The sequence below is a fragment of the Garra rufa genome, chromosome 15 (assembly GCF_049309525.1).
Source record: "Garra rufa chromosome 15, GarRuf1.0, whole genome shotgun sequence".
Taxonomy (NCBI): Eukaryota; Metazoa; Chordata; class Actinopteri; order Cypriniformes; family Cyprinidae; genus Garra; species Garra rufa.
The window spans coordinates 6,199,171-6,256,123 of NC_133375.1; the positions used below are offsets into that span (position 1 = coordinate 6,199,171).

The 56,953-nt window shown below is 40.2% G+C and overlaps 1 protein-coding gene across 1 annotated transcript; it reads left to right on the top strand.

The window, feature by feature from the left end:
- The first annotated feature begins 13,694 nt into the window (after positions 1-13,694).
- Positions 13,695-40,772, top strand: opn7d (opsin 7, group member d). Its single transcript, XM_073819183.1, has 6 exons — positions 13,695-13,776; positions 22,655-22,817; positions 25,927-26,054; positions 30,093-30,231; positions 38,289-38,484; positions 39,096-40,772. Exons 1-6 carry the CDS (start codon positions 13,695-13,697, stop codon positions 39,591-39,593), a joined length of 1,206 nt encoding a protein of 401 aa, XP_073675284.1. The 3' UTR covers positions 39,594-40,772.
- Positions 40,773-56,953: the final 16,181 nt, after the last annotated feature.

The window sequence follows — 56,953 nt, forward strand, 5'->3', positions numbered from 1 at the left end:
TACAAATAGCATGAGAGAGATTTATCATTATTGTTAGACACATATTTTCATATAGGACAAAAAAAGTAAGACTTTTGTAGTGGTTCCAAAAAGTTAAATATTTGAACAATTCTGAGACAAAAATTTGCCAAGTGCACATGTCATGGGCTTCACAGGGGCCTCAGTAACATGATCAAACTGTAACAAAAAACACAATTTGTTATGTCAACTTAAAAAAAATTGTTACCCTGGTGTCAGTCAACTCAAATAAGTTTAATCAACTTGAAATGTTAAGTTGTTCTAAGTGACAACTTAGATATTTGAGCTGACAAAAAAAAAAAAAATTGGTTTGTTAAACTTAAAAGCTGGGTAAGTTACCTGGCTGCCTCAAAATTTTTAAGTTGAAAACTTTTCTGAGTTGACTGAACTTAAAATTTTAAGGCAGCCAGGTAACAAAGCTGGGTTTTCAGAGACAAAATGTATCTAGTTCCTACGCTTTCAGAAATATATATAAAAAATAAATGATTACCATTTACTAAAATAGACACTTGTACAATTATGCCAGAAGTATTTATTAAATTTTTGTGCTTTTCTTTTTATTTTATAAAAGTTGCAATTTATTGAACCATGCTTGAGACAGTCATAGGACACTTTTGACAAAACAAAAAAAAAAAACACTGCAACTGCAACTGCAACACTGTTTAACAATTTACTGCATTTTAGATAACGACAATATTAATTATATTCATTTTTATCTTGTGGGACAGTGAAAAGTTGTATGGACTGCTTTTATGATATTTAATTTCTTGATAGCTCCAATTCACTTTTACTGTATAGATTTCAGGATTGTACATTTGGTTGCTTGATGATATTAGTTTTCTTTTTTGACACAAGACATTTGCGGTCTTTTTGTCATGTACAGTCCAAGGATGAAGATAATGATAAATATAGAACAAAGTTTATTCAAATATACTCAAAATAGAAAGCCACATGCGAGACAGCGTATAAACGTGAACGATACCAGACCAATAAAACATGGAAACAGAGCAACTCTGGGCAAATGAGGGAAATAATGAACAACACCTGTGCAGATCAAATGAATAAACACAGAACAAAGGGAACAAATTAAAACAAACCAAGTCCATGATAATGAAAAAACAACAGAATAACTAAAAGCCTCTCCAACTTTTGGACCACTTGAGATAGACTGACTCATCTATCTCAAGCATTTAACAAATTCAAATGACATAAGCGAGACTAAATAATACTGTTCATTTTTGGGAGATTTTTCATTTTAACAAATTCATGCTGATGGAAGTACATGACTGGGCTACAGATGTTGGTCAATGGTGTGTAATAGTTAATGATGTGCCATGTTAATTACATAATCATTCAAATGCTAAACACTGACAGATGTTTGTTTCATATGCTTGGAATTTTGTTTGTTATGCCCATGTAAACTAATAAGCAAAACAAAATATAGAAGTAGAAAAGTTTTCTAATTTCTGAAACAAAATAATCAAACGTTTAACTCATTTCTGAATAGTATGGATGCTTAGTTCTTTCTAACCCATCTGTGCAGTCTCAAGCCAGGGCTCATCTGTTTCTTCAGCTTATTAGAGTAGTACTCATTACATTCTATTCAGGTCTTGGGCAGGAAACTGGTTTTGGCATTATGACAGCTTTTTGATGGAATTACTCATTCAGGATTTGAATACAGGTGAAGAGACATGCTCGGCGTGAGCTAATGAGTCTTCTCGCTGCCACAGAGCGGGGATCATATGAGATGAGCATGCAGGACCTCTACTTATTTTGCTGTTTCATTGCATAAAGCAAACAACAGTGTGATGGTTAGTGTTCCTTGAAAGACCATATATGGATACAGCCGCACTGTACAAAAATAACTTTGCTATCCAGCATACATGGCTTTTTAATAAACGTAAGCAAATTGGAAATATGTGACTCTGCCTACAACTAACTAAGTACAACTACGTAGAACAATGCAATGACCAATTTATCATTTGCACCACATAATCTGAAGTGCTGGGTATATTGTTTACTTGTAGTCCATTACTGATTAAGATTACATGATGAAAATTGTACACTGTAAAACCCAATAGTTTACCTTACTTAGGTATAATTACTTATTCATTGTTATACTTACTAGGGTTTATTAAGCTATAGCTAATTTTAAGGCAATTAAAACATTCTACTTGCTGCTTTGAGTGACACTTACTTAAAGTATTCAAGTAGCCACAAAGGAACCAATGACATTAAAGGGGTCCTATTATGCTCTTTTACAAAGTCTTTATTTTGTTTTGGGGGTGCACTAGAACATGCTCTCATGCTTGGTGGTTTGAAAAACACATTATTTTTCACATACAATTCACATTTCACATCAGTTTACATTATTACAATAGCTTTCTCCCCAGCCTGGCACAAATGGCTCGATTAATTCCAAGTTAGATGAAGGTCCGCCTTCCGAAAAACAAAATGTGTTGTGATTGGTTAGCAGTCCCACTGCATTGTGATTGGCAAACAGCTTAGACGGCATAAGCCTAAAGTAAATAATCAAGTATCCTCTACAATTTATTTTTACATCTAGAACTCTTGTGTAAGTGAGCTATACTAACTAAGTGCTTGTCAGTACAACATACTATTCATACTATTAAGGCAAACGGTTTCCTCGGTTTTTCTAAGTAAAGTAACCTTACATTTTACAGTAGTAGTTAGTAAAGTATTCTAGGTTACTCATTTTAGGTGATGTATTTTGACTACTTTTTAGATTACTTTTAGACTTTCAGAACTTTTTTTATCAAACTTGTTTTAAACTTACCATTAAACGTACTGAACAAAAATAAATATATAAATAAAACAAAGAGCAAGAGCAGGATTTTGTTCCATATAGTGGACTTCAATGGTGCTCAGCGGATTGAAGGTTAAAAACGCAGATTCAATGCAGCTTCAAAGGGCTCTACACGATCCCAGCCGAGGAAGAAGAGTATTATCTAGCAAAACAATCTGTTATTTTCTTTAAAAAAAAATCTAAAATTACAATTTATATACTTTTTAACCTCAAATGCTCATCTTGTCTAGCTCTGTGATGCGCATGCAAACTCTGTGCATACAGTTACAGTTGCAATACAGTTAGGGTATGTTGAAAAACTCCCATCTCATTTTCTTCTCCAATTTCCCACATATACTAACTGTATTGAACTGGAGTGCACAGAGTACGCATGTGCATCACAGAGCTAGACAAGATGAGCATTTGTAGTTAAAAAGTGTATAAATATTATTTTTTTAATAAAATAATCATTTTGCTAGATAAGTCCCTTATTGCTTTCGCTGGGATCGTTTATTAGAGCCCTTTGAAGCTGCATTAAAACTGCATTTTTAATCTTCAATTCGTTGAGCACCAGTGAAGTCCACTATATGAAGAGAAATCCTGGAATGTTTTCCTCAAAAAACTTTGCGACTGAAGAAAGACAGACATGAACATCTTGGATGACATCGGGGTGAGTAAATTGATTAAAAGGTTCATTTCTACCATCACTAGTATCCAGTACTATCCCTATGAATGGCTTTTTAGACATAGTAAACTTGCTCGGAGGCTCACCCGGTAGAGCATTGCACTTTCACAGTTTTCATGAGCCCTGTAAAACAAGAGTCACAACAATCCACAAATAAGCTAAAAGTCTTGTACAAGCAAGCTAAGATTTATGTATGCTTCAGCAAAAATATTTTAGCTTACATTTGCTTTTGTAACCACTATCGGTCAGGTTTAGTGTAGATGCAACGTTACTTTCAAATGTGACAGAGAAATTAACCTTACAGTGGCACTCACTGGAAATTTAATTCCCAAACCGCCATGATACGAACAAATAGCAACAAAATATATGTTGCTAGAGTTACATTTAATAGTTTTGAAGAAAACTGAACACCCCGTTTAGAGACACTCGCCCAATAATTCACTTTAAAAGTGCATCCAATTGTGCTACAAGCAATGCAGTACCATTTTGCAAAAATGTACCCAGGCTCGGGGGCATTTCTAATCAAACAGAGTACACTTGAACAACTAGCTTCATAAGGAACAATGTGTTGATTTGTTAGGAGTTTTCTAGCTCCCAGCATGCACTGCAGCATGAATAAATGATCTAATTACTATTTTGGGATTATTGACTTCATTTATGACCTTTTTTATTGTCACTTGTTGTGGGGTATTAAAAGCTCATCTTTTTTTAGTGTTTCATATAAACTATTACACAAATCCAATATATTTGCTTTGCCAGTGGCAAAGATTACAGAATTCACTTCATATTGACAATATGTACAAATGAAACTTGTTTGCTAGTTTGCTTAAAAGGAAATCTTGATTAATTATTGCACTGTAAAAGATAATATACTGTTAATCTTTTTTAAATAAATCTTGTATTCCTTTGTTCTGCTCTGTTAACATTACCCATACCCATTTGTAATTGTTCCTTAACACATTTCAAACAAGTTTACCGAGTTCATGGGAAGAGGTTCAATGTCACATCCAGTATGTGCCAGAGCACTGATGTAGATTTAACATTATGGTGATTAGAGTAGAATTTATCATAACTCATCCTAAATTTAATAACAGACTGCAAGACAAATTCTGTTGATGAGGACATATGAATCAAAGTAACATTATAATGCAATCATTTCATTATGGATTAGAAGATGCAACTCTGAACAAAACTAGATACTAAAAGTGAAAATAAAAAATAAATAAATAAATAAAACCATACATAAATCAGAAAAAAAAAATGTAAATGAAGAACAATTAAGAAGCATATGATATATAATGCTGCAATGCTGAGTATCTGCATAGACTATGGGTTTTATTTAATCCAGTATTCATTTAATAAAAGTAGAGAGAAATAGAAAGATACACTGCTGAATGTGATTAATTAAATTTAATACATTTCATTATTTTATTTGAAATAAAAAAAACATTAAATACAAAATGACTTGTTAGTTATTTATTTAGATATTTCAGATATGCATAAATAACTTAAATTTAGAGTGAATTAATTATCCTAAGCCAATGGGTTTCCTCCCATTGTTATTAGTAAAGTCAACTAATCACATTTTTACATTAAAATGGACTAAAAAGTAGTGTTGCAAAGAGTAATTATTAAAACAATTGTTCTCAAATTACACTATAAAAAATGCTGTGTTAAATATTGGACAGAACACAAGCTTTGGTGGGTTATTTTGACCCAGCTTGTTGGGTTTTATACATTAACCCATTTGCTGGGTTGTTTTTTGACACAGGGCATATAACACAACCACAGCTACAACAAGATCAATAGCGCTTCTGTTGTAGTCAGTTGACTTTGTGTACAGTATGTCACAAAAGTGAGTACACCCCTCACATTTCAGCAACCATTTTAGTATATCTTCTCAAGGGACAATACTATAAAAAATGAAACTTAGATATATTTTAGAGTAGTCAATGTGCAGCTTGTATAGCAGTATATATTTACTGTCCCCTGAAAATTACTCAACATACAGCCATTATTGTCAAAATAGCTGGCAACAAAAGTGAGTACACCCTAAGAGAAAGTGTCAATATATTGTGTTAGCACCATTGTTATCTGGCACTGCCTTAATCATCCTGGGCATGGTATTGATCAGAGCTGCACAGGTTGTTGCTGGGATCCTCTTCCACTCTTCACGGAGCTGCTGGACGTTAGACACATGATGCTTCTCCACCTTATGCTTGAGGATGCCCCACAGGTGCTTAATAGGGTTCAAGTCTGGAGACATACTTGGCCACTCCATCACCTTCAGCTTCAGCTTCCTCAGCAAGGCAGTTGTCATCTTGGTGGTGTTTGGGGTCATTGTGTTTGGGGTCATTATCATGTTGGAAGACTGCCGTCAGCCTAGTTTGTGGAGGGAAGGCATCATGATCTTCTTCAGAATGTACAGTACATAATGGAATACATGTTTCCCTCAATGAACTGCAGCTCTCCAGTACCAGCAGCACTCATGCAGCCCCAGACCATGATGCTACCACCACCATGCTTGACTGTAGGCAAGACACAATTTTGTTGGTACTCCTCATAAGGGCATCACCACACATGCTGAACAACATCTGAGCCAAACAACTTTATTTTATAGACTCATCAGACCACAGGACATGGTTCCAGTAATTCATGCTCTTGGACAGGTTGTCTTCAGCAAACTGTTTTTGGTCTTTCCTGTGAGCCAGCTTCAGATGAGGCTTCCTTCTGGGAGGATGCCTATGCAAACCGACTTGTTGCAGTGTGCAGCGTATGGTCTGAGCACTGACAAGCTGATCTTCTACTTCTGCAACATTTAAAGCAATGCTGGCAGCACTCATGCATCTGTTTTTTGTAGCCAGGTTCTGCACCTGACGCACAGAACGAGTGTTCAACTTCGTTGATCGACCTTTGCAAGGCCTGTTCTGAATAGAACCCATCTTGGAAAACCTCTGTATGACCCTGATCACTGTAGTGTAACTCGGTTTGTGGTCAGTATGAGAGAATTGTACTTAAAGCACCTAATTTTAACTGCGCTAATACAAGATACACAGCTTTGTATGGTCCTGTCAAGCAGACAAACACATTAACATGATGAATAGGACATTTGGCTTTGCATGGTTAAACAACATACTGCTGTTATCACTTAGGGTGTACTCACTTTTGTTCCCAGCTATTTTGACATTAATGGCTGTATGTTGAGTTATTTTCAGAGGACAGTAAATCTATACTGCTATACAAGCTGCACATTGACTACTAAAATATAACCAAGTTTTATTTCTATAGTATTGTCGCTTGAGAAGATATAGGCCTACTAAAATAGTTGCTGAAATGTGAGGGGTGTACCCACTTATGTGAGATACTGTAAAACAGTGAAGGCATGTAGTGTTCGATTCGGTTCAGTATCTTTTAATAGGAACACTACCAGTTAATTCTAAAAGGAGCATTTGTCCTCAATTCACATGAAAATGCACTTTTAAGTCAGATTACGTGTACCCTTGTACAGCCAAGCACTGAAATTTAGTATCTCTTTATTCTTAATTCAAAACAGAGTTATCAACAACACAGTAACCCTGTATTTCCAAAACACAAAAACAGATAAAATGCAAAAACATGATTTAACTCAACACAGTCTCAAAATATAAAACATTCTCTACAGCAGAACATAAAGCATTTTTAAAACACCATATGCTTGTGAACTCTTCAACATTGTCTGTAGTCCTATAGAAGTCAAAATCAGCTTCAAAATCTAAACACTCTTCTATTCTACTTCTGCCATTTTAGCTTGACCTAATATAAAATTGAATAACTGATAGATAGAATAACTGATGGAATAGAACCCAGTCTCTCAAAAAGCAGTGATAAACTGTCCCCCGCCGCGAACAAAAAGGGCACTTATCACTTACATTGAGATTAATTAACAGAAAACAAAACCATTAACAGCCACAATACCATATAGGTTTCTCCACTGTAAATCTCATCAACGGTGGTTTGTATATCACTCTCCACTGTCACGGGTGCGTGCAGGAGTAGACGAGACGATAGACAAAATACAATATATTTAATATAAATCTCCAAGTGGAACAAGGCAGGAACAAGGCAGGAACACTCACACACATCTATTTCACAGAAGGACCGACAGGGAACTGAACTCAAAGACAGACTTTTAAAGACAGACTAATCAACAAACACAGGTGACACAGATGACTAATAATTACAAGGACAGGTGCAGGGAATCACAATGACGACGGGCTAAACCAAATGACAGATCAACGGGGGGAAGACAAATGGGCAAAACCAATGACAAGACAGACAGAACTGTGACATCCACACAGGTCTGACCTCATTGTCAAGGCCCAAATGAACTCTGCAAGGAATGTCAGTCCTACCACTTACTTTACTTTTGTTTAAAACCTTGACATCAATCTATACATAATAATTTCCTCCCATATCATCCAAATTATTTGTAAGAGATCATTAACAGTTGATGTCTGAAAGTGTCAATTATTGTAGTAACTTCCAAGTGTTGAGAAGTTGATTCATGACCCTGGTAGATTTAACTCCAACATGAGAGGCTGCACACAGATGAACCACAGGTCTCACTGTAGCAATCCCAGTCGAGCAGAACAACTGCATCACAAAGGGTCCTACAATTGAAGCGGGTCCCACACACAACTGGTTCTTTCAACAGCCATCAAAGTGACTCACAGTTTGTGATTCTCTGTTTATAGAACATCCCCCACACAGTAAACAGTCCTTGATAAAAATTTTGGGAGACTGTTCAGCTTATGAGGACTTAATTCCTGCAAAAACAAAGGCTCAGATACTGGCCTTGAGTCAATATGGTTCAGGCTAAGGGACTCCAAACAAGGCCCATGGGCCAGACAAGGAGCTTCTGAATAAACTGGAGTCGGAAAGCAATGCCTCTGCTAGCAAAATGAATGAGTCCCTTCCCTCCTTCCACTTTTGGTAGAAAGATATACACTTTGTACACTTTACAGGACCCAATGCAGACTGTCCCAGAAAAAGTCCACCAAAACTGCTTGTATCTTGGCCTCACTGATAATCAATGCCACAACATAGACGACACCAAATTGTTTATCATTAGAAGACCCAAGATGTGTGGCATGATCCATTTTAATTCTTAAGATGTCTTTTGGCTTTCTTTAAAACACCAAGATATTTAAAACCATCCTTATTCCAAATTAACCCAGCAAGCAAAACAATTGTATTACTTAAAAGAGAAGTTCACTTCCATAATGAAAATTTCCTGATAATTGAATCACTTCCATGTCATCCATGATGTTCATCACTTTCTTTCTTTTTTTTTCTTTCTTTCAATCGCAAAAATGTTTTGTTTTTTTTGTGAAAAAAAAAAAAAAAAAAAAAAAAACATTCCAGGATTTTTCTACATATAGTAGACTTCAATGGGAGCCAATGGATTGAAGGTCCAAATTTCAATGCAGCTTCAAAGGGCTTAACATGATCCCAGCCAAGGAATAAGGGCCTTATCTAGCAAAACAATCTGTCATTTTCTTAAAAGAGTTTCTAAAGTGAAATAATTGGTCAAAGCTTTTCACAATAATTTGGTATGCCCATTATAATACATACAAATAATTGTATTGCTTTTTTATATTTTGTAGCATAAAATAATCTATCTTAAACCAAGCATTCTGTTATGTCCCTGAGGCACTTCATTGAGCTTGTACTTAGAAAATTATTAACGAAATGTGCGTAGTGTGTGTGATTGTTGGCAATAATGTAAGCATTTATTTGTGTTCCTTTCTTGTGAAGAATATTTTTCTAAAAAAGGGGAAGATATTTCATTTTTATGAAAAACAGACTTTAAAGTTATGTCCCTTAGTCTGAACTCAACTCCATCACACTAACCATTCTATACCCATAATAATTTTGACTCTGCTCATACGTGACATTATTTACCAGAAACAACATCATTCAGGTCTCTTTAATAGTGGTGCAGAAAATAGCTAGTAGTATCATACTTTTTATTCAAATTTTTGAGACATAATATAGTCAGGGAGGGTACTGTCAAGCTTAACAAACTCAACCCTGTCACATAAAATAAAGATTGAAATTATTATTTTTGAACATTTTACTTTAATTCGTAAGTATATATGCACTTGTTTTATAGCTGTCATTTTGAGTGAAGAACCTCAACCCCGTCACAAATACATGTATTTCTCATTTCTCATTCATTGTTACGGGGTTGTAAACTTGTGACAGGGTTGAGTTATTTGCTTAATATATTAACCATTTTAATGGAAAAATTATAAAATAGTCATGGTTTCAGCAAATATATACTTACCAAAATCATATGTTAGTTATAAATAGAATTTTTGATGTAATACTGTATGTCCTCTTAAAATATGACAAGCATCCTACATCAGAAATTGCACTCACATTTGCAGCAGAAAGGCATGCAGATATGTTGGCCCCGAAATAAGGGAACAATATGAAAGAGAAACAAACCCAAAAATTTAAATTGAAGGCAATGTATTCTTTCAAATGTGTTACAGACTTCACCCCCATCATACCTTGTCACATTAATATTTTTTTGGAAAAAATATAGGAAAGACAATTAAGAATAAAAGCATTTCTTGCTGATTACTATCTAACATGTTAAGGACTAAAATGGCTAAAACAATAAAATTGTGGTATTAGTAAAAAAAAATTTGGAGGTTTGACATGTTCGGAATTATGTGGGGTATTTAGAAAATGAATCATATATAGTTGAAAAAAATGTATATTTCAAGTTGAAATGTTATACCAAATCCCAGGAATTACCCATATACAGGGCCTAAAATTATCTATCGTAAAAACGTCTCGGGTTACGTATGTAACCTTGGTTCCCTGAAGGGAACGAGATGCTGTGTCGCAACGCTGGGAACGCCTCCTGCGTGAGCACGTCCTGAATCATGTGTGCAACTAGTCCAATAGGAGTGTGAGACGTCACGGATGTCATGGCGTCACCGACCAGGAAGTATAAGAGCACATATGATGAAACACAGCGCTAGCTTCTGGAGTCAGCAAGCGCTGCAGGGAACGAGAATACCCACGCTGCCATACTGAGGATAGTCCCTGCCCAAGGGGCAAGGAGACGAAGGAACCATAAGAGGCTCGAGAAAAGGCCTGAAAGTAAGGCTTAGAAGAAGAAGAAGTCTCTGCTGATGTCCCAGCTGGTCACGGCGAGAGGACGAAGGAGCCAGGAGAGGCTCTAAGATCCAGGCCATAGTACCTGGTAAAGGTTAGGGGCGTAGACCAGCCCGCTGCATAACAGATGTCAGCAACAGAAAGGCCCGAAAGTAGGGCTTTAGAAGAAGAGACACTTCTAGTAGAATGAGCCTTGACTCTCAATGGTGAGGGGAGACCAGAGAATCTACCGACTTATGGAAGGCTTAGCAGCTGGACGGCCTCTCCTCGGAGGGCCGTAACAGACCAAAAGTTGGTCAGCCTTCCTCCACAGGGCAGTTCTGTGGATGTATATACAATTAAGCTTCACCTGGTCGGGTTCCCGAAAGGGAGGAGGATGAAAGGCCTGCAGCATGACAGGCCGTGGTGCTACTGTGGGGACCTTCGGAAGATACCCCACTCGGGGGTATAGAAAAGCTTTGGCCATGCCGGGTGCAAAGTCTAAAAGGGAAGGGGCCACTGAGAGGGCCTGAAGATCTCCAACCCTTTTGAGGGAGGTAATAGCCAGCAGGAAGGCAGTCTTAAAAGTGAGAAGACGGTCGGAGACCTCTTATAAAGGCTCAAATGGAGGCTTACACAGAGCCTCAAGCACCACAGCCAAGTCCCAAGGAGGGACGCGAAAGCGTACTGGAGGAAACGTGTAACCCACTGAAATGCCACCAAGAGGGGTGTGGTAAACATCTGGGTGAAGCATCTATTCCCCAGGCCTCAGCCCCTGCCTCGACAGGATGTCTGCTCCCAAATTGAGGTGCCCAGGGATGTGTACTGCTCTCACCGAGAGCAGTTTCCCTTGGGGCCACACAAGGATCTGGTGCGCCAGCTTGTACAAGGGGCACGAACGCAGACCTCCCTGGTGGTTGATATAAGAGACCACCGCTGTGTTGTCGGTGCGCACCAACACATGGTGACCTCTTAGGTCTGGGAGAAAGTGCTTCAGAGCCTGAAGCACGGCCATCATCTCCAGGCAGTTGATGTGCCACGTGAGATGATGGTCCCTCCACCGACTGTGGGCTGAGCGGCCACTCATGACCGCTCCCCATCCAGTGAGAGATGCATCTGTCGCAAGCGTGACGTGGCGACAAGGAGCTCCCAGCACTGGGCCCTGAGTTAAGAACCAAGGCTTTCTCCACATGTCTAAAGCACGAAAGCATTGCCACGTGACTTTGATCATGCGAAGTTGATTTCCCCTCGGGGAAAACCCCTTGGCTTTGAGCCACCACTGTAGGGGTCTCATGTACAGCAGGTCAAAAGGAATCACGTTGGACACAGCTGCCATCAGACCTAGTAGTTTTTGAAACTGCCATACAGTGAGTGACCGGCCCTCTTTCACTCTCGCGACCTGGGTGCGAATTGACTTGATACGAGCGGGGGACAGGATTGCCCGCATCGTGGTAGAATCCCACACCACACCGAGATAAGTGGTTCTCTGGTTTAGTCTTAACCCCAGCGCTTTTATGTGTGACAGAACAACATCTCGATGTTGAACTGCCATCTGATGTGATTGGGCCATAATCAGCCAATCGTCTATGTAGTTGAGTATGCGGATGCCCTGGAGTCACAGAGGAGCCAGAGCTGCATCCACACACTTCGTAAAAGTCCGGGGTGAGAGTGCTAGGCCGCTGGGGGCCGCTGCACCCTGAAACACCAGAGGTGGCAGGGCTGGCGAGGTGTGAACCGCTCTTCCCCAGAGGACTGTCTTCATTAGCCCTGGGCCACAACCGTCAGGCCGAGCTGATCTTGGCCCTCAGAACCTCCCTCAGGTCAGTTTGGGGCTTTGAGGAGCTCGGCTTAGAGCGCCGCTGGAACTCCCGCTCCCTGCTCTGAGGGGGGAGACGGGAGGCGACGCTCTGCTTTTGTGCCTCCCTGTGTGAGGAGCCAGCTGGAGGACGGCAAAGAAGAAACCGTTGGAACGCCGCCGCTTGACGTTGCGCCTCCTGGTGCCTGTCTACGACAGCGCTTACAGTGTCGCCGAACAGACCAGAGGGCACAAGCGGGGCGTCCAGAAGGAAGACCCTGTCTTTCTCTTTAATATTAGACAGATCAACCATAAGTGTCTCTCCGTGGCCACCGGGGCTGCCATAGACCGCCCAATGGAGCGAGCGGTCTCCTTGGTGGCACGGAGAGACAGGTCAGCGGTCTTCCGGAGTTCGGCTAGATCTTCAGGCCGAACTCCATCGCCCTCATCCAGCTGTTTCAGCAGGTCGGCTTGGTACGCCTGTAACACCGCCATGGTGTGCAGACACACACCAGCCTGACCTGCTGCCGCATAACCCTTCCCAACCAGAGCGGAAGTTGTTCTAAGTGGTTTGGAGGGAAGGGTTGGAGCCTTCAAAGAAGATGCAGCGTCGGGGGACAGATAGCTTGCAAGCGTCTGTTCCACCCGAGGCATCTCCGTGCTCTGACAGCCCCGCCACGTGAGAGTAATGAGCGGCCGACGGGCTGTAGAGACGCGCCGAGAAGGGTTTTCCCATGACCTCGACACCTCAGTGTGGAGGTCGGGGAAAAATGGAAGGTTCCTGCGGGGAGGTGATTGCCGAGATCGCAGAAAACGCTCATCCAGTTTGCTTTTCCGCGATTCAGCCTGTTTCTCAGCCGGCCAGTCTAAACTGAGAGCAGACACGGCACGAGAAACCACCTCTAACAGCTCCTCAAACTGGGGGGACTGGGGGTGTGCTTCGTCATCGACACCCTCCACATCAACCTCCTCGGAGGAAGAGAGGAGAAGTGCCGAGCCTTCTCCTTGGGGGGAAGAAACCGCAGAGAGGGCTTCCGAACCCAAAGAGAAAGCGACAGATCCAGCAGGTGAGGAAAGAGATAGGGACTCGCCCATCTCCATTCCCTCTGCTAGATCTATTTGCGAGCCCCACGAGTGTAATCGCCGCTCCGCCTCAGCGGAAGCGGGACTAGACCCGCGAGGAGCACTAGTGAAGACTCCCTTCTCAAAGAGAGCCTTCCTAGAGTGAAGCACCCGCAATGGCATGCACAAGCAGTGCAGGCAGTCAGCCCCCTCGAGGGCTGAAGCCGCATGCTGTGCACCCATGCAAGCAACGTCTAAGTCTGTCCATAAAGATAAGCAGCAGCACTACAAAGTGTGTGTGTCCTGACTCGTAATGAAGCGAGTGCAAGGAGGCACACACACTTTGTAGTGCTGCTGCTTATCTTTATGGACAGACTTAGACATCACTCTCAAAACAAAAGCTGTGCTAACTTGCACAAAACGGAGAGTGATTGACAACACACAGACACAGAGCGCTTGCTGAAACGACAGAAGCTAGCGCTGGGTTTCACCGTACGTGCTCTTATACTTCCTGGTCGGTGACGTCATGATGCCCGTGACGTCTCACACTCCTGTTGGACTAGTTGCACACATGATTCAGGACGTGCTCACGCATGAGGCGTTCCCAACGTTGCGACGCAGCTCGAGTTACCTGGGAGGGAACCATAAGTAAAAATCGGCGTTGGCGAGTATATGTAACAGAGTCAGTTGCCAGTTGGTGGGTAAAACTTACAATGCAAAATGCAAAAAATAACAATGCAATGTAGCGAAAACAACAGCCAGTTTTTAAAGAGATTCACTGTTTCTGACGTAAGTGAATAAAATAATCTTTTTCTATCATAAGATCATTGTGATTAGCTGTTCTCTCATAAGCGACAAGAGCGAATCAAATAATAGAATACAAACGGCTGATAAGGTCAGAGCAGTGTGATGGCCAGCTTGTTCCTAAGGTTCTAATAACTTTTACCTGAGAAGATATTTATGCTTTATTTCGAAAGATTTACTTTTCCCTTCTTTATAACCCGAGAATGTGGTGACACATACCTGGGGTTACGCTGTCTAAACGGTGCAGTAAAGTATGGTTCGAAAGGTTGCGCGTTCGGCTGTAACGTTACGCATACGCTGAACCACTTTAGACAGCGCACTAATAACGCTTCAATAGACGAAAACACACACGATTATGTCAAAATGCGTGGTTTTGGCGAGTTACCTTATAAACTTAGTCTTAAAAGAGTTATAAAGTTTTAAATGACCATAAAGAGTTAGGAGAAAATCAGATGCTTTTAAAGTGAAATCTGCTGAAGTCTGTCATTGATGGAAATCAAAGAACAAAACTACTGGACTGCTCTAGTCACTTATTAACTTTTTTAGCTTGATTAAAGATTAATCTGCATAGTTTATGCATATACAATTTATAGTCTAGGTGAACATTGTTTTTAAATCACTTAAATTCAATCTTTTTTTATATATTTCAAAGCCTAAAAATTAGAAATAATAGCTTTCAATTATACTGTAATGTTGAATGGCTAAAATTAATAGGTAAAATTGAGGGAAATGCATTTAACAGAGACACCAGTAGCAGGACAAATTAAAAACATTGTAAGTATGTTTAGTCATTGTAGTAGTAATAACTGCCTGTTTTTGCAAAAAAAAAAAAAAGAAAAGAAAAAAAAATTCATGGCCTGTAAAAAAAAAAAATGGCTGGTAAATTTGATTATGCTACTGGCCATTGGCAGGTGTGGCAAAAAGTTAGTTTTAGGCCCTGCCTATATACGTTTTATTAGTTTAGTTATTCATCTGTGTACTTTGGTTAAAAAAATTAGGGTAGGGCGAAAAACTCATTTTCTCCTCCAACTTCAAAATTGTCCAACATTATTGTTTTACCTTTTTCTGTAAAGGGTGTTTGACTTTCTTTGCACTTTCGTTTCATAAACATGTGAACATCCCTTTTCCCCTAATAACCCTTAGCAGAGGACAATGCACCAAAATCATTGTTTTCTACTAGGGTGTTAATATCTTCTTGTTTCTTCACAATGACAAAAACATCATCAGCATATGCAGATAATTTAAAAACTTTCACATCCAGGAAGGCTTATAAGAAAGGCTCTATGACCAGGGAGTATAATGAACAAACTTGTCTGACTCCGCTCTGGGATCTTAAAGGGAGCACTCAAACCTCTGTTGATCGTTAAAATACTCTCAGTGTCACTGTACAAGACTCGAATCATGTTTATAAGACCAAAGCTGAATCCAAAAGGATCTAGCATTTGCCACAAATACTGGTGTTCAACTCAGTCAAAAGCTTTTTCTTGAACTACTGAAATGGAGAGAGAGAGAGAGAGAGAGAGAGAGAGAGAGAGAGAGAGAGAGAGAAAAAAAACACTGATGTCTGGCTGTACAGTATGTAGTGAGAACAGACTGTGCCAACATGAACTGAAACATGGTGCTGGACAGAGTGCATTTTTGTTAGACTTGGCTGTCAGCACGTAAGTGATGTCCTTCTTTGTTTAGCACTATATTCATTCACATAAACCACCGATATGTGCATGTTTTTAATTCATTGAAATATGGTGAATAGAATAACAGAATGTTTTAACAAAAATTCTAAAGTAAAGAAAAGTACATTAGCAATCTGTACTATTTCTAGGTCACTAATCAAATCAAGAATCCAGTTTTTAAGTTTTTAAGCTGCATAATAAAATTATATGCATTAAATTAATTGTCAATGCTGATTACTCTGTGCTTGTTATTTGTATCTGTTTGCATCTATATAAAGGTGACTCATTATCCTGACAGAGATGCAAGCTGTGTCCCCACACCTCAGGCACAGGCTGAAGCATCACTCTTCTATTTAATAACAGCTGAGTTGACATTTATCAGCCTCCAGAAAGTAGGCCGTTTGCACAATTTGGTCATTGACTCCTCCAGTTCTGTATAGATAGTAAGAGGCTTTGCCTTTGTAGTGATATCAGTGTATGGACATCTTTATGTCTTTATTCTGAATAAACTATTCACACACACACATGGCCTGTATAAGTATGTATATGTGTCTGTGTTTCAGGAGGATTTAAGGACAGCAAACAAAGAAAGTGTTTGTGAGCGTATGGTGGGAAAAAAGTGGTTTATCTTTATGAGAGGGAAAAGACGGCTTTCTGGGACACTTGATACTGATTGGACATTCTGTGTTCAAATATTTGGTTTAATAACCATTAAACTGTATTAGCTATTTCCCCAGGCAAACAATTTCCTACATGCTTAAAGTTTTATTCTTTTTCCATTTTGAGTGTTTGAGTAAGCATGTCTCAAGAAGGGGATTTTATAAGAACCTACAAATAAATACTAATAAAACTATATTTTCTTTTTGTTACATGACAGTGACAAATACTGTCCAAAGTTCTTCACAGCAATGCCATAGAAGAACCATTTTTGGTTTCACAAAGAACCATTCAGTCAAAGGTTTTACTCTTTCTTTCTTCTCTTTCTACCATGTCTTTCTTACCTTTTTATAATCTGAAGAACCTTCTTTCACCACAAAGAACCTTTTGTGAAACAGAAAGGTTCTTCAGGTGTTAAAGGTTCTTTATTGAACCATTTAAACAAAAAAAGGTTTTTCTATGGCATCATGAAGCACTTTTATTTTTAAGAGTGTGCTTTTGCAAGACAGTGCTTCTCATATTATTATTTTTTATAATTAGTTGTATCTGGCCCAAAATAAAAATCTACTGACCCTCATGGTTCCCAAAACCTATATGACCATTTCATTTGTGAAGAACAAGGATGAGAGGATGGTGATTCTAGCTGTCAAGCTCCAAAAAGCACATAAAAGAATCATACGCATGATTTGTGTTTGTTATTTTAAATCTTCTGAATGCTTTATGAGAAAATAGACTGTAATTTAACACATTTTCACTCAAAATCTTGACTTTCCTTGTTAAATCTATCATGCATTGCTACATGTAATCTGGAATACATAATCTGTTTCCAAAAATTAAATATGTGTGACCCTGGAAGTAGCACAGGTATATTTGTAGCAATATCCAAAAATACACTGTATGCATCAAAATTATACATTTTTCTTTTATGCCAGTAAAGATCATGTTCCATGAAGATATTTTGTAAATTTCCTACCATAAATATATAAAAATGTAATTTTTAATAAGTAATATGCAATGCTAAGAACTTCATTTAGACAACTTTAAAGACGATTTTCTCAATATTTAGATTTTTTTGCACCCTCAGATTACAGATTTTTAAACAGTTGAATATATTTCGTAGCTGTATATTTTATAGTTGTATATATTTCAAATATTGTCCTGTCCTAACAAATCGTACATCAATTTATTTGTCTTTCATATAATGTATAAATCTCAATTTCCAAAAATTGACCCTTTTGACTGGTTTTGTGGTCCAGGACCACATTGGATCATTAGATTACACTTGAATACTTGATATAAGACTATAGTTACTTTTAATGGATTACATATTATTCACACAATAACAATAAATTATTCATAATTTATTGATTCCCCTTAATTCTTCTTTTACATTAAACTCACAAACTCCATGAACCACAGTTGAAGAAATCTTGACATAAAAGATAATTCTATTTCTTTGTATTTTTATATCACTATGGTACAATGTTATCATATTTAAATCAGTGTGATGAACGTGTTAAATCAAAATGAATCTAAAAGTAATCTGATTATATTACCTGAAATGTGTAATGTAATGGATTATGTTACTAACTGAGCTCCAACTCTTTCAGGTTGGAGGGTCTCCTTGCCATCACCCTGATCTTTAGCTCCCTCCACAGATTCTCAATTGGATTTAAGTCAGTTCTCTGGCTGGGCCACTGCAAAACGTTAATGTTTTTGTCTGATAACCATTTCTTCACCACTTTTGCTGTGTGTTTTGGGTCGTTGTCGTGCTGAAATGTCCACTGGTGCCCAAGGCCATGTTTCTCTGCAGACTGCCTGATGTTGTTTGAATATCTGAGTATCTGAATTTTGATGTATTGCTCCTTTTTCATGGTGCTGTTTACTGTGATTAGGTTCCTTGGTCCACCGGCTGAAAAACACCCCCAAAACATTAGGTTCCCACCACCATGTTTGACAGTGGGGATGGTGTTCTTAGGGTTGAAGGCTTCTCCTTTTTTTACGCCAAATGAAGGCTACATCATTGTGGCCAAACAATTCAATTTTTGTTTCATCTGACCATAAAACAGAAGTCTTCTTCTCCTTGGTCTGTGTCCGTGGAACCCAGCGGTATGCAGTGTCTGTTGGACTGTCTGCCTTGAGATGTTGCCACCAGCAGAGCCCAGATTCATCAGGATGGCCTTGATGGTGATCCTTGGATTCTTTTTTACCTCTCTCACTATCCTCCTGGACAGCACAGGTGTCACTTTTGGCTCCCGACCACGTCCTCTGAGATTTTTTCACAGTGCGGAATGTCTTGTATTTTTTAATAATACTTTGCACTGTAGCCACTGGAACTTCAAAACATTTAGATATGGTCTTATAGCCCTTTCCTGACTTGTGAGCAGCCACAATGCGCAGCCGCAGGTCCTCAGTGAGCTTCTTTGTCTTAGCCATGACTGTCCACAAACAAACAGCAGAGAGCTTCTGTTTTTCACCTGTTGAGTTGATTAAAACAGCTGTTCCCAATGAATCAGGGTAATTAGGATGCTTTAGAACAGCTTGGACTATTTGGAATGGTATAGAACTTTGACAGACAGAACTTTGATAGACTGTGACAGTTTGCAAAATGTATGAATAATTTTGGCCACTTTTTGTTCAAATGTAAATAAAAGCTGAGAAATATATATATATATTTTTTTTCCACATTGATGCTTCTTGTACATTGTCTTATTATCTTTTGGGAGAAGCCTGTGTCATTTCCAGTCTAAAAAAAAAAAAAAAAAAAAAAAAACCTTGCTGGTTGAATAAAAGTAACTTTAAGTCAGAATTTGCCAGGGCTTGACTGTATATGTATTGTAATTTAATTTAAAATCAGCAACAGACTACAACTGGCATTCTGTTACACAAAACACTGTGTGGCACTGGTTAGTTAAAATAAAATGACTTTTCAGAAACAAATGATAAAAATGATTCTCCATTTCAATAGATAAATTAAACTTGGAGAGTTCATTTTTTGTCCATAGATTTCTGCCCATATCCATAAAAATTAATTTTCATTCCTTTTCCCTCCTTTTTGTGTTCCATAAAACAATTGGACTGGACATTTTTCTGTTGACATTAGCTGTGAGCGGGAATCTGGCTCTTTTCGCCGAGAGATGAGCTGCTAATCTCAATTGTAATGGACTCACCAGAAAGCTCACTGAACCACAAAGTCCCCTGATTCAGCCCTGAAAACCCTCGGCTCACTCATGAATACTCAGTTATTGTTCATGTTTTACCACGGCTTTGGCCTAATCCTTTTCCCACTGTTCATCTAAACGTCTTGTCTTGTCTTTTATCTTTTCTGCAGATGGGAAATACCACAGAAACTTCCCATTTTATTTCCAAAATCCCAAAGGAGCACGATGTCTTCATGGGTTCTATATACACAACTTTCTGTGAGTCCACTCACTTACAACTGACACTGCTTTTAAATTATTCATGGACTTTATAGCCTTTATTCAATCAAGAGAGACAGTAAAGTTGAGGGAGAAAGAGGAGATATTGGATGAATATACAGTTGAAGTCAAACGTTTACATACACCTTGCAGAATCTGCAAAATGTGAATTATTTTAGCAAAATAAGAGGGATCATACAAAATGCATGTTATTTTTTTTTAGTACCTCAATAAGATATTTCACATAAAAGATGTTTACATATAGCCAGAGTTGTGGACTCGTGACTTGACTCAGACTCGAGTCCCAAATTTGATGACTTGTGACTTGACTTGACATATTCAAAGAAGACTTGCGACTTGACTTAGACTTTGACGGCAATGACTCGAGACTTGACTTTGACTTGAACCCTGTGACTCTGCAAGTCTTTATGGCCTACCCTCTAAAAAAAGATTTCTGATCAAAATAGATCAAAATATAAATAGATTTTTTTTCACGTCAAACACTCGTATGTAGCCTACATATAAAGTTCATTTTATTCTTCCTGTTTACCAGCCACTCACTTTCATGTCTTTCAAGAAATGGATGAATTCATGATAAATTAATGTCTGTATTACGCATTAGCAAGTTATTAAATATTTGACTCAACTGATTCATTAAAATCACTGAATTCTAAACAAATGAAATAGTGGACGTAAAATAAATTATTAATTCAATTAGGCCGATATTTGTTCACAAACAATGATTAATTACTCAATGAAACACCACTAATTATTATAGCCTATCTTTTATAATTATACCTACTATAGACTATTGACTTTAAATTTACTTTAGTAATTAATACAGAGACACTCATTTGGGCAAACAGCACTAACTTGTTTAGGACTTTAGAAGCTTAAAGTTGAGGACCTGCAACTCGATTAGGACCCCATCTTGACTCAGGACTTGACTAGAGACTTGAATGCAGAGACTCGAGACTTACTTGTGACTTGCAAAACAATGACTTGGTCCCACCTCTGCATATAGCCCACAAGAGAAAATAATAGTTGAAGTTATAAAAATAAAACTGTTAAAAAGTATACACTTTTTGTTTTTGTCAATTTCTTTTTTGAGTTGTCCATGAGTCCCTTGTTTGTCCTGAACAGTTAAACTGCCCGGTGTTCTTCAGAAAAGTCATTCAGGTCCCACAAATCCTTAAGTTTTTCATCATTTTTGTTTATTTGAACCCTTTCCAACAATGACTGCATTATTTTGAGATCCATCTTTTCACACTGAGGACAACTAAGGCGCATATGCAACTATTACAGAAGGTTCAAACACTCACTGATGCTTCAGAAGGAAAAATTATGCATTAAACTTTTTGAATTTGAAGATCAGGGTAAATTTAACTTATTTTGTCTTCTGGGGAACATGTAAGTATCTTTTGTAGCTTCTGAAGGGCAGTACTAAATAATAAAAAAAAGTTTACACCCTCTGGCTCTTAATGTCACAAGGACGGTCTGAGACGAGCGGATCCATTCGCAGCATTTTATTGGAACAGACAAACACACAGGGGCAGGCAGAAATCGTAGTCAAAACACGGGAGGGAGTCCAGGAATCAAACACGGGAAAACAAACACGGGAAGAAACGCTCAGAAATGCAGCCGGGGCAATACAAGACTTCGCAAAGAAGCTGAGTGTGAGAGTGGCTTAAATGCAGTCCTAGAAATGAGGTGCAGGTGTGAGCGGTAATCAGTGCAGTGAGAAACAAGGAGCAGGTGAATGCAGTGATTAGTGCAGTGGCTTGTGGGGAATGAAGTCCATGATGTGTAGTGCAAGAGTTTATGATGACAGGACGACTCAATTCGTGGCACTTAATGGATAATTTCTCCTTTTAGAGAACCTGTGGGACTTGAAGGATTTTTTCAACAGCTGGCAGTTTAACTGTTCAGGACAAACACGAGACTCAATAACAACTATCATTAAACAAAAAAACAAAAAAACAGCTGTGGACTATTCAGGTAACAACACAGTATTAGGAATCAAATGTATGTAAACTTTTGAACAGGGTCATTTTTATAAATTCAACCATTTCTCATATGGACTATACTGTATGTAAACATCTTTTATGTGAAATATCTTATTTAGGTCAGTACTAAATAAAAAAATAACATGCATTCTGTATGATTACTCCTATTTTGGTAGAAAATAATTGCAGATTCTGCAAGATGTATGTAAACTTTTGGGCACACAATCATGTAACATTTTTATTTATGAATTTGGTAGGAGTTTATATTCAGCATTTGATGTTTCAGGATTCAAACTCACAGCCTTGGTGTTACTAAAACAATGCACTGTAAACATTAATGTATCTAGGGATGTTAGATCAAAACTTCAGAGGTCACTGGCAAACAAAGCAAGAGGACATACAGCAGTTTAAAGAGTGACTTCAAATCGTAAAGTGCCAGAATAAATCATAGATGTTTCAGGGCTTGCCAACCTGTCAGAGCAATAACAAAACAGTAAAATAGGGGTCGCATAGTGGAAAAAACAAAGCATGTGTGGTATTGACTATTCACTAAATGCATTTCTTTCTCTTTTTTTAGGTATTCTGTCACTCTTAGGAAATGGCATCCTGCTCCTTGTTGCGTATCGTAAGAGATCATCCCTCAAGCCGGCAGAATTCTTCATCATAAATTTATCTATTAGTGACCTTGGGATGACAGTTACTCTCTTTCCCTTGGCGATTCCATCAGCCTTTGCTCACAAGTAGGCAGATGCTTGGCAGACAAGAAATCTGTGCTAAAATATGCCCACTCCCAGTATCACAGACAGAGTCTAAGGCAGCTTTCATTGACACAGGACCAAAGCTGAGGCAGAACTGCCTAACACTGTGCCACAACATGCAGATATCATTCAGTTGGATATTGCAGTTGAGTACGATCATCTACTAGTAACCAACAGTGCAGCGGTTTGCTTGTCATTATATCATTCTGCAGATGGTTGAGACACAGTGTTAGACTTTGCTGTTTTCATGACGATCAGAATATATTTCTTGTTTTATTTGCTAGTAGTGAATCAACAATGTATGGAAGCCTTTAGAGTAACGCATTACAAATACCACAAGTAATGTAATCAGATTACTTTTTCAAGTAACTAGTAAAGTAATGCATTACTTTTAAACCTCCAGAGATACTTTTTCAATAAAGTAACGCAAGTTACTTTATTTTATCATTTATTCACTGACAGTTCTCCTGTCCTGTGTTGAGATAAGTTGGGAGTGAGGTAACAAGACACTTCACTTTTGGTGTAAAAGGCCTTTTACAGTTGCCAAAAATGTAACTTTTGTTTTGTTTTTTGCTATTAAAAAAAAACAAATAAGCAAGCCCAGCCTATGACAAAAATTAATGCAAAAGTGACGTAATGCATTACTTTCCATAAAAGTAGCTAAGTATTGCAATTAGTTACTTTTTTATGGAGTAACGCAATATTGTAATGCATTACTTTTAAAAGTAACTTTCCCCAACACTGCATAATTGTAAGATAAAGTTTCAAAGTAGTTATATAATAGTTGCATTGTTACAACAAAAATTGTAATTACAAGATATGAGGTTGTAATTGTTAGAAAAAAAAAGTTGAGATATAAAATCACACAAATTGTAAGATAAAAAGTCATAATTACAAGAAATAAAAGTGCAATTAAAGTGGCAATTGTGAGATAATAGTAACAAAAGTAAGGCAAAAAATATATATACTGAGACATAAAATTGCAATTACTCGATAAAAAGTTGCAAATATGAGAAAAAAGCAATTATGAGATACACAGTCACAGCTGTAAGACAAAGTCATATTGTGACACCCTTTGTCAAGCAGATTGTGCCAAAATCTGGCTAAAATCATGTAATCGTGAACCGGGCTTTATGTAATCAGATTACTTTTTTCAAGTAACTAGTAAAGTAACACATTGCTTTTAAATTTACAAGAAAATATCTGAATTGCTTTTTCAAATAAGTAACGCAATTTAGTTTGTTTTCCCTTTTATTCACTGACACCTTTCCTCTTCATTTCACTTAAGGTGGCATAAGATAAGGTTAGGGACAGGTTTGGTGGAATGGGTAGGTTTAAGGGTAGGTTAAGGTGTACAGTGCCTTGCAAAAGTATTCATACCTCTTCATGTCATTCTTTTTTCATGTTTTGTTATGCTGCTGCCTTATGTTAAACTACTTTAAAATTACTTTTCTCCCACATCTACACTTCATACACCATAATGGCAAAGCAATTTTTTATCTGGGACACTTGAAATTTAGCTCAGATGTTACTACACTCTGAGTGAAGTTAATCTGTGGTCAATTAAATTTGACTGGTATGATTTGGAAAGGCACACGTCTCAATAAAAGATCTAACAGTGCATATCAAAAGCAAAAACCAAGCAATGAGGTCAAAAATACTGCCTATAGAGCTAAGAAACAGAACTGCATCAAGCCACAGATCTGAGGAAGAATTCTGTAAAAATTCTGCCGCATTGAAGGTTCACAGAAGCATGTAGTCTCCAGTATCCATAATGGAAGAAGTTTGAAACAACCAGAACTCTACCTAGAGCTGGCCTGCTGGGCAAACTGAGCAATTGATGGAGAAGGGCCTTGTCTAGACTTGTGACCAAGAACCTGATAGTCACTCTAGTTGAGTTCCTTTATCATATGGGAAGATAGGAGAAATCTACAGAAGGACATTTTTACATTTTTCATTTACATTTAGACATTTAGCAGATGCTTTTCACCAAAGACACATGAAAACATACTTGCAATTTACAAAAAAAAAAAGCACCTAAAGAACCCTCAGACTGTGAGAAACAAGATACTCAGGTCTGATGAACCTCAAATTCAAGCATCATGTTTAAAAGAAAACCAGGCGCTGCTCATCACCTGAGAGTATACCATCCCAAAAGTAAAGTGTGGTGGTAGCAGCCTCATTCTGTGAGGCTGTTTTTCAGTGGCAGGGACTGAAGGACTCATCAGAGTAGAAGAAAAGCTCAATGCACCAAAATATTGAGATAGCCTTCATGAAAACCCGGTCCAGAGCATTCAGAACCTCAGACTGGGTAGAACGTTCACCTTCCAACAGGACAATGACCCTAAACACACAGCAAGATTAGCTTATAGACAACTCTGTAAATGTACTTAGGTGGCCCAGCCAGAGCTAAGCTTAAACCCAATTAAATATTTCTGGAGAAACCTGAAAATGTGCATCTGCCCCAATCCAAGCTGACAGAGCTTGAGGGGTATAGAGGTGGGGAGAAAAATGGGAGATAACTGTCAAATGCTGATCTGCAAGGCTTGTCGCATCATACCAAAAAAGACTTGAGGCTGTAAAGATGCTTCAGCTAAGTACGGAGTTAAGGGTATGAATACTTATGAAATGTACTTATTCCAGGTTTTTTATTTTTAATACATTCATGAAGTTGTGACAATCCTGTTTTTGCTTTTACATTATGGTGTATGGAGTGTCGATTGATGTGGGAAAAAGTTATTTAAAACAGTTTGACATGAGGCAGCAACATAAAACATGAATAAAAAGTATAACTATAAATGCAATTACATAATTAATTACAGATTTCTTTATATATAAGTAAGATGTAAAAACATGTACACAAAAAGTGCTTTGTATCAAATGATTAATTTAAATGTAAGTACATAGTAGTTAAGGCCACCTAAAATGTGCTTCTGATGCATTGTTTTCCATGTTATTCCCTTTTAAATGCATATATGCTGTTTCTGTCTCACAGTCTGTAACTCTGTATAATATAAAAATGGCTATAGTGAAAAGACAAAAATCATTGTCCTTTGCTTTCCTTACTTGTCTCTCTCTCTCATTCTCTCAGGTGGTTGTTTGGACAGCTGACATGTTTATGCTATGCTGTATGCGGCGTCCTCTTTGGCTTGACCAGCCTGACAAATCTCACCGCTCTGTCGTCCGTCTGCTGCCTCAAAGTCTGCTTCCCAAACTATGGTATTCTTCCTCACCTTTCACACCACAATACATTTATCTACCTCCCTGGCCCTCCTGCATATCTTAATTAGGAATCGGATGCAGCTGCATGAAATCCTTCTGTCCTGTCGTGATGCACTCTGAAGGGAAATTCATTACCTTATAGCTTTCAGTGTGATTATTGGATAGTCAAGCTTTTAGCTTTCTCTGGATGCCTAATGTTCGTTTGGTTTTGGTCAATACTCCCACGTATGGACAGGAAAGTTGGCCTCATTAGAATTCATTAGTTTAGTCAGTTTCAACTTTTGACTGACTGTTAAAAGGACGAAGGTGTGTGTGGGAGACAGGAGACAAATTAAACAGGGCTGTTTAACAGCATGTGGGTGAGCTTGAGAAAGATATTAAGATGGTACGGAGGACAGCAGGTGAACAGATGGATTCTGTAGGTGGAAGATATGCGAACACATTTGGGATGCAGTTAAAACATTATTTTGGAGGGTTTGTTGCTAGATTGGTGAATCTTTAGCTCTGCACCTGATATATGCCATAATTCTAGAGTAATATAGCAGATTACAGTTTGTTGTGTAAAATGTGTTGGGGGACATGTGCTACTTTTTCATTTTACATGTAAACTTGCACTAGGCAGACATGTTTGACTGTTGCGCTCGCATCTTGCATCTTTTGCAGCATCTAGTACATGACATGTAATTCTAAAAATGCACTTCAAGTAAAAAAAAAAAAAAAAGTTTTAAAAAACCTTGAATTTTCCCCATTTTCAAAGCACAAACACATTCTGTTTGAACCGGCCCTTGAGAGTAACCAAAGAGTGCATATGAATCCCCAATTATCTCAATGGTAGTTGCTCAGCTGACATAATTACGTAGCCTGTGCACAACCATCTATGCTTAAACTCATAAATAACGGTCTATTCAATCAAATGTAAACAGTGTAAGTTTGTAATTTCTAATCAAATTTATGAAGATTTGCGTATATACAGTATCTCACAAAAGTGATTTTAGTATATCTTCTCAAGGCACAAAACTATATGAAACTTGGATATATTTTAGAGTAGTCAATGTGCAGCTTGTATATCAGTATTTACTGTCCTCTGAAAATAACTCACCATACAGCTATTATTGTCAAAATAGCTAGTCTCGCATAGCCAGACCTTCAGACTGACGGCTGAAGGTCTGGTATTCATGGCAGCTTTCATTGGCCAAGGCCCGCCCATAAGGCCGTTCAGCAGACAAGTCAAACAACCAATCACAGTTTGTTTCGTTCAGCGTCACGTTTCGGGGCGTAGAAATGCCCCCACAACAACAGACTGGCATACAACAAGTCAGTCATTGAAATAACCAGCATTGAAAGTTAACGAAGAAGAGGGAGAACAAGCAGTAAGTCAGTAATTTGTTCGCGAACGTCGCAAATGTGTATAACAGCAACGGTGTCTGCATAAGCACCTTTTAGCAAAACGCGAGTAAATCAGTCTGCGCTTTGTTTCCCGGCGGACCGAAAATAAACGCGACACTCGCGTGTTCCGGAAATCCGATCAAATTCAACAAATCAGATTACGACTTCGACATTCCTGAAGTGTTTCCAGTTAATTGAACCATATGCATCAGACGTTTAGCCAACGTTCTGTGGGCGTGACGTCTGAGGCTGAGACTACAAAATAGCTGACAACAAAAGTGAGTACACTCTAAGTGATTACGGCAGTATGTTTTTTAACCATGCAAAGCCACTTCCTATTCATCATGTTTATGTTTTTGTCTGCTTGACAGGACCATAAAAAGTTGTGTATCGTGTATTAGAGCAGTTAAAATTAAGTGATTTAAGTTCAATTCTCTTATGCTGACCACTGGATGTTCAACATGGCATCTCATGGCAAAGAACTCTCGGAGGATTTGAGAATTAGAATTGTTGCTCTCCACAAAGATGGCCAAGGCTATTAGAGGTTTATTAACACCCTGAAACTGAGTTACACTACAGTGGTCAGGGGCATACAGAGGTTTTCCAAGATGGGTTCCATTCGGAACAGGCCTTGCAAGAGTCGATCAACAAAGTTGAGCACTCATTCTGTGCGTCAGGTGCAGAACCTGGCTGCCAGCATTGCTTTAAGGGTTGCAGAAGTAGAAGGTCAGCTTGTCAGTGCTCAGACCATACACTGCACACTGCAAGTCGGTTTGCATAGGCGTCGTCTCAGAAGGAAGCCTCTTCTGAAGTTGGCTTGCAAGAAAGCCCGCAAACAGTTTGCTGAAGACAATCTGTCCAAAAGCATGAATTACTGGAAACACGTCCTGTGGTCTGATGAGACTATAAGATAAACTTCTTTGGCTCAGATGGTGTCCAGCATGTGTGGCGATGCCCTGGTGAGTACCAAGAAAATTGTCTAAAACTACAGTCAATCATGGTGGTGGTAGCATCATGGTCTGGGGCTGCATAAGTGCTGCTGGTACTGGGAAGCTGCAGTTCATTGAGGGAAACATGGATTCCATTATGTACTGTACATTGTGAAGCAGAACATGATGCCTTCCCTTCAGAAAGTTTCAGTTCAGTTTTCCAACATGATAATGATTCCAAACACACCACCAAGATGAAAACCGCCTGGCTAAGGAAGCTGAAGCTGATGGGGTGGCCAAGTATGTTTCCAGACCTGAACCCTATCAAGCACCTGTGGGGCATCCTCAAGCATAAGGTGGAGAAGCACCATGTGTCTAACACCAGCAGCTCTGTGAGGAGTGGAAGAGGATCCCAGCAACAACCTTTGCAGCTCTGGTCAATTCCCTGTCCAGGATTAAGGAAGTGCCAGCTAACAATGCTGTAACACATTATATTTCCAACAATGACTGTATGAGATCCATCTTTTCACACTGAGGACAACTGAGGTACTCATATGCAACTATAACAGAAGGTTCAAATTCTCACTGATGCTTGAAAAGAAAAAACAATGCATTAAGAGCCAGTGATGTAAACTTTTGAACAGAATGAACGTGTACATTTTTTTAATTTGGCCTAAATACTGTATCTCTTTTTTTTTCATTTGGTACTACCCTTTAGAAGCTACAGAAGATACTTACATGTTTCCCAGAAGACATAATTTAAATTTATCCTTATCTTCAAATTCAAAAAGTTTTTACCCCCTGGATTTAAACTCAGCTGTGCATCATTCTGGTAACAACACAGTATTAAGAATCAAGTGTATGTAAACTTTTGAACAGAGTCATTTTAATAAATTCAACTCTTATTTTCTCATGTGGACTATATGACACCTATAATATCATAAATCATATCTTATTTAGGTCGGTAGTAAATAAAAAATAACATGCATTTTGCATGATCCCTCAGGCTCAGACTTAGCAGATCCTGCAAGGTACATGTAAACTTTTGACCTCACCTGTATATCTTTATTTAAGATTTATATTTAAAAGACGTCAAAAGGATAGTTCACCCCCCCCCCCAAAAAAAAAATATTAATGATAGTCATTAATTATTCACCCTCATGTCATTCCAAATGCTTAAGACCTTCAGAGTAGAGTAGTAAGAGTTCATCTTTAGAACACAAATGAAGATATTTTGAATAAAACAGTTGGACCCATTTGGCAAGCACAACCCTTATATAGTGCAGCAGTGATGATCAGGATGATGGAACCAGAAGCGCTAAAATGCTAACTCACTTATGGGTTCTTGAACTAAAAAATATGTCACCCTTACAGCACCATATGGTCTCCTTTCAAAAAAAGAGAAAGGATGAAGAATTCATTTATGTACTTCTGAGAAATTTCAAGAAAAAGAATGACGTTTCATCAATAACTCATCTTAACCACAGCATAGCTTTCTTGGTACAGTAACTATCCTTCAAAAGTGCATGTGGGAATTGAATGGATTAACTAAGTGGTGTGCTTCTAAAAGGAAAAAAGTTTTGGTTTTCAAATGTATTTTCAGTTTTCATTTTATGTTTCTAATCAATAGCTTATATGTAATATTCTCTAACACAGCATAAAACATCTAAGAGTTATCAATACTTTGTGCTAAATAAATTATTTTTCTTTCCTTTAATAGGTAACAAATTCTCCTACTCTCATGCCTGTCTAATGATAGTGGGGGTGTGGTGCTATGCCATGGTGTTTGCTGTGGGTCCCTTGGCAAATTGGGGTCACTATGGCCCTGAACCCTACGGGACAGCATGCTGCATAGACTGGTAAGTGTCTGGGAGAATGTTAATGGAAGCACTGAAAGGTTCTCGGAAAAACAGACACAGCAAGCCAAAAAGTCAGCCTAAAGGTGATGTGTGTAATTTATATACTATTAACAGCACCGCCGCTTGCTGCCACAATGCTAGGGGTTTCTGCGTGATTGTCTGGGCATTGCAGTTGTTGAGGTGCTCTATGTGTTTTGTGTGTGTGTGAGTTCTGGGTAGTTGTTTACTGACCCAAGTCAAAAGAGCCTGTCTAGAGACTGATATTCTGGTCTCTATATGGCTTGGGTCCCCCCATAAGTACATTTGATTTTTTTTTTTTTTTTATAATCTAACAAGGACAAATTGTAAATGTGATCACTTTGATAGCTTTATAGTGTCACAGAGCTACATTGTCCTTTTTACTCTTTGGAAAGTCAACCTACAAATGGCTTATTTATAGTTGCACAATGAACTGGGATAGGAGACAGTATTTTATCATCAAAAATGACACACTTTTTAAAGTAATCTAATGCACTGAACGTTCTATTGAGATCACATGGAGCAGTCTCTAACAAAATTACTCCATTCTTTTTATGGTTTTATTTTTTGATATTGTTGCCTTTGTTTATAGGATAGTAGATTGTAGACATGAAAATTAGGCTGTGGCTCATTTGTCCCCAGTAATTCTCTGTCTCGGTCAGTTGGCCCAGTGACACCAACAAGCTTGACATTTAAACAAGGCCAATGGACATGGCAATCTACTTCAACAACTTCTCAAAACATTCACGCAGTGTGGTATAGTGCCAGAGGTTTTGTGTTTTACACTTGGGCCATGGAATATGCTCCTTATTTAGGGTTTGAACCTTTTTATAAGGAAAGGATCTGCTAACCCAGGGGTGTCCAAACTCAGTCCTGGAGGGCCGGTGTCCTGCAGAGTTCAGCTTCAACCCCAATTAAACACACCTGAACCAGCTAATCACGCTCTTACTAGATATTTTCTTTCTACTGAGCGATGAGAGGGTCTGTATTTCTTACTATTGGAGAAAGTTTAATTGTTAGCTTGGATTATGTGTGCTTTGAGAACCATCACATTACAGCCTTAATTTCATTGAATTTTAGTTCAGAGTTGTGTGACACCCAATCACAGTTTACGGATAATATAGGAATGAATGGGAAGTGCCGTAATCTGAATCCCACCTGTCGCAAAATCAGTGACTTCTCGTATGAAACAGCATATTTTCAGTGTAAACTCTGAAAATAGTTCAATCCAAAAGTATTCTTTCACGAGTTCCCTCTTACGGATAATAAACTGAGCGAAAGGTTGTGCGTATTTGGCGTGCTGTCCGGGAGAGGGCCTCGAGCTCAGTAGCCATTCCCGAGCCCGGGGCTCTCCCCCGCCCAGGGGGAGGGGTCCGAGCTCAGCACTGGCCCGAACCCTATAAGCGCTCCCCCCTTAAGGGCAGAAGGTGAGGAGACGGGGTGAAGGAGGGGCGTTAACAAGACAAGAGATGATGAAGGTAGGAATGTTGTGATATTTATAGGGATTTTTCTGGGTTGATTGGATATGGAGAGTAATTGCTGAGGGTGAATCGGCCGTGTTAATTATCTGTGCGAGCTCCTCCCGAAATTTGTTAATAAAACATCACTTCACGAGTTCCCTCTTACGGATAATAAACTGAGCGAAAGGTTGTGCGTATTTGGCGTGCTGTCCGGGAGAGGGTCCGAGCTCAGCACTGGCCCGAACCCTATAAGCGCTCCCCAAAGGGCTAGTAATTAATCGCAGGACAGCAGCCAAATAGCCCCCCAAAAAGCCTGGACTTAAGGGATGCTGGACGTTCGTAGTGGGTGTTGATGCATGGATGGAGATAAGGGAGGAGCTCCTGCGAGCGCTGTTGGGGAAAAAATAGGAAAAAACTCCTATGGAGGAGGGGACTGCTGCGGCAGTGGGGAACTATAAAAGGAGGATGAGGCTCCTGCCGGAGCTGAAGCTGCTGCTGAAATGCGGGGAAGAAGGCTAAAGGCTTCTGCGGCAATGGCCTCTACTGCGGCAGAGAAAGGTTGTAAATAGAGGCTCCGGCAGGAGCTGGCACTGCGGTGCGGGGAAGAGGGCCAGGGGCTTCTGCGGAAGCGGGCTATGCTGCGGCAGAAAAAGGTTGTAAATAGAGGCTCCGGCGGGAGCTGGCACTGCGGTGCGGGGAAGAGGGCTAGGGGCTTCTGCAGAAGCGGGCTCTGCTGCGGCAGAGAAAGGTTGTAAATATAGGCTCCAGCGGGAGTGAACACTGCTGCTGCAGTGCGGAGAAAAAGGGGGCTAGGGGCTCCTGCGGGAGCTGGCACTGCGGTGCGGGGAAGGGGGCTAGAGGCTTCTGCGGAAGCGGGCTCTGCTGCGGCAGAGAAAGGTTATAAATAGAGGCTCCGGCGGAGGCGAACGCTGCTGCTGCAGTGTGGGAAGAATGTTAGGGGCTCCTGAGGGAGCTGGCACTGCGGTGCGGGGTACGAAGGAAAGTTTAGAGGATCGAACTGGAGGGGAATACTGTGGGATGGCTGACGAGGGGCTGTGTAAATAGTGCGGGTGGATGGGGAATGGACTGAGATAATTGCTTTTAATGAAATAGGAAATGGCTTCATTGCCTAATACTGCTAGGTCGGAAATGGTTGGGTGGATGGCTGGGTTGAAGCTAGATGTGATGGCGAGCTCAGAGCATCTGAGGAAGCCGAAAAAAGCCAGGATAAACATAGCGTCTAGCGTACGGGTGGTGTGGATGGATTGGTAACCTTTGCGGAGGGTGGAAATGCACTTTGATAGTATTTTCAGCGTTACTGTATAGGTTGGCGGGTGTCTGGGCGGGTGGGGTGGGTTTTTTGTATACCTTTAATGAGTAGGGCTGTCTGGGAATTGGTAATTTGGGTCGAAGGTGAGCCGTATAGAAGTTTATGGAAAAATTGGATCCCGCTAAGGTATCCTTTAATGGAGCTGACTTGGAGGTTTTTGATGGCGTTAAGATAGGAGATGAAGGAGGTGATAGCTAGCAAGGAGAAGTCGGGAAACGATAGCTTGTAAGCCGCGTGAAATGTTTTGAAACATTTCCATGCGGTTCATGGGAATATCAGCTCTGAATAGGGAGGTACTGGGGTCGGGAGTGGGTCCGCCTCCGGCGCCAAGGATCTGAATTTCTGGAAGGAAAAACGAGAAAGAGAGTCAGCTATTTGATTTTTTGACCCAGGAATGTGTTTTGCAGTGATAATGAATTGGTCACAAGCCGAAATCCAAATTAGGCGTCTTAACAAAGGCATTAGGGTAGGAGAATGGGAGCGGCCTTTGTTGACGCATTGCACAGTAGCTTCGTTGTCACAATGGACAAGGATGCTAGTGGCAGACCATTCTTTACCCCATAGAAAGGCTGCAACGACTAGAGGATATAGCTCAAATAGCGCTGAGGATGATAGCTGGAGCGGCAAGTCAGCCAGCTGGGGGGGCCATGTGGATGCGAACCAGCGGCCTTGGAAGAAACCACCAAAACCGATGGAGGGGGCGGCATCTGTAAACAGTTGGATATCGATCGGGGAAGAAATCAGGTTATTATAGAAGAAGGATAATCCGTTCCATTGTTTGAGGAAGGATATCCATAGACTGAGCTCGTTGTGGCATGGGTCAGTTAGGAATATTTGGTCCTCTAGGGCGTGGGCGGAAGATGCGAGTGAAAGCAGGTGGGAGATGAAGGGGCGGCCTTACGGGATGATGCGCATTGCAAAATTTAAATGGCCTAAAACGGACAGAAGCTCGCGCTTGGAGCAGCCTGGATTGGCTAGGAGAGAGGAAGTAACCAGTATGGTTCTATCGATTTTTTCTTTGGGTAGAGAGGCCTGAAATTTTTGGGAATCCAAGTTGATGCCCAAAAATTCGATAGAAGTGCTAGGGCCTAAGGTTTTGTCTTGGGCGAGGGGAATCCCAAGCTCTGAGAAAACCTTTTGGGTGGTCAAAAGATGTGCAGCTGGGACGGAGTCGGGGGGTGAGATTATCAAAAAGTCGTCTAGGAGATGAACTAAAAACGGTATGTCATGATTGTTGGAGAGGATCCAGCAAATTGCCTCTGACAGCATGTCAAAAATTTTGGGGCTGCTTCTGCAGCCGAAGGTGAGGCGGACGGCAAAGTAATATTTATTCTGCCAGCGGATGCCGAATAGGTGCCAAAAATCTGGGTGGATGGGCATGACTTTAAAGGCGGAGGTGATGTCGACTTTGGCCAGCCAAGCACCGCGACCTGCTTTTTTAATCAGGGTAATGGCTTGGTCGATGTCGTGGTAAGAGAAAATTCGTCGAGCGGGATGAGGCTGTTAATGCTCGGAAACTGGGAATTATGTGGGGACGACAGATCGATTATTAACCGTTTCTTACCTGAAAATTTCCTGGTAGCTATGCCGATGGGGCTGACCCGAAAAACACTGAAGGGAGGAATGGAGAAAGGACCATTCATGAAGTTCGCTTCTAATTCTTTTTTAATTAGGAGGTCGACTGCTTCGGGTCCGGCAAAAGCCGACTGAAGATTGGGACAGATAAAGCTTTCGGAAGGGAGACTTTCGACGCCGGGGTGAAAGCCGTGTGAGAGACCTGTTAGAATATAATCTGTAAACTGAGAATCAGGATGATGAAGCAATTCTTCAGACAGACGAGAAACATTTACAGGAGTAGATAAATATTGTTTGGAATTTTTATTTGCAGCTTTTTGCACAGGACAAACCAGGCGAGCATGGGCACCGCCACAAAAATTGCAGACGTGCATGAACCGGCAGCGTTGCCTTGTGCACCTGCCGTTGTTGAAGCTGGCGCATACCTGGTTGTCGGCAGACGGAGGGCGGCGGCGAAATGAGGGAGTGGGCGTGGCGGGGTTGTCCACAAGCCGCGGGACGTAGCTGGTGGATTTAGGCTGGGAAGGTTCGGGGCAGGGGGGGATGGATGGATTGACGAAAGGGCAAATGACAGTGGAGTGATTAAATGAACGAAAGACTGCGCAAGAAATATTGCGACAGCCTAAAAATACCCTGCTGTGTAATTCCATATCTGGAGCCCCCCAGTAAGGACACTGGTTCCACTGAGTGATCCGAATAGCACACTTGGCAGCAAAAAGCTTGTGATACGTGTAAAAATGAGATCCCCCGTATGATAATGCGAGCTCAGCGATTATAGTGAGATAATCGCTGAGCTCGCGTCTTCTGTGTGGGAAGACGGCGCAAATCACTTCTAAATAGCGGGTGAATGCAATGGTGAATTCGGCAAACGATAAAATGCGTGACGGATTGTTGCTTGAATTTTTTAAGGTGACTGAAAAATCGCCGCAATTGATTTGGCGATCGGAAGGGGGCGGGGGCTGGCAGCCTCGGTGACCGGGGCACAGCCTAGACTCGCTGACGGTCTGCTGGCGCGCCCTGGCCGGGAACCCGTCCCTGCGGCGCTGGCGGATTGATCTGGCCGATCGTAGGGAGTAGAGCGGCGCCCGCTCGTTCTGTCCGCCTTGGATGGAGGGGTAAGGCTGGAGGATTCGCCCAGTTGGAGCGAAGCGTGCAGATTGAGGAGGTCCGCTTTGGTAGCTCGGCGCGGGAAGATGACGCCGGCGCTAGTGAGTACTTGCCGCAGTCCCGCCACGGTCCATTTCCCTGTGGCTGGGGCGGAAGAGAGGGCTGAGGTGTAGGAAGACGCCGGGGAAGGTGGAGGATGCCTGGAGGGTGCCGGTGATGGCGTGGATTGGCGTCGACGGGTATGAGCGGCAGCGGCGGCGCGGGAAGGCCTGCGGCCCCGTGGTGCAGCCGCGGGCTCAGTTGGAGGAGCCTGCGGGGCGGTGGTGGCCTGAGTTGCAGGAACTGGTGCCTCTTCGAAGGCGTTCTCCTCTGGATGGAGGTCGATCTCGGACATGTCCGCGGTGGTTGGATGGGCCATAGCGTTTAACAAGACAAGAGATGATGAAGGTAGGAATGTTGTGATATTTATAGGGATTTTTCTGGGTTGATTGGATATGGAGAGTAATTGCTGAGGGTGAATCGGCCGTGTTAATTATCTGTGCGAGCTCCTCCCGAAATTTGTTAATAAAACATCACTTAGTGTAAAACATGTAGAAAATTATTCGATAGGCGGTCAGTTCATTAAATGATTAATGTTTCCTCTAATAAGCTGTTTATTCAGTGTTGTCTCTCTTCCATTGACCTCCATTTCAAGAAAACAGGCTCTGGTTCTCCTTTCCCAAACCAGAAGTGTTAGCTTTAGCCATTATGTTTTTTTTTGGCTAAAGGTAGCAGGTTTGGCTTCTATTGGCTTTGGCCGTTTCTCAATATGCATTCTTATGCGATCTTGCGTCCTTGTGTTCTCGCTCTACTTCATCATTAACCATCAAAGTTCAATTCCAATACTTAAGAACGCAAGTACAGAGGACACATGAAAATGCCTGGATGTGTTCTTGATATTGAGGATGCATCGAATGCAGACTTGAGAGAATTGAACCGGGTGGACAATGTACAAAAGCCTGTAAGCTTTTTTGTTCTTTCAAGGAAGCCTGGCAAGACCGGTCTCCACGAGAACACAAGTCCGATCTTTGCGTTCTTGGATCTGAGAAACAGCCTTTGACTAGACGTACTAGAAACTTCCAGGCAGGTGTGTTGAGCTAAACTCTGCAGGACACCGGCCCTTCAGGACTGAGTTTGGACACCCCTGCACTAAGCTGACGCCCCAGGCTTAGAACAGGGGTAGGAAGGGTTGGCACTAGAAAGCCGCAGTCCTGCAGAGTTCAGCTCCAACCCTAATCAAATACACCTGAACAAGCTAATCAATGTCTCCAGGATTACTAGGGCTATAAGAAAGTGAGGGTTTTCAGAGTTGGAGCTGAACTCTGCAGGACTGCAGCTCTCTCAGACTGAATGTACCTACCCCTGGCTTAAAACATTCACAATCCCTGGCTTGTCTCAGTGCCTTATCTATTAGGCCACTGGGTCTGGGGCTCATGTGCCTCCAGTAATTCTCAGCCTTGGACAGGTGGGTCAATGACATTTGAATGGAATTTGAAATGCAAACATATTGATCTAGATCAATGTCTACTTCAACAGCTCCTCAGAACATTCATGCAGCATTGTTATAGTTTCAGGACTAAGAGGGTTTGTGTTTTATGACTGGACTGTGGAAAAGATATCCACTGGAATGAGGCCCAAAATCCGTAAGTGATTTAATAACAAAGTCACAAAGTCAGCAGGTTTCTGAATAAAGAGGGCTAAATCTAATACATTCCGAGAAATATATCCCAAGGACTGGAGTTGAGAAATACTTAACTAGAATAATGTCTACTTTAACCACTTCTCAAACATTGGTGCAGTATTCCAATAGTCCCAGAACTAAGAGCCTTTGTGTTTCACACCTGGACGATGGAATTTAGACTGTAACAGACAATGGTTTTGGTCCATCAACCTCTAGATTATGGGCCCAGCACTCTCCCACTGTGCCATTCTGCTTGTCTTAGGACAGGGGTGTTCAAACCCGGTCCTGAAGGTCCAGTGTTATGCAGAGTTCATCTCCAACTTGCCTCAACACACCTGTCTGGAAGTTTCTAGTATGCCTAAGTCCTTGATTAGCTGCTTCAGGTGTGTTTAATTAGGGATGGAGCTAAACTCTGCAGAACACCAGCCCTCTAGGACCAAGTTTGGACACCCCTGCCTTAGAGCAATAGTAAGTGCTCCTTTTTATATATAAGATTTGACTAGACAATGACCAATTTGGCATAGCACTGTGACAATTTTGATTTAAGTAAGACCTGAGTGTTTACATAAGTGAAGATAGTCTTAGAAGAAGATGGTTTTGATTCATCAACCTTTGGGTTATGCTCTTTAACCACAGTGACACCAGTGACACCAACAATTTGGGCATGTGAACAAGGGCATATTAGGGTCACCATAATGGAAAGAAAGGTTGGGATGATTCAGGCAATGGTTAGACAATCAGCAAGCAGTGATTTTAGCTCAAGGAAAAAACAGAGGCCCCTGAAACTTTAGCGGTGAACTTGATTGCCATCACCATTGATATGTCCTGTTTTCTTTTTGTCTTCCAGGTATGCACCAGGCTACGACGCTCTGTCCATGTCCTACATAATATGTCTCTTCCTCTTCTGCTATGCCGTACCTCTTGCCATCATTCTCCTCTCCTACATATTGATCCTCATCACTGTACGAGGGTCACGACAAGCAGTGCAGCAACATGTGTCACCACAGACCAAGACAACAAATGCACATATCCTTATTGTGAAGGTAAGGTGCAAAAAATCAGTGCTTAAGGTGGACTAGGTGCAATGATATGCATTAAAATCATTAAGTCATTTAAAAGATTTGTTTTTAGACTTGGCTCCAGGAAACTTAAGGTTCTTGCAGGAGGGTTGGAGAGGTGGAGAGGGCAATACATAAAATTCATTGTCATTCTGATACTGCACAATGACTTGTAGACAACCCTGTGTAATTTGTTCTTCCTCTTCTTCTTTAAAATCACTTACTGTGTGGCTAAATTAATCTAAAATTGTGTACGTAAGTACACAAACCTACATTAAGTTAACAGAGTAAAAGTTGAACAGGGAGTCCAAGCTGGTGTGATTAAATGGAAACAGGAACTAATTTGAATATTAATAGATTTGTATATACTAAATGAGATAAGAGTTATTTCCAAACCATTTTAAGGAAGAAGACATCATTTTGATTTTTTGACATTTAATTTTGACTGTTTGAGTTTTAAGGGATAAAATTAATGACTGAATGGGGACTACTGTTGGAAAGTACTGTTTCCACTAAAAATAAAGAATGACCCATTTTCTTCTTTTCTCCAGAAAGTGAGGAAATGTTCTCACGAGTTATTTCTGTTTCTCTCATAGCTCTCAGTGGCGGTGTGCATTGGTTTTCTGACTGCCTGGAGCCCTTATGCTGTTGTGGCAATGTGGGCGGCATTTGTGGAACCCAGTACGGTTCCCCCTATAGCCTTTGCATTAGCAGCTATCTTTGCAAAATCCTCCACCATCTACAACCCTGTGGTGTACCTAGTATTCAAGCCCAACTTTCGTAAATCTCTGAGCAGGGACACCGCTCAGATTCGCAAACGAATATGCTCCAGCCCGTGTAAAGGTAGTCCTGTGCCTGGTGAGAAAGATCTTCAACGGCAAACATCTCTACGCTACAACAAGGATGCTAGCAACTCCTCTAGACTCTCCAATGGCCTGGCGGACAGCCATGGGGCTTGTCTTCATTGCACAGAGGCGGATCCTTATTGTCAACAGACCCCGCCTCAAAAGACTGCCCGTGTACTGATCGGTACATCCTACAGCGAGGTTACTGTGAGTCAGCTGCCGGAGAAGATGCAAGCTGACCTTCTGTGAAGGCCCTACAGGCTCTCCTCATGCCAGGACAAACGTGAGGAATAGATGGATGGGCGGACTCAAAATGAAACTTCTGGCCACTAGAGATAAGCTTGATGTGTCAGAGACAAGCTGTGGTCCCTTCTGATCCCGATGTCACATATTAGAAGCTGCAAAACAATTGACCCTGCACTAAGTCCCACCTTAAATAGTTTCTTGACCAATCCTACTATAGCAACTGTTGCTTTGGAGTTTTCTCAACTTAAGTAATTAGTTGTACCAACTAATTTTTGAAAAGTAAAAAAAAACCTTCTTCAGCAAATACATCTAACACAGCATTAAAGGGGTCATATGATGTTGCTAAAAAGAACATTATTTTGTGTATTTGGTGTATGTGTTTATGTGGTTTGAGGTAAAAAAAAAAAAAACAAAAAAAAAACATTATTTTCCACATACTGTACATTATTATTTCTCCTCTCTGCCCTGCCTTTCTGAAATGCATTGATTTTTACAAAGCTCATCATTCTGAAAAGAGCGAAAAATGAAATGAAAATGACAAACAAGCACTACTCTACACTGCTCAAAACTCACCTTTGAATAGCCAGCAAATTCTTTAAATATGAAAACGTACTTATAGACTGAGTCAGAAGTGCCAGACTGTACTTGCAAAGTTGGAATTTCCCCACTTTATAGTGTGCACAGTGGCATTGTAGGCTACTCTCCAAGGTTCAGGAAATAGTCCTCCGTAAAAAAGCGTTGCACACACTCGAATATTTGCGTTGTATTTTTATGCGGAATAGTGTAAATATAATTTAACCACTGATTTCTGGTTTTGTACTCATTTGGAAGGCCGAACAAAGTACTTTTGCAACAAAAAAAAACATGCGTCTCCTACAACAATAGCACAGTGAGAATAAAAGTTGTGCCTTTTTTCTTGGCGTATACATTTGAGTCTTAACTTTTATAAAGAATATCTCTTTGGGTTCGAGACTTTAATCTTTGGAACTTTACAGAGCTTATACATGCACGAACAGCTTGTAACACTCCAAAGACAAAGGAAAACATGAAATCGCATCATATGACCCCTTTAAGAATTTGTTGAATGCTAAATAAATGGTTGAATTAACTATCAGTCTAACTTTAAATTATAATAACATGCATTTTTTTATGTGATTGTGAACAATTCATCCATGCATGTTTCATTTTCTAAAAAAGTCTTTTGACCTTGTCATTTGAATTAAAATGTCTCAATTGATGAAAATGCTTCAATCTTCTGGTGAAACGACAGACTGTGCTGGACTTCACCAATCATTTTATTCACTTAAACCCTGACCCATTCATACAATCGAAGGCTAAACAACCATACAACAACAGATGGACAAAATGCTTGAATGTACGTCACAACACAGAGAAAAAAAAAAAAAAAACATTGTGACTTTAAGAAAAACGTTTTTTACAACTCTCTAGCCCTGAAAGTTAATCAACTTAAAATTGTTTAGCAGTTGATCAAATGGATATATTCAAAGAATAGGACAAACCCTTATCAAACACTTATCACAGTAATGGTGACTTAAAATGTAAAACACCAAAAACACTAAAAACATTATCAGCATATAATTCTAAATATCAATCAGTGTAAACATCGCTGTAATTCCCAATGTTTTGATCAAACACATACAATTAAATGATCCAAGTGCAAGGGATTATGGGTATTCCTCCAACACCCATAATGGTTATTTAAGGGACATGTTCAGTAATGCGGCTATGTGAGGTCCAAATTGTTTAACCTGTATAGCTTTACATAAGCAAACTCAAATGAATTAATGATTTTACTTAACACTTAAGAATTGACCCTTCACAAAAACCCGCCCTCCTTAGTTACTGTTGCTATGTCCGACAAACAATGGCGCTCTCACACTACACATCATGTTCTCACGCAGTGAACAAACAAGAGAGAGCAGGTTACTTCTGGGATGAAAAATGAGTGTTGTCATTTTTAAGCAAATTCGAACAATAAATACTGTTTTGTGGCTCTTTAATTTGTTGTGACAGATCACTGCATTGCCTTATTAGATCAATCGGCACGTGAACCAATCCTCTTTTCTTATTTACTTATAGCATGAAATAAACATGAAGGGAGAGTTCACCCAAAAATGAAAATGTGATGTTTGATGTCTGCTTACCCCCAGGACTTTTCTTCAGTAGAACACAAACAAAGATTTTTAACTCAAACCGTTGCAGTCTGTCAGTCATATAATGGCAGTCAATGGTTACCAAATCTTTAAGAGTAAAAACGATTGGTCTGTGCTAGAAACTGAACAGTATTTATATCATTATTTACCTTTTATCCATTGCAACATTCTACTGTCCTGCCGACGCGTGAACGTGATCTGGCAGAGTAGATGCGCACATGGAAGCGATCTGTATACATCACCCATTGTTTACATAATACATATTGTCCTCTCAAAATGCTAATTACTTGTGCTTATCCTGATTTTGGCAACCGATTAAAAACTAAAAGATTCCATTTCAATGTGCGAACTTATCTGGGAGTGTTGACTTTTCACAGGCTACATTGCCAGATCACGTTGACGCGTCACACGCCAGCTGTTGTGAACGCACTCAATACAGTTGAACATTTCGGTGGATCAAAGGTAAATAATGATATAAATACTGCTTAGTTACTTGCACAGATCGATCGTAATGTGTCTTAAGACCTTAATGTATCATCACGAGCCGCATGGTTTAATTTGGTTTTGTCTATGTTTTTTTTTTACTCTTAAAGATTTGCTAACCATTGACTGCTATTATATGACTGACAGACTGCAACAGTTTGAGTTAAAAATCTTTGTTTGTGTTCTACTGAAGAAACAAAGTCACCTACATGGATTTAAGCAAATAAACATCAAATTTTCATTTTTGGGTGGACTATCCCTTTAACATGAAAAAAAAAACACACATCAGAACGTATTTAATTTCAACACAATTTTTTAAGTTTAAGAATTTAATCTACTCTTCTGTCTGATTTGTTTGTCGGAGAAAATGGTGGATTCAACATTATGATTGGTCAGATCGCCTGTCAATCAAACTGTTTGCGAAGGGTCAATTGTGTGTAATAACCTTAAATATTAAATACATTCCATAAAATATATGAAAATATTAATACTCAAATCAAGTTAAGCTGTGATTAAGTCATTAACAGGGTGGAATGAGTGATAAAACTGGACATTATAATTTATCACTGTTTAAAATGACTTTACTTTTTTGTAATGTCAATCTTTTTTATATTTGTTTAGATAGAGTGTGTCTAACAATTTTTTTTTTTTAAGTTTTAAAAACATTTAGATTTGTTTTAAAGTGTTCCTATGGAACGTTCTGTTAGGCTTGTCAGAGCCAAGGAGCCATTGTCAGACTGGGGTGCATTTCCCAAAAGCATTGTTAGCTAACTATGGTCATTAGTTCCATTGAACTCTATTAGTAATGATGGAACTTGCAACCGTAGTTGCTTTTGGAAAATGCACCCCTGGTCAGATAACATGTGTCCATTAGCTTCCTGCTGGTGGATTGTGTAACCACCTGGGCCAAAAAAAAAAAAAAAAAAAATATTAATTCACAATGTAGTGGTTAAGTTATCCGATATCCCACAAATCCTTCAGACTGGTCAGCTGACAAAATTTTTATTTAACAATTCTAATTTACTGTTGAAATTCCTTATCTGTTGACCCAAAATAAAATAACTCATCTGACACTCCCAATCTTAAGTGACATCTGACCAAAACTCACATGTGAAAACCACTACAATAGTGTATCACTGACAAAAACTATCAATATATTCTGACCAAATTTATTTTTGCAAGCAATATTAAAATTATACATTTAATTATATTACAGTAGAAGTTTGACCAGTGCCTGAGTTTTGAAATAGACTTATGAAATTAATTTTTTTTGCCTGATCTGCTGCTTTTGACGTTAAATGATGATGTCAATGTAAAACATTTGGAACTGTGCACACTCTTTTGATTGGTCAATCAGTGTGAACGAGATGTCATCTTCCTGCTGCTCCAGAACAGTTGGTCACATGGCTTTTATGGATAAAGTAATTTAAAAAACACTATATCAACAACTGAGTGCCTATAAGCAATATTGTCTAGTTTTAAAACACATACAGTACTTATGCCAGCTGAGCAACTGTCATTGAGATGAATGGAAATGCTAATGGGAAGCTTTTACCTCCTTGGTCTGAAAGAGCAACGTAACTGAGGGGGCGGAGCTTAGCAAAGGGTCAATTCAGGATGCCAAGGAGTTTCTTAAGAGTTTTCTCAGAGAAATTGGAAAATTTGAAAAATCCATTTTACTATCCACTAAAACCCACATAGGTCGTAAAAATCTTTGTGTGAAAATCTCTCCTTAGGTCATTGTGGTGAACCATGACTTTGCCAGCATCACTGACATATTGAGAAACAGTGGCTGGCTTTGTTTAACTAATAGCACAGCTGTTGGCTGATCAGATCTTGTGATTTTACAAGACAATAATTAATCTGTCAATGAAGTAGTGACAAAGAAGAAGCAGAGATTCTTGTTTGCCATTACTTTATTTTCCTAGAACAAGAAAGATAGAAAGAAAGACCAAATAAAAGAAAGACATGTTTTACTTAAAGGGGTCGTCGGATGCAAAACTCACTTTTCCATGTTGTTTGAACATTAATGTGTGTTGGCAATTTGTGTAATGATAAAAATCCACCCAATCCTATTTTTTAATCTTTAAAAGTAATATCTCCTTTTTAAAATCAGGTCATTCTCAGCTTCTTGTCGGTGTGACCGCTCCCATTATAGTAGATTGACATGAGCGTCTTACCTTAGACCCGCCCTCACCAAGCTGAAACTGTCCGATTCTGATCGCCATTGTGTCGACAAGAATGTCTTCGATTGAGCTGTTCTGTTGTTGTATGTAATAATGAACATAGCAGTCCTCATTTACTACAGAGATCTGAGCTGCTGAAGACCTAGAGAATTAACATTACTTTCGTTTTTGAAAGGAAAGCGCCGATCCCGATCTACATATGTGTCTATGTTCGTGCTCATCATTCATGATGCAGCTTCACCCACAGCAGAAGTTAGTATAAGGATTCCCTTCCGGGAACTTCGAGCTGCGTCAAAAACGCTTTGGGGAACGCCATTGGCGAACCACACTCTGAATATTGTGTGTAACCAATCCGAAGGAGGGGCGTGACATCAGGAGCGGGTGACGTAAGCGACCAGGTGGTAATAAAAGCACATTTCAGCGAAGCGCTCTGTGTGTTGTTGTCTGTTTGTCACTCCTTTTCTGTGCCAGTTTGCACAACTTTTATTTGAGTGACAATGTCTAAGCTAGGAGCAAAGAAAATGAATATTAGCAGCAACATCTTAGATTGTGTGTGCCTCTCTACCCGCGTTATTTCGGGTGGGGATACACACAGTCTATTTGTTGAGCGAAGCATGGGAGTCAGTTCTCGAGGGAGCTGACTGCCCGTATTGTCGTTCCCCACGGCTCAGTCCCGCTTCTGCCGAGGCAGGGCGGCAGCTGTGGTCGTGGGGATTGCACATAGATCTATGAAGCAGGTTAGAGACGATTCCCTAAAATGAAAGTCCATCTCTGCCTTTTTCTGAATCTAGCACACTCTCTCTCTCTCGGGATTTCGAAGCTCACGCTGCGGTCCTTCTTCCCTTGAATGAGAGCTCGTGGCGAAGCGGGTGGAGTCAGGTCTTGAGGGAGCTGACGCCTCGCATTTTTGCTGTGCATGCTTCGCTCGCAAACGTTTCCCGCGGCTCAAGTCCCGTTTTGCCGAGGCAGAGCGGCGGCTTTCGTTGTGGGAATCGCAGCACTGTGAAACAGTTCAATGTACTGTGGGGTCTGAATTTGGTCCTTACCTCAGGGCCCAGTCCTTGTCCTTGTTGCCGCGTAATGCTAGCGACAGATGTGTCCCTCACTGGTGTGGGAGCGGTCATGAGTGGCCACTCGGCCCGCAGTCTGGGGAGTGCTCACCATCTCTTATGGCACATTAACTGCCTTGAGATGCTGGCCGTGTTTCGGGCTCTGAAGCACTGCCTCCCCGAACTAGAGATCGCCATATGTGGATCCGCACCGACAACACAGCGGTGGTCCACTACATCAACCACCAGGGGGGTCTGCGTTCACGACCCTGTACAAGCTGGCGTACCAGATCCTCCTGTAGTCCCAGGGAAACTCATCTCGTCGAGAATAGTACACATTCCTGGGCATTCGAATGCGGGAGCAGACGTCCTGCTGAGGCAGGGGTCGAGGCCCGGGGAATAGATGCTTCACCCTGAGGTGGTGGAGCAAATATGGAGAATTTTTGGCAGGCTAAGGGGACCTCTTTGTGACTCAGATGATATCGCAATGTCCCCTCTGGTTCCGAGGCCGCGTCTGTACACTGTTCCCCGATCGCTCTGCTCCCGGGAGTTCCGGATAGGTGGAAGCTGTGGGTGTGGCCCCCTAGGGGGCACAACTCATAGCTTCGGGTCCCTCAACTGAGGTTGTAGAGACCACCCTCCAGTCCATAGCTCCCTCTATGAGGAAACTATATGCCCTGAGGTGGAGACCTCTTGGTGCAGAGACCACCAGCTCGAACCTGTGAACTGCCCGTCTGGTACAGTCCTGGAGTTCCTGCTGGCTCGCTTCTTTGCAGGGTTAACCCACTCCACCCTGAAGCCTTAACGTGGCGGCTTTTTCGGCCTACCATGCCCCTCTTGGTGACCTTTCAGTGGGCAAGGACCCCCTTGTTAGTTTCCTCCGCGGTGCGCTAAGGCGGAGGCCTCGAGTGCGGCCTCGCGTTCCACCTGGGACCTTGCTGTGGTACCTGAAGCTCTCTGTAGACCTCCCCTTCGAGCCTATAAACGGATCTCTGATAGTATGCTCATGATAAAGACTACGCTTCTGCAGCATTTGCTGAAAAGCCTTTCTCGTCTCTCTAGAGAGTCGGGGACCCGCAGGCCCTTTTCTTGGCCTCTCTTATCTCTACTTTTGTATTTTGTATTAGTATTGTTGTACCCTCGAGCGAGGTATGTCCCTAAGATCCCTTCCTCAGTACCGCAGCCCACGTACTCTAGGCCTTCTGTCCTCCTCCATTCATGGAGCCTGACCAGCAGAAGTATAATGCACAAGGCGGATCAGCTACTTGTTTGTCTCGGACCCCTTAAGTAAGGGCATCCGGCTTCAAACAGACTTTTGGTAGATGGATTGTTGATGCCATTTCTACTGCCTTTGAGTCCTCTGGTCTCCCCTCTCACCTGGGGGCCAAGGCTCACTCTACCCGAGACATGGCTGCCTCTATTGGCCTCCTGGCAGGTGCTCCTGTCAGGACATCTGCAATGCTGCAGATTGGTCCACGCCTCTCACCTTTGTCAGGTTTTACTACCTGTCCTTAGAGCCAGCCTGTCTCCTCTGTTCTCTTGCCCTAGCTCTTCCTAGGCAGGGACTTGGAATTCTGGAGGCGTGGGCATCTCGTTCCCCAAAGCGTTTCTGACGCAGCTCGAAGTTCCTGGAAGGGAACGTCCCAGGTTACGTATGTAACCATGGTTCCCCGAGGGAACGAGACGCTGCGTCTAGAGCCATAATTCCGGCATCCCTGCAGCGCTCGCTTCATTCCTAGAGCTGATGCTGGCTCCGCCGCATGTGCTTTTATTACCTCCTGGTCGCTTACGTCACCCGCCCGTGACGTCACACCCTCCTTCGGATTGGTTATACAAAATATTCAGAGTGTGGTTTACCAATGGCGTTCCCCAAAGCATTTCTGATGCAGCGTTTCGTTCCCTCAGGGAACCATGGTTACATACGTAACCTGGGACATTTTTTATGCATCTTTGCAAATGGTCTTTCTTAATGATGTGCTACAGTTTCAAAGTTTCACAACAAAACTTGGCTAAATTCGGCTGAAGTAAACATTACATGGCTCGTTATCCCACGGCACAGAGGGGCGGGGCGAGCAGAGCTCATTAGGATTTAAAGGAACATGCAACAAAATAGCTCGCTCTAAAAAGGGCTGATTTTGACAAGGTACAAAGAGTGTTTTTTACACTACCATTGAGAAATGTTAACCAAAGTATGTTATAGACTTCTCATTAAACCCTAAAGAATCATATCAACTTGTGGAAAATGGGCATCCGATGACCTTTAAGAGCACAGTGTCCGACATCTGTATGCTGTTTTTGTGTTTTACAAAAGTATCTGTGAGTTCCACAATGCACTGTGTTTTATATATACTCTATGTATATTGCTGTTAAACGTCACTTACAGTTATGCAAAGAAATCATTTAAAACTTGCATGCAATATTAGTTTTTTTTTAAAAAAAAGCAGCTGATCATTACATGAACTAAAAGACATTTATAAATGTGGGAATATGATATCACATGACATCCTGTAACAATGCAGCATTTATCGCTATTTTCATCAGTAAACCACAGTGAGCTACGATAGACTGCAACGAGACTCCAGCTGCTCACTGATTTCAATCTGCCATTAGTTTAGAAAGTAGAACATGTTAAATGAATCAGAGATGATCAATAGAATGTTCTTCATTAATATTTCCATTTCATTTTCTTTTTATTAGATCAAAAAATAATGATGTTAGATTATTACTCACTTTCCATAAAACCCTTAGAGTGTCCTTAGAGCAGGAGTTCTCAACTCTGGCCCTTGAGGTCCATTTTCCTGCAGAGTTTAGCTCCAACCCTAATCAAACACACCTGAACAAGCTAATCAAGCTCTTCATCATTACTAGATAGTTACAGGCAGGTGAGTTTGATCAAGGTTGGAGGTAAACTCTGCAGGAAAGTGGAGCTCGAGGGCCAGAGTTGAGAACCTCTGCCTTAGAGCATATAACCTAATATAGATAGCTCCATGAAGGTTAATATATATTATAGCTAAGATCAAATATAAATATATAACTTCTGTCAGACTGAAGAGGTTTCTGTTAAGAAATATATGGATTTCTTTATTCATAATCAAAGTTGAATGCTTGATTTAAAATTTGTATTTGAAGTTTTGTAATAAATATTTAACACATTATTTTTTTTATATCTGATTGTGTTAAGTGAAAAACACATTTATTGAGAAAATGAGAGAAGCAGGAGGTTGCACTACAAGTTAAAATAAGCCAAGTCCCATACTTGGCTTATCTACTGTTAATGCCAAAAACAATGTATATAAAGCATATCCTACAGTAATCATATACTGTATACCTTGTGATTTATGAAAGGACACTGTGTGTAAAACAATGTGACAATCATATGATTCATGGACAAAACATTGTAAATGGATTTCTCATAACGAGCTTACAATAATATCACATTCCCCATATATATATATATTGCATTACAGTTATGATAATTGGCAAGGTAGTATGCTTAACTGCAATGAAAGCACAGTGCCAAACACTGTAATCTTTATATTCAAAATAAACAAAATATAATGATTTATTTTATTTTTTGGGTGAAACATTCTTGACCGATTTGGTTAAACTTCCCCCATGTGATTCCCTCAAGCTTGAAGGGGATCTGGGAAAATGAGAGTGACCTTGCCGAGAATCTGAAATGACTCCTTGTTTATTTGAGTATAGACTAATCCTCAGTCTGGCTTCTGGTTTAAAACATCTACGGCCTGCGGGAACTGTGAAAATCCTCCTTTAGCGGTTGCACTGAATTTCGCCCCTTGATTTAAAACCTGTATTTTTTTCAGGCTGTGAGCTTTCATTTCTGACTAATGTTACACTGGCACTATGTGGAGTCATCTTTACTCAGAGGGCGGATTTACACAAGGCTAAGCTTATCCCTAAACCTAGCCTTAACCCATCACTCACTTCATCTGGATTGCTAATCTGCTCCCAAAATCACCCCCGAATAACATTTACCTCTCACAGTGTTGATCAACAGCTCCTGGGAGAAGCATAGTGTATTTCTCACCTGTCCATGTTCTGATAATAAAAAATGTGTTATGGTTTATCTTTTCTGTGTCCTGTTAGGTCTTTCTGTTAAAGGGACAGTCACCCAAATATGAAAGTTCTGTCATCATTAACTCACCCTCAGTCATTGCAAACTTACATGACTCTTTCTCTCTCACACACACTCACTCATACAAAATGCAGTGATGAAAGTAACTTCAGAAATGATTTATTATTTAATGAAAATGTTCTGCTGAACTGCAACAAGACAACACACACACACACACACACACACACACACACAAAAAAAATGCAAGTCATAGTTTTTGGATCAATTTGAGGGTGAGTAAATGTTGGCAAAGTGTTCATTTTGGGTTGACCTATTCCTTTCATTTCTGGTCACACTGACCATTCTGTGATATAATGTGTATATTCTGTAAATAAGTTTGCATCAGAAAACATGTTACTTGCTATTATCTTAATTAAGCTTTGGAATGCACTGTGCAAAGAAATGTTTACATATAATGCAATAGTCATTTTGTAAATAAAAGTTTATTATACTAAAATATAACTGCATCTGATTATTTATAATATAATTTTATCATGTTTATGTTTTAGTTATTTTAGCACATTAAGTTAAATTAAATGAAAATTAAAAATGTTTTCTTGGCAACTAGCTAAAACAATATAAAATTATATATATATATATATATATATATATATATATATATATATATATATTTTTTTTTTTTTTTTTACAATATTTTATTTTACTTTAAGTAACATTTATTTTATTTCAAGTAGCAAAACTGTTTTTATGTATGTCTTTTATTTATGAAATTGACCCACTTACCATACAAAAATATTACAAATATCAAATGCAAGACTTTAACAATTATGTGCAACAATCTAAAAATAATGAATGATTGTTTTTTTTTGTTTTTGTTTTTTCTGGGAAACACACCTGCTTGGACTTCAGCAGCATTGTAGCTCGTAAAATGAAGCAATGTTCCACAGCTGCTAACAAACATTTGGTACTGAAGGGATTTTCTATAAAGCTTTCATAAAGAGGTCTTTCTCTTCATGCTCCAATTTAGTTATCAAGGCAATTTATTTATGATTCCATAACTTCATGATTCTTGTATGGCTGTGAAAAATGCATCGAATCTAAAAGTTCATAATAACAAAGTACCATTTGAAGGGTAACATCCAAACTCTAAGAAACAGAGGAGAAACTAAACCCTAAAACAAAGGTTTTTAAAGGTGCCATTGAATGCATTGATACATTTTTTTTTTTAATTTTCTACATACATACATTTATCTACATAGAAGGTATATGGCATAGGTAAGGGCAAAAATTCTCCAGAAACGGTTTTACAGGTCCATTTACAACCCTAGGATTTGTCCCTAGAATGAAATGGTCTGTTATTACCTTATTTGGATGGTTCATGAATAATAAAGATGAGCTCCGCTCTGATTGGCTGTTTCACAGAGTGGCTCATTCAGTAGCTCGCACATGGAGGAAAATTTATATTTAATTACGGAGCTCGAGCCGCTATTAATATGCGGGGCATTGAAACTGCCGTTTTGAATGCACTATCATTTTACTTTCACTTTTGTGAATGCATGTTCTCTGTGTAACGTTATACTACAGCGCCAGTACTTACCACATAAGTTTAGATGCTTGTTGGTGATGCTCAGGATCTATAAATCATTCGCCATCGTCCGCACAGTCATCTCTCCAGCTGTCCATTTATGTGGTAAGTGAAATCTTAAGTACTGCAATATAACAGGCTACCGCTAGCAGTAAGCTAACCATGTCCCTTCAGTGGCTTGCCTTATTTTATTAGATCGCCTTTTTATTTTCCTTGCCTGTTTGAGTAAGTTGCAGACACCAACCATCCCTGCACTTAACATCTCCTGCACAATCTGGAACATAACATGTATTCCCGTGATCTGCCATTTTCGCTATTGTCCTTGTTTTTTTTTTGTTTTTTTTTTTTTACAATAGCCTAGCTGCAGAACTTCTGATAATTGGGCTATGCAAATGTTGGGGGCGTAACTATTAATGATCGCGACTCTTATGTAATAGTCGCTGTTATGTTAGGATTGACCTATTTTTCAGTGGTCTTTTGCAAACACCAGATTTATATAAGAAGGACGAAACAATGGTGTTTAAGACTCACGGTATGTCATGTCCATGCACAGAACTGTTATTATTCAACCATGCCAAGTTAAATTCAGTTTTCGATTCTATGGCACCTTTAAAATAAATATAATAACAAAATATTTCAAACACGCACCACTTGGAGAACTGCTTTTGTACATTTTACAGAGCGGGACTGAATAACACCACACGAGAGCAGTTGTCTGGGGATGGTCCCCGAGAGAGCTTCGCCGCCTTTGTGGAGTGGGTGCTAGTATCCTGTGGATCGTTGTTGACTGTGGACATAGCAGATGACCACACCAGCCCCACTGCGGGCTCCGCCCTTGCTGTCTCCTGGCAGCCACTCAGCTCACCCTCAGCCCACCATCAGTACGGTGGGATCACCGCAGGTCCCTGGTCTCTGCCTCCAGCCTCTGAGTCCCGGACTCCGCTTAGGCCCTTTGACCCAGCGGCTCCACCTCGGCTCCTAGCTCCCTCGTCTCCACCGTCACCCATCGGCCCACCAGCTCCACCGGGCTCCCTCGTCCCTCTGGCTCTGCCTTGGTCAGTCGCTGACCCGTCATCACCTCAGGACTCCGCTCCTTTGGCTGCGCCTCCTTGCTCCATTCCACGGGCTCTGTTGGGCATCTCCCTCCAGTTGCTCCGGCTCCGTCGCGGACCTCCGGATCTCCAGCTCGGTCGCCTGAGCCTTCGGCTCCACCCTGGCACTCCGAATCCTCGGCGTCCGCCTTGATCTCCAACACCTGTTCCATCGCTGTTGGTCAACCCCCTGGAGTCGTCAGCTCATCCTTCACCATGGCTCCTCCCTCTGTCGGCTCCACCGTGGGTCACCATCATGCCCTGCCGCCTGCCTGGCTCCTCCTGCTCAAAGTTCCTCCTGTCATCTCCCTGGCTCCTTCCTCCGTTTGGTCCACTCTGGTTCCTCCTGTCATCTCCCTGTCTCCTTCCTCCGTTTGGTCCACTCTGGTTCCTCCTGTCGTCTCCCTGGCTCCTCTTGTTTCATCCTTGGCTCCTCCCTCCATCGCCTCCACCTTGGACTTCCGGGAGTGCGTCCTCTGGCCAAACCTCCACCTGCACAGGTTTCCTGTCAGCCCTTCGCCATCCCCTATTACCACCCTACATCCACTCCTTTGTCCTCCTCCTAAGTCCCCCTCCGTCCCTCCCTTTGTCTCTGCAGCGCAAGGTCACGCCTTTCAGGAGAGGGTCGAACTGTTAAACCCCAGGACTGTTTTTTTGCGGTTTCTCTCTCTTGTGCTCATATTTGGTTATGTTCCTGTTTCTGTTCTCCTTATGTCATTATTAGTTGATCCTCCTCACCTGTTTGACCCTCACTGGAGTCTGTTTAGTTTCCCTTTGTCCGGTATTGAGTGTACATCCCTTCATGTGTCTCCTGGCTGTTTGTGGACTTACCCTTGCTCTTGTGGAATTATTAAAGATTATTGAACCTATCTCCTTCACCTATAAGTAAAAAAGAAGTGTGTTTAATTGTATTTAATTGTAATCATAAAACTGTAAATGCAGATAATATAATATTAAATACTATTTAAAATAATATAAAATACTTTAATAATTTAAAGATAGCTATGTTTCTTAACACTTTAAGTACAAAAGACAAAATCTGAATCCTAAAACAAAGGCTCTTCTAAAATCAACGCAGAGAAAACCTGAGAACTGATTTCTAATGTGCCTGTTTAGAATTGCCTTTTTATGTAAAAATTTCTGTACAAAAGTAATATTGAAATGAAAAGCTAATGTATTCATGGTAAAATGTTAAAGGCTTATGTTGCCATAGTCAAACATATTAGATACACTTTTATTTCTGCCTTCAAGTGAACCTCTGAAACTTTATGAAAAGCCATCATACTCCAAAGTGCCTTAAACTCATCTCATGGCATAATTACAGCTTTACAACTCATAAATACAAACTTCCCAGGAGGACTCGAAAGCACCATCGGGTCCAACTCTGCTTCAACACACCTGTCTGTAATTTTCTAGTAACTCTGCAGCCCATGATTGGGTTCAGGTGTGTTTGATTGGGACTGGATCTGATCTCTGCAGGACAGTAGCTCTCCAGGAGCAGGGTTGGAGACCCATATTTCAAAGCAATACAATCCAGCTAATACCGTAAAACAATCTAATATGATTGCCATCTGAAAATTAAATCCATTTATTTTAGGACAATTGAGCTAACTGTCACAAAAGGAAGTTGTCAAAAGGGCTTTATCTCAGTATTGTAGTAATGATAATGACAAATGTTTCTTGTGCAGCAAATCTACCTTTTAGAATGATTTATGAAGGATCATTTTACGCTGAAGACTGGAGTAATGATGCCGAAAATTTTGCATCACAGGAATACATTCTAAAATATATTACAATAAAAAAATTGTTATTTTACGTTGTAATAATATTTCACAATACTGCTGTATCGATTGATTGGTTGATTAATTGATCTGTTGTTTCATAAATTACTCCATATAATGTGACAACTTGAAATCAGTGTGTTCATTTAATTGCCATTTATACACAGTGCTTTACTTTTGGAACTGAAACACATTTTAAGATAATTTCGTGCTGAGAAGTTAATGCATTACACTGATCTGCTAATGCAGTGCAAATGAACAGAATAGGAAACAGAGAACAATAGAGAAAAAAAGCCGGTGTTTTGAGGGCCTTATTTTAGTCGATGCCTTTTTCAGATTTCAGTGATGCAGATGTCTTAAGGGCCACACAGCACACACACAATGACATTATGTGGCTTGACAGGCAAGCTAAATAAGTGGCCAGCACTTTGTGCATAGTCATCTAAATTAGCTTACATAACCAAACAGATGTAGCAATTTTGCATGCTGTGCTGCCCTAGCATCAGCTGACCCTGCCATCCTAAACAGATAGTGCCCACTTATAACACCCTACTTCTGATAATCACCTACAAATGAGCTCTTCATGGCTCTTATTACTTTGGAATGACTTATAAGCAAATATAAGGTTTGCTTTTCAGAACAGCAGGCAAGACAAAAAAAAAATGGCCTAAAGTTGCGGTAAAATGCAGCATGGTTGATTTAGTGTGTTTTAGTGTGTTGTGTGGGTATTTTGAGGGCATTCTGGTTGCTAGTGCATTTCTAGGGTGCAGTAGCTTGATTCTTATTGGCATGAATCAGGGTTATTATAGTTAACTAAAACTAAGCTTAAATTTCTTTTTTTATAAAAAGCTTATGAAAAAATATTTAAAAATGTATATTAAAAACCTCAGTATTTCATATTTTCAATTTAGTTTGTAGTTTGTAGCAAAATATCTAAAACAAAAACTGAATAAAAAGTAATAAAAACTAGATAATACTACTAAAATAACACTAGCCTAAATTAAATTTAAAAAAAAAATCTAAAAGCAGATTGAGAATTTTATTTTAAAGTACATTTTCAACTATGTTTTAATCTTAAAGTACACTTATTTTACTAAAGCGCGTGTAAAGTACATGATTATAACTTTAACTGTAGTGTGTTATTTGATATGTAAGGGATAATCAACGGTTTGCCCTGCGTTAAAGGATTTTAAATGCACGACGTGGAGGCTAATAACCGCCGGACGCGAAGCGGAGGGTGGTTGCCTCCGCGAAGTGCATTTTAAATCCTTTAACGCACGGCAAGCCGTTGATTATCCCGCTTATTCCATGGTTATAGACAAATTAAAACTAGGATTGATATGCAGCACAAAATTTGACTGAATGAATAAAAAAGACGGTTATTTTCGTCAGTTATGACACACAGCTCTAGCATTCTGCCCGCTTCAAATCAGACTCAGAGATTAAATAGTCCGGTAAAATCACATTTATTTGAATGAAAAATAGCATTTGTTTCAGTAGATTATCGATCGACCAAAAGAGAGTGTGAAGGCAAGAGAGATGACAGTTGTGTGTGTGTGTAACGTTACCTGCCTGCATGCTGTGCGTCTCTCAATTCATTCAAAAACAGCAGTTTTACCACCCCGTTGCTGAGGAATATAATGTAGCGATCTAGTATCTAGGATATTTTAATAAGGATCGCAGGCAAACGCTGACAAGAAGTTTATGTATGTGCGCAGGCAGCGCAGCACAATGCGATCTCCGACCTCTCTCTCTCTCTCTCTCTCTGTGCTTTTGCGTGCATCAATTAAAGCAGCGCATTAATATAGAACGGTGATTAAACTGACTTGGAACTACCTGTGCATTAAACGGTTTTACTGCACACCTGCCAGCCAATCAGAATCCAGTATCCAGACATTCCATGGAATAATACATTTAGAGTTAATATATTTGAAATGTACTAAACTGCAACTTCATCGTTACAGATGTGCAATTACAAACATATTTAAATGCATATCATTCAAGTTTAATAGAAATTACATTAAAGTTTATTTTAGCTCACCATAAATGCTTTTCAGTATATTCAGGGGTACACTTTAACTCTATTTCAAATAAACATAATTTTGAAATATGGATAAGTGTTTATGTCCTACTTAAGTGGGTCAAAAAAGCACTGCATGGCAAATGCAACATTGCATACAGTTTGAAGTAATTTCTGTAATATTTTTTATTATTATTATTTATTTAGTTGTTACCACAATTGGAGTCCACCACAAATTCTCTACAATATTAGAATTTTTATCAGATAACACTGAGTAGTCATGTATGTGGTATATAACTTTGAACATCATTATCTCAAACTGGTTGTTGTTCTCATTGTTGTTATGGCCCTCAGGGCGGCTGTAGTGGTTGAGTTTGGGGCGTCTGCTGAGATTTGTCACACCAGCTGTTGTGGAGCTTCCCAGTGACTCCCAGCGACACGTTTGCACGAATTACAAATCTATGTTGGCGTGTGTATCTCTTAGCTCAGCTGTCATCGCTTCAGCACATACACACGCTTGGGCTCCTGCTCTTCAGCATGTGTGCGTTTTTGTGAGCTTTGTGGGAATGTTTGCCCTTAATTTGTGTGAGAATGCAAGATTTTCTTTTTGCGTGAGGGGCGGGGAGAGAAAGAAAGGAGAATGGATCGTTTGTCCTCATCATCGTCTCGTTGCTTCATAAATGTAAAAGGACAGTTGTTTCGGATGATGAAGCAAGCCTCATGAGGATGCATGGGCTCATTTTGCCAACTGCTAACAAATTACTGTCGAGCTGTAACCTTGGTTTAACCTCGGGTTATGCACTGTAAAATCACATTTTTCATAATATTGTCAAATAATTGCACATTTTTTCTGTATAATCACAAAAATGTATGTGTTAATGTAGTAACCTTCACAACA

Excerpts from the sequence above, each read along its gene's own strand:
- opn7d (XM_073819183.1), top strand. The coding sequence starts at position 13,695 with ATGGCATGCACAAGCAGTGCAGGCAGTCAGCCCCCTCGAGGGCTGAAG. Across the intron at positions 30,232-38,288 it reads ACAGCATGCTGCATAGACTG|GTATGCACCAGGCTACGACG; the intron begins GTAAGTGTCTGG and ends TTTGTCTTCCAG. Across the intron at positions 38,485-39,095 it reads CACATATCCTTATTGTGAAG|CTCTCAGTGGCGGTGTGCAT; the intron begins GTAAGGTGCAAA and ends TTTCTCTCATAG.